This window comes from Larus michahellis, chromosome 2, assembly GCF_964199755.1.
Source record: "Larus michahellis chromosome 2, bLarMic1.1, whole genome shotgun sequence".
In the NCBI taxonomy this organism is placed as follows: Eukaryota; Metazoa; Chordata; class Aves; order Charadriiformes; family Laridae; genus Larus; species Larus michahellis.
Window position 1 is genome coordinate 106,510,709 of NC_133897.1, and position 71,774 is coordinate 106,582,482.

Below are 71,774 nucleotides of genomic sequence, written 5' to 3' on the forward strand. Positions count from 1 at the left end.
GCCATGTTTCTGCAGCAGAAGCTGGCTGCAGGCAAATCCGAAATCCCTGCTTCAAAAAGGAGGTTGCTGGAGCTGCCAGAAGGGGGTCTTGCTATTTTACTTCGGGCAGAGGAGAAATGGAGACACATATTTTGTTCAGCCTTTGCCCCAGAAATGGGCAAACTATCTTGGCTGAAGCTTTTGGCGACGGAGTGTAGGGGAAAATCAACGGATAACAGATGTTCATTGTGTAAAATTTAATTCCAAGTTGTTAAACAACTGTAAGCAGGACTTTTCTAGCTTTTATACTTGGCGCTATCACTTTGTATTCATCAAACAATAATTGTTAATACTGTGTGCCTTCTGTTCTCTCTGTACGCCCTTCGTTCTGTTCAAATTTCTAACAACACAGCAATGCTGTCAAATTTGAAGTGCAGCAGCTGGAAGACAAAGAGAGTATCCTTAATGGGACAATTTTCATGCAAATACCATGCTTAGGGAGCTAATTGCAAAATTCACCTACCTGAAAGACAGAAAACCGCTTGGCAAACAAATGTCTTCACCAGGCCAGTACATTCGAGGTAGAAATATCTTACTGCCCACAATACTTTACTTACTTATCAGTTGTTCATGAGGGAAGATGGATTACACTGAAGAAAAGCATTAAATCAAATTGACTCAGTCATAGAATCATAGAATCATGTAGGTTGGAAAAGACCTTTAAGACCATCAAGTCCAACCCTTAACCTAACCCTGCCAAGTCCACCACTAAACCATGTCCCTCAGCACTGTATCTACACATCTTTAAATACCTCCAGGGATGGTGACTCCACCACTTCCCTGGGCAGCCTCTTCCAATGCTTGATAAGCCTTTTCAGTGAAGGCATTTTTCCTAATATCTATCCTAAATCTTCCCTGGTGCAACTTGAGGCCATTTCCTCTTGTCCTATTCGCCTGTTACTTGGGAGAAGAGGCCAACACCCACCTCGCTACACCCTCCTTTCAGGTAGCTGTGGAGAGCAATAAGGTCTCCCCTCAGCCTCCTTTTCTCCAGGCTGAACAACCCCAGCTCCCTCAGCCGCTCTTCTTAAGACTTGTGCTTTAGACCCTTCACCAGCTTCATTGCCCTTCTCTGGACCCGCTCCAGCACCTCAATGTCTTTCTTGTAGTGAGGGGCCCAAAACTGGACACAGTACTCGAGGTGCAGCTTTCACCAGTGCCCAGTACAGGGGGACGATCACTTCCCTAATCCTGCTGGCCACACTATTGCTGATACGGGCCAGGATGCTCTTGGCCTCCTTGGCCACCTGGGCCTGCAAGTCCGTAACTCCTCCTTGCAGGCATCCCACAGACCCTTCTCCAGACCCATCTTTCACAAGGACCAAAAGTCCCTGGGTGCTGCTTTCCCCTTTGTGTGGACAGCCAGGCAGTGGCCTCTGCCACCACCAGCAATGCCAAGGGTGATGGAGAGGAAGATGGAGAATTACCACCAGCCCAGGGCAGCCACCTGCTCTGCAGGCTGTGCTTTCCAGGACCATGGCTTTTGATGGACTGGAGCTGTAAAGCGCTTGCTATCCAGTGTTTACACCTCTGAGATACCTGCTGGCTCAGCTACAGTGCTAGTGTTTTACAAAGGGAATTCAGAGCCTGCCAAAATTAATTTAACGAACCAGGGTTATAAACATTATGACCTTGAGTCCTCCTCATGGGCTTCCCCTACTGAGCTACCTGTCCCTTACTGTGGCTGGTCTGGATCTGATACTGAGGAATTTGAGAGGGGTTTTAGAGATAACGATTGGTGTCTGAGAAGTTCTGGAGATCCAAAGGAAGTACAGACATCTAAAAATAGTTTTCCTGCTAAGCAGGAGTTGAGTTGATCTTTTTAAACTGGGCATGTCTGTATGAAAAAGAGCATTTCTGCAAGTGTAAATATCATATACAGTCGAAAGTACTCTCTGGTATAATACATTTTCTATGCAAACTCCAGGTGCAATTAAAGTAAATTCAAATTTTAACAGAAGCATCAAAAGTACGTGCCATGTGAGCATGCAGATCTGTTTATGCAGTTGTCTCTATTGAGGAGCAACGTCTATGAAAATATTTATACACTCCATTAATTGGGACAAGAAAATCATACATATCTGTTGGGCATTGCACGCTATCGTGACATTCTTTGAACAGGTATTTGCCTTCTCATGGGCAGGCTGGAAATGCAGTCCAAACGAACTAAAGATGTGAACTGAAAGGGCAAGAACTAAACTGCATTACACAGTATTATGTGAACACTGTTAGCCAGAATTACAGTGTCCTTAACTCAATCTCCTTTGGTTCTCCTTGGAAATTAAGTAAATGAAATTAAGGCCACTTTAGGTTTTTTAATTCTGAATGAGAATATCCACACAAAAGTGTAAAGGAATTAAACTAACCCACCTTAAAAAACTTGTTCACATGAATTTTCTTGACAGTGCCTCCAGAAACCATACCTGATTCACACGTGGAGTTTGGGAAAGAACTTAAAGGCTGACACCTACAGCTGCTCCCTTCTCATTTATCATCTTCTCTCTGTGTTTTTGCCCAGAGTCAGCAGACACCGATGTGTGTCCACTCCTTACCTCACTGCCATAGCTAAAACCACTCTTGGTTGCCACTGGGGTTCTGATTTTGGTAAATTAAGTAAGTGACAGAAGGGTGGAGATCTAGCAGAGAAAGTGTGATGGTTGCTTAATACGGAATATCACTGTTTTTTTCTTCCCCCAAAGAGACATAAATGAGGGGTTGCTTTGTATTCACAATCAGACTATGCTTGAGTAACCGCACAGGTAAAGAAACTAAGACAGAAAATGCCTAAGAGGCTTCCCTCATATTAAAAGTGTATTCTAGGTGGAGAATAATTTTACAACCAGAGAGGGAAGCAAAGGCTTCAGAGGGGATGCAGCTTCAGCACCCAACAGGGCAGCGAGCGGCTCAGCCTCCGGGCTGCCCCGAGAAACACAGGCAGGACCGCCATAACGTGCCACCCAGAATTTTGTGACCACACGTTGGGGAGCGCCTCCTGTGAGTCTCTGGTAGAGCGCTGAAGTGAAGCACCAAGCCAAGCAAAAGTACGCAGACCTTTCTGGGTCTTTGGAGTATCAACACGTGCAACTTTTGTAAAACAGGTCATGTCATGGAGGGGTATATGCAGCTTCTGGGTCACAAGATAAGGAGCTCAGCCTAGAAGAAGGTTTTGCAGAGGGTGACTGTAAGGTAATTTTGTGATTAAGCTTATTCTTGGTTAGCTGATCCTGGACATGCCCCATGCAAGTGAGAGCATGCTGGGGAACATGTAGAAGGGGAAAACTGAACAGCGCATTAAAAAAAACATCTAGATGTTTCACTTGAATTTTCTTTGAGGTATGGGCTTGTCTTTTACGCTAACGTAGGTCAGTTATCCCTACCTCTGTCACCTTTATTTTTCTTATCGTCTCCTTGCATTATGGAAGAAAATATTTATACTATGGGCTATGAGGCTGCCAACTACCACTGGCAATTCTGTTTCTTTTTCAAGGAATCTTTGAAACTCTTTCCATAACAGCTGTTTATGGTGAAGTGTAGAAAACAGGTTGAAACTTATTGCCTAGAATGTTGAGCAAATGTACCGTGTTCAGATCAAGCACTCCTAATCTCCTTTTTAATACTAAAATACGCTATACTTAGCATAAACTATTCAGCATAAACTACAGTTTGCATTAGAAACCTCAGTTTTCATGACTTGGAAACGTAAGCCATGGGCCTTGAAACTAGCTATCGATAGACCTACCGTAACTGAAGCACTACAGAGAGCATTAGTGTGCGGGATAGTTTCTACAAACTGCTGAGGCCTAAAAATTGCTGAGGGCACGGAACTCCATCTCATTACTAAAAACGTCTAGTCATTAAAACAGATCAGAAAATAACCACCCTTCATTGTACTTTCCTTTTTTTCTTGTTGTTTTTTGTTTTTGCTTTTGTATAAAGGCTTCAAGGCAAAAGATCTGGCAGTGCAAAGCTGTCATTCTTCGGTATTGGGGAAGGTGGTGCTAAACTACAAATTATGGCAAAAGCCGAGGGAGTGTGCATTCTTTGCAGATAAATAAGGATTTACTGATGGTAGACACTGTTTCTTGAAATCTGGAAAGAGGTTGTAGAGGGAATGTTGTAGGTAGTCGAAAAGAACGGTGAATGGGCTTAGGGTAATATTATTTATTGGCTCCTAATAAAGTTGCGAGTTCAGTGGTAGGAGCTCAGTCCTTTCTGCAGCATCTGTTACTTTTCTCGTGTGAGAAGAATCAAGATCTGCTCTCAACTTTGGCTTTTTTCCATATCAGTGAGAATCTATTATGAAAACTCCTAGAAAGCTTAATTAATGTGGATGGGCATGAAATCATGTAAAATTTGGAAGTGTTGACTAAAATGATATTTGAAGTCGTAAGCGTTCCCACTTACTTCCACCACCTTTTAAGCAAATGTTCACTGAGAGCCACGTATGATGTGGCTGGACCTCCTATTTACAGTGCAGAGATATTAATCAATTATTGCTGTCCTGCTAGTGAACTGCAGATGGGCACATTATTGTTTTATTTTTCCCATAAATTTGTTCACTTTTACAAATAATTTGCTCATTGCCAAGACATCTGAGTATGTGGACTGTTTCCCAGCTGTTTGTTGCAATGTGCTGGTTAGTTTGGAGGCACGGGCTGTCAGCAGAGGCAGCAGTTCCTCAACAGGGATCATCTGCATCAGCATCATCCTGGCTCCAAAACAGATGTAGAATAAGGTCTCTGAGAAGCACATCCGAGACACAAACCTGCAAATTTCTCTTTGCAAATGTTTCACAATATCCACTAAATGTCAGCTGAGGGAGAAAATTCTTGACCAGTCTACTTGTTAGACCACTTGCGGTGTAAGATGACAGGCTCTGCACCCTGTCCCTGTGCCTGGAGACAAGGAGCTGTGAAAACAACCTTTCTGAGGGGTTACACTACAAAGGGGCAAAAAGAAAACCCCGCAGTACCACGCAATGCTTAGACTGAAAATGATCTTCCAGATCACATTTGGTAAATTGCAGCATTGTCATTTACAGTAGGTGGCAGTTCAATGACTTCTAATTGCTATTATTCACCCAGCCCGCTATATCGTGGAGCGACGTGTGTGCTCCCACCCACGGCACACAGTGCTGTGGCTCCCGTTCGCATCAGAACAAACCTGCATCCAGCTCAGAAAAAATGTATCTTATTCTTTATATGCATGAAGAAGTTCATGCTGCCCTTGAGTGATGGGTTTAGTTCTGTTATGCATTTTTTGTTTGCTCTGTTTTTTCTAACCTGAGCTTGAAAGTGAGCTTCTGCTTCTTGTCACATTCTTTTTCAAGTCCAAAGAGCTATTCACTAAAACCAGCGAAGAATCGCAGCACAGGGATGTGGGATATCCAGGAATACCAGGGTTGGGCTACTGGACACTTTGGCCTTTCATTATCAGCACTAATATTATCAGCTTCCTATGAAACTTCCTTCCTAATCATGGATTTCTTGAGGTACAGCCCGAGAGAAAGGTTGATGTCGTGTTTTTTTTTTCCTATGTCATGATGTATTACGTAATAATTTCTTTACTCAACACTTTCATAGGCAGAAGTGATGAGACCTTCTTCCTGCAAAAATACTTTTGAGTACCTGACCTGAAATGTGTTTAAGAAATGTGCTCAAGAGTTTCTGTAAACACGTCCCTCTGGGTTTCTCAGGAAACTCATGGTTTTGTTCCGAGGGCTCCTGCCAACCCGCCCAGGCTTTCTGCAGCTTCAGTTCGTTACCTGATTCTCGCAATGCTCATTTGGGACAGGTGATTATTACAGCAGAGAGAAAGACTAAAATACTCACTCCAGGCCCACAGAAGAGAGGAATGACAGAATTTAGTTTAGAACCATTATTTCCTGCAGAAAATACCTGTATCATTACTGACAAGTCCTTGTTTCTACCAAGTAAATTATTTCTGTGTGAAACTGTGCTTCTCATGTAATCCTGTACGTTGCGGCAGTGATGTATAGGCAGTTCCAAAAATATCCACAGTATTTCTTGTCTTTAAAATCCCAGTGAGATCTGCACGGAGTCACTGCAGAAAGCATGACCTGAAGAATGTGCATGGTACGCAGAGGTCTGAAAGACGGGCCTGCAGCTGGCCTCCAGCAAACCACCTCTTATTCCCAAGGAAGAGATGAATGACCCTTGAATTAGAGAAAGGAAACTTCCCTGGGGCTCCAAGACTGAACAGAATATAGTTTTTAGAAAGCCATCAAATGTCAGCCATTTGAAAGACGGAGACTCCCATGAGTATGACAACAGTGGGCACAGCAGCAAAACCCTTTATAAGCCACCAGACTGACCTCATCATGGGTATGCGTATGGTGCTGGTTGCTCCTGAACTCTATCGCAAGGTACAACAATGAAACTGCATCAGATTGAGCATACAGCAAAAGTATATCTCATACAGCAAGATTGCACACTGATTATAGCATTCCCTGACAATGTTTCAAGAAGTGTGTTAAATCTAAAAACACAGCCTTCACTCCGTGGCATACACACGCATTTTCTTGACATGATCATGGTTTCATTTTTTAGAATGTTACTTTTTCTTTGATCTGTGCATGTGTGTGTTGACATTTACGTTGTGTTTGATAACTATTTTGGAGACGTCAGGTGAGAACACTTTGCTTAGGAAGCACAGGGCCAGTCCTCCATGAAAGGGAAGTCACTGTGTCACATCCCTCGTGTGGGTGGTGCAGCACGATGGCTAGCCCGTGTGTAAATGGGGCTGACTGTGACATCGGCAGCTGGTTTAGAATTAATACTTACAACATGAAAAATGGATGTCTTTACAAATCCACAAAAACCAAATCCATATACTTTCATTTTGGTATTCCGTCCCAAAGGCTGACAACCACCAGCAAATGCAGCACTATTTGTCCAGCCTTTACCATTACAAAGCAGGATGGAGTAAGGGATTATCAAGGAGAAACTGCCACCATGATTCAGTCAGTGCAGGAGAGATTAGAGTTGACCGGCTCTAATGGTGGCACAATTCACATCCTTGTGCTTATCTGATTTCTTCTTTTTAAGTCCTCTTGAAGTATTTACCGCTGAGAGATGTCTGGAGCTTTTGTAGATGTGAGTCGTTGACGGTCTGCTGGACATCAGTTAAAAAATGAAGGGGTCGATCTGACCCACCATCCAGAATTCACCACTTGAGTTGTGCGTGGCTTACGCGATCACAGGGATCTCAGGGACATCACTGGAGACCTGCTCTTCGATATGACTTGGTCAGTAATGGTAGGTGTCTGGTTTTGAGTGGCCTCAGAAACTGGTTTACTTTGATGTTACATGAAAAGCTTACCAAGGTGAGGTGAAGAACATATATACATACATATATGTGGGTAGGTAGGAAGTAGGTATTTCTATTACATATACATAATATACATTATATAACATATACACTCTACATTATATATTTATATATGTTTATATGTATATGCATATATATGTATTTAAGTACAGACATGGTCCCGCATTAAAATGCAAATAGTTGCAGAACGTAGCAGAGGGCTGGTTTGGATGACATTGTGCTTTGGGGTTAATTGTTCAGTTCTTGATGGGCCAGGGATGAATTCCTTCACTTTTCCTTTGGATATAAATCACCGTGTATCATACGGTATATCGATCTAATCATACCTCTAGATTTTCATAGGCAATACATTGAATGTTATACTGCCGCTGTTTCATGTAGAGATCAGGCACTCAATAAAATTAAAAGAATTTCCCTGAAATAATTTCACTCTATTTACCTTAACATATGGCAAAATGTTTGGTAGCTATAGGATTACTTATCATCCAGATGATGCTGAATTATAGGCTGTAGACATTGACTTCCTACCACCTTTTAAGTGAGTCAGCATGATGGAAAAGTTGGAGAAAGCCACGGGAGAAAAGCTGCCAGCTCTAGAAACCTTGGAAACTGAAGGTGTAATATTTCTTCCTCAGCTTTCATTCTGCTAAATTAAATATAGGTAAAGAAGAGAAATGCAGATATGGAAGTTAGGCATAATATTTTGAAAGAAAAAAGAAATATACGTAGAGGCTGGCAGGACTCCCAAAAAAAGCGTTAAAAGAGAAATTCAGGGAAAAGAAGTGGGGAGAATACAAAAAATTAGTAAAGTAGGGCATCTTTCACGGATGTTTTCAGGGAAAAATAGTTGTGGCTTATTATGAGGCTTTTATGCTCAAGACAGTTGATAGAAAGCTTCTTTCTGTTTTAAATCTGGAGATGTCTCAGCTATTTTTCTCCACCACTTTTATCCTTACCAGTGTCACGCACCTGAACACGGTGACTTTGCAGCCACACAGAGGAGGAGAGGGTGCCTGGACCTCACCAGGTATCACGCCAAAAAGTAACTGGTGGCGTTCTGCAAATCTGCGCTCTGTCATTGGGACTGGGCTTCGTGTTATTAAACACAGGGTAACTCATGGCCCCAGAGGGCATACAAAATAGCAATTCACTTCCAGCTCCTCTACAGGTGTTATAGCGCTAATGAAGCAAATCAGATCTTGGGAAACATAGCCATGTATTTAGTATGCGTATAAACCAGCTGTAATAAGACATAGTTATGGCTGAGACTGTTATGTTTTTAGTGGGAAAAAAAGAATTAGGATTGAAATTGCAAAACAACCCTGTTCCTATAAAAAGTGCAAATGCGCTTGGATAAACGAAGGTTAATAGAGTTAATCACGGGGAATAATACAAGAAGGCAACTCATGCTAGTGAACATAACTGTGATTCAGATAAAGGGGAAGTGTAATTAAATGGAGGTTGGATAAACGAGATTATCATGGAAAGGTTTCCCAGCACAGTACCGGGAGGTTTTAAGATGTGGAGGCAGACGCGTGTACATGATCTGGAAGTCGAGACGGCACCGCCGCTAGATCCCCTGGGTGCTCCACCATTATGGAAGGTTGTCCACGCTGCCATGCCATGTGGCAACACAGGCAACAACAACAGGCAATAAATTGAGTTAATTTTGAAGTCTATTTTGCTGGCAACTGTAATTGGCAAGTGATCTCCCTGTCTGCATCCCAAACCCCAAGATTTCTCATTCCTGCTGTTCCCTATTTTCCCTGCTGTGGCGGGGAGCAGCTGGGTGGGAGCTTGGGTGCTGGCCAAGGCTAACCTGCTGCAGTACAGCTCTGGGATGGAGAAAGTGAGGGCATCCCGCCCCCAGCCAGAGGGACAAGGGTACGTGTCCTCTCCCCACACCGCCACCTCGGGCAAAAGCTTGTACCAAAGCATATACAGCAAACTTTTACATAGATAGGTAAATATTTGTACTTGCCATATATGACAACTAAACCTGACATTTTCTATTAATTTAAAATCCCTGATACTTTCTTTTAGATGTCCTGTGTCATCTCCTTTATGTAGATAATTATAAGCTTACTTACTAGTTTTTTTCCATAACTGGTATTATTTTTTATGTGGATATTTAAAATGAAATGCAGTAGTTTGATTCTGAACATTGAGAGGAAAACAGAGGCTTCCCAAACTGAACTGCTTTGCTGAAACCGGTGCCTGTGCTTATTTCTTTTATTTGTTGAGTTAAAAATGTCCCTTGATGACCCATGTGAGATGAAAGGAATCAAATGTATTCCTCCTAGGACAACCAAAAGGCCTAGAAACAAGCTTTTCAAATTTCTTTTTCTTTCCTTTACTTGCAAAATATTTTTGCTAGATTTTTAACTTTTAACTATATATCATTATTAAGAACATCTAAATATACTGAATTTGAATACAGGATGGTATTAATTCACATTCTTCTATAATTTGCATAGATTATTTTACATAGAACAAAAACCTGAGAATTTACTAAGAAAAACTATCAAATACTTCTGCTGTTCAATTATTTACAGTAGAGTTTGGAATCATTGTTTCATAATCTTTGGTATAGTATATCATAATGATATATATTCCCAGCTGCCTAAGGAATGTAGTGCATTCCTTAGTGAATGCTACATTCACTACAGTGAATGTACAGTGCACTGTAGTTTTATTATTCTCTATTCTGAGCAAGTGAACATCTCTCTGGGGACTAAGCCTTTTTTTCCCACCCCAAAAAATAGACAGGAACTTTTTGCTTTCAAATTTCTCTGTTTTTCCACTGCCAACTGTATTCTAGATCTTCAAGCAGACTTCATAACCCCATATATAGAGGCCAATTTTGAGTCTTTACTGTCATCTTTAAACTTGCTCCTTGAAATATTTTATCCTTTAAATTTTCTATATTTTTTTTTTAAAAAACTTTGTGCTTTCCTTATGTATTTCCATCAGTTTGCAGGCTATAATGAATCCTAAAAGTGGGCTTTGACTCCAAATGTGCCCCAAATGTTTTTTGGACCTAATCTTAGGTTAGGTTGCTGGTAATTTACATATTGGAATAATCCGACGAGTATCAGGATGGATGTCATCCCTTGTGACAGTAAGATGAGGCTGAGTACAAAACGAATTGAAATTAGTTATGGAAACCCCCAGCACATCTCCTTTGTCTTTTCATTTCTGCAGTTGGCATGTGGTACAATAATTGCCTTGTTGACATTCCTGTCTTCTCTGCTTGCTAAGTGAGTTTGTTGAAGTTTCTTGTACCAGACATGCATTTATTTGCAACTATTCCCAAGATCATGACTCCATTGCCTAAGTTGGTGGTTGCTGCAACTTGATTTCCATACTGGAATTATTTATGGATCAAGGTCATTTTTAAACTCAATCGGTCATGCACGACAACATTTTTCTTTTCCAGTCTAAAATCCTATTTTCTTTGCGTGACCTTCTGTTTACTGAAGCTTAGTAAAAGAGTCATCATTTTTTGATATTTTAAAGTTTTCACAAAATTAATTTCCTGAAGGTATATTTCTTTTTGTCACGATGCAGCAAGCATACACAGGACCTAGACTCAAATAGAGGTCTTACAGATGAAATAGAGGTCTTGTAGATGACAGAGCAACATTATTATTCCCACAAACCAGCTCAAAGGATGCTGGCTGCCTATAGTATAAACACAAGTTTTGGCATCCACAAAAATTAAGGCAGAGATGGGAAAGTTAAGACCAAGTTGCACACCTACCTCAAGTACATTTTGAGTAGCCTGCCATACAATGTTTCTGGAAAAAATAGCATTTCACTGGTGACTGACATATTTTCATTTCCTAAAGGAGATGGGGTTTTATATATATATGTGTATATATATATATTTATTAATTCTGCAATGATCAAGACTTAACTCTGGAAAATGTGTTTAATTTCCAGGAAAATGTCATTGTTTTAGCTCTGACTCCCTGGCGGTTATTTTTTTCCACAGGTTTAGTAAAAATAACATGACAGTTTTACATCGGAAAGTAGAGCATACGCTATAATTTTGTGCTTTCCCAGAGAAAAAAAGAGAAAGCAGCTTGAAAAAGGAAACACTAAAATATTTATTGCTTGTATTTACCAAAAAGTGAATCCCAGCGACTTTGTTTTCTCCCCAGACGAGCACCCTCCGGCGAGAGGACGGAGCACTCTGCGCTGCTTGCCATGCAGAAGGAGCTCTGCACGGCTTACTGAAAGCACAATCATCTGGTGAAGCAGGGACAACTTTTTAAGGAACAATCTAGGCTAACAGCCTTCACAATTACAACTGGGCATTCTAAAACACTACGGTTAAACTCCGTGAACGCAGCTGTTCTCCTACAGTGCAAAACTACCACCGGGTAAAGCAGTACTGCAGAAGAGATCGATGTTCTCTAAAAGACATGTCTTGCTGGACTAACCTTCTTCATCTAATTTTGATGGCGTCCCCATATATTTGCTTGCTTTAAACAGGATTTGAGAAAATAATTTTTTAAACATGGATTCCAGCTTGGTCCATAGGGACAAACGGAACCTCAGCCTCATGAGGAATATGGAAAGAAGTAACTAGTTCCCACAAGACTTTTATGTTAGCAAGAGCCATTTAACTTCTTTTTCTGCAGCCAAACTACTTACACATAAAACTAATAGCCTTGAAATCTCATGGGGCTTAAATAATCTGGCTGGTGATAAGCATCTGGCTAGGAGGAGGATGATAAATCAAGCTATGAAGTTCCTATTTTTTTTTCACTGAAGAGATTTGATTAGAAAAAGGATTCCCAAAAGCTTTCCTCCACTGAGATTGGAAAGCACTTGAGCTTTGTATTTGTCATTTCTCCAAATTAAGAAGACTACTATATCTAAGTCCAGGTAAAGGTGGCTTTCTTCTGCTGCTTCTTTTATTTTGTCTTCATTTTATCAAGCATAGTGCCAGCTTTTTCCACAAAGCAGCAAAAGTTATCTCCTTTAGAGTTGTGTCCCCCTGTGCGAAACAGATAAAGAAGCATACTCTTGTGTATCTATCTATTTAGCTAGTGAGGTGATGCAGGCAGTAAAAAAAAAATCATGAGGAGCACTTTATGAACTGGGGACGACACATCCTGATAAATACTACTTCTAGACATGGACAAGATAGGAAGGAGAGAAGTTTAAATGGAATATTGTGTTTTTCAGAACACTGTGAAGGTAATCATATTTAAGGCTAGTTTTCTTAAAGACACACCAGTAAAGATCTCACTGCCATTTGCCTTCCTCAACATTTTGTAGGTGTATGCTCATGCCTCTTACTGCTGCGTTTAGCTAGCATTTTGGTAACTTGAAAGCAAGTATATACTGATGGAGTACACTACTTATTGGGCTTTCCATAGAAAATATGGTTATTCCATAGAAAAGGCGGCTTGAATGAAAATAGCAAATGTTCTCCTGAAATTACAGGAGAACATTTCTAGAGCTAAAAATCCCTCCATTAACGTGGCCAACAGGAGAGTAATTAGGACTGGGTGGTAAAAAGACCACCTGTGTTACACAATTCATGCAGGGGCACAACCCGTGCCACCGATTATAAATATGTGAATGACAGAACGTAATTACAGATACCGAGATCTTTCTCCTTTTTCTCTGTGGGGGTGATGATGTTGAGGGAGGCAGCCAAGAGGAAAGGAGATTGTCAGACATGGGGCTGCGAGTGCTATAGCTCCCCTAGCCTGTGAATAACCTTTAGACCTAACCATGACAGGGTGTGTAATGCACCTTCATCAGAGAGGACGACTGAAGGCACCCTGAAAGGGCTCTGTACCCCATCCCAACAGGGGCACGCTGACTGAATTGCTATGTTCCTTGCACTCCAACAAAATAAAACCGGGTTAAGCCTTAGTTAGAAAAGAGCTATTCGCAGTTCCTGGAGATAATTACAACTTTACATTTATAATGGCAATTTTATTTTCCCCCTTTTTAGAAGCAAAATATTGTCCTGCCTCTCTAGTATTCCGCTATTTACGTAGCCGGATGATATACAAAGATGATTCATACATGGTGTATACTTCCACTGCAGCTTCTTCCCAGCCTGTGAGAAGTTTTGTTTCTTATGAGGGGTACGGAGGGTGCCACTACGGCCGTGTATGCTGCCGCTTTGAGCCAGTGTGCTCACCCACCTGCTGCCTCGCAACTCCACAGGAGAAAGATGAATTGTGAAAACGACAACGGCGCATTCCATGTAAGTATAGGATTAGAAAAATTTTATTTATGACCCTGTCATATTGGGCCTACCCTAACCAAAAATAAACTTGAAAGTAATCCCCTGACTTGTTTCTCTGGATTCTCCAGTTTCTTGAAATGCAGTGAATAAACCAGAGGTTCATACTTTGCATTCAGACACTCAGAGCTGCATGGAAAAATCGCGAAGGTCCCTTGCACTGTGGACAACCCCACATCCACCTGTGCCTTTTAAATTATACTCCTGTCTCTTCCTTATTACTAGTTCTGGTCTGTCTCCATTTTTCTCATACAGGTCTGGACTGGTTGCCAAAGGGCCAGACAGAATCATTATGTTGACTTTGCCAAGACTTCTTCTAACACCAGTAACTGTAGCATTTATTCCCAGCTAGGGAAATGGGAAATGACAAGGGCCCTTAGTGCAAGAACTACAGTACTGACAGCTTTACAGACAACTTTAAGAACTTCTGTTCTGATGCCTCAAAGGGACCAAAGAACCAGAGATCCGATTTCCAAACAGACAGTTCTTTCACACAATCCTTGAAGTACATTATATTTCTATGGATGCCAGGAAGTCCTTGCTACCTACAAATAAATCTCATCTCAAATAATCGAATTCTTATTCTGTTTTCTCAAGCTGAAGCCAAACACGCACATTAACCACAATGGCCAATTCTTGCTGTTTTACCACAAGCCTGATGTAGAATTTCACCTACCTGCACTGTTGGAAAAACATCATTATATGAGGCCAGCATCTTTTCCTTCCCAGAAAGTCTCTGGTCCTGACAGTTTCTTCAGTGCAAACAAGGCTCTAAAACAAGACAAAAGAAAACCTATCGGCTGGCCTATGTTTGCTATAACTGTACCATTTACTATAAATAATGCTTTTTACATCTTGCTTTAGGAAGCAGTCCTTTCTCCAGCAGTGAAGCCCACTGAAAACAAGCCACAGCTGGATTAATAAAAAAGCAAAGCTGGGACGCAGACTTACAGGGAAAAACATAGCCTGTCAGTTCTGTCGTTGATGTGGAGGTTTACAATGGCTTTCAGGCAGCTTGATATGGTAGAAACTCATAAAGGAAGGGCAAAAATAGTATTACATTTTCTAGTTTAAACTGTGTATTTTTATATAGTCTTGCTTTGTAAAAGATGAAGAATGATAACATTTTTATCAAGGTATAGTATGGCCTTAAGGCTAGGAATCTTAGTAACAGATTATAAACTTATATAGCTTGCACTATTTCTGACGTGCTCTGACAAACCTGCCCCATCTCGCATTCACGACAAAACTCTTGCAGAGGTGGTTTTCGGTAACCACCGTGGTACGACACATAGCTACTGGACATAACCCACAGCAGGTAAATGTCACATGTAAATGCTCTCAGTCTGTACGGCAGCGGGTTGCAATGAAACAATGAGAGCCTCAGATATTTTCCTTTTAATGGATTATAAATCAATTAATTAGGTTGGTTTGAAAATTTCTTCTGGAACAGAAGTTTTGGCAAGCGTAATGCTAAGAATTAGGAAGTCCTAAGTCAAAAGGTGCTACTGAAGCTGTGGATGCCCCATCCCTGGAGGTTTTCAAGGACAGGCTGGATGAGGCTTTAAACAACCCGGTCTAGTGGGAGGTGTCCCTGCCCAGAGCAGGGGATCTTCAAGGTCCCTTCCAACCCAAATCATTCTATGATTCTATGACTCTACTGCTTTCAAGAAAATAACATGAAAAACAATGGGAGTCAATTGCTTTCATTATTTTATGGCCTTTCCAGATGGCCATTAATGATGTCAATAACTACAGGTAAAAATTAAAGTTTACTTGATGGCGACATATCAAGCACCACAATTTCTCACACTTACAATAGGCAGCCACCAACACAGACTTCCATAGCTTTTGACTATGTGTAAAATCGTGGGATGTCAGTCTTGATAAGCATCCACTGAGGGATGAAAGGAAGCACACAAATTTATAACTCTGCTGAAACTAATGGATACGGTATCACTTTTGTCAGTCTCAACTGATGTTCGAAATTTTATAAGAATCCCTTTGGCCTGCACAGTGTAAGTCGGTTATACTGTATACAGTGTAGAAACTCCAAAATGCCTTGCAGTTTAACACGGATGGACATTGGTGGCTGCCCTGCTCACAAACTGGGATGAATGCATGATTCCTCTTCATTGAATACTTTCAAACAATACGAGGATCTGACTGAAGTCAAGGTTGTAGGGCTTAATATAAAGCAAAGTTGTCCAGGTTCAATGAAGTATTATGTTTAGTTGTTACGATTATGCAAATGAGATTACTGGGAGACAGATGGACAGGATGGCTAAAATCCAGTAAAGTATTACCAAAGGTCTATTATGATATTTGTGGCACTTTACACTCTATGAGGGAACATTGTATGAACTTTAGAACAGTCCAAATGTACCATTAAAGGAACCTGTAATAAGGACTGATAACTGAACATCAGTGTATGCTTAATGGCAGGATAATTCAATAGTGAACTAAAAAGCTCGTAACATATGATAGGTAGCTACAGAAAAATGCATTAGTTGGTGTTTAAGAAAGTGGTTAAATGTGAGAAGCTAGAGCTTGAAATTTTTTGGTTGGTGCTGCTTGACAAATAGGCACAACTGAGTCTGATTATTAATACACAGGGTCATGCCTGCTATCATCTGCCACATCACACTAAGGAAGAAACCCAGGTGAGGTATTTGCTCATAAGTTAAGCTTTTTGGTTTGAGTAAACCTATATGAATCTGAATCTCAGGAGATTTAGATTAGTTAAGTTAATGGAAAAACTGTGGGCAGTGCTGAGCAGTTACAATACTGTCATTAGTTAGCAGAGCAGCATGGGAAACATTGGAAGGAGCAGACAGTACTGCTGTTCTGTGTGCTGTTAATCTATTTAGAAGATACCAATATTGAAGTCTTTATCTTCAGTCATTTGCCAAGAATCTGTGTCTCCGCAGTCCATATTCTTACAGTCTTTGGGACAGATCCCCTTTGCATCACTAACATTCTTATTTTACCTTCTTATCTACACAAAGATATTCAGAATGAAAACAGTGAGTTTGTCTACACTTACAATATCACTTTCTTTATTGCAGTGCTAGTAGGAAATCCAAGCAAAGGAAGACAAAAAGCTCCCCATCCAAACCTAAAATCTAGGAAGACTCAGTTTTTGGGTGTGAAGAAGTATTATCCAGCATTAAACTGTTTATTATGAGCCATTATTTTCCTATGTCAAAAGTATTTGCCGTAAGTGATGGCTTGGCTCTACTATTTTTCATTGGCTTCACTTCAAATCCTGTATCGGTTCTTACAAAAGACCTTAATGGAGGCCCTGAGAGGCTATGTCCTGTAACACAGCCCCAAAGCTGCAAGATACAATTGAGAACATCGAACAATTCACGTGTAGACTGGCTACACCAGTATCATCCAGTACTCAATGAGATGAGGCAGCAACTTTGATTGTTGGCTATCTGTTGTCTTCTACGACAATGGTTCTTCTAGGATAGGTGTCAACATCCACAAATATGTAGCGGACCTCAAATCTTCCTTTCTCAGGATTCTGCAAGGAAAACAATTTAAGGCTTGGTTGTTTTTTTTCCTCTTTGGTAGTTTAAATTCAGGATTAAGCTTATCAGCTATATCAAGCAATTATACATACCTCTTTGACTTCCACATGGACTGTTCCCCGCTTCCCTGATTCAAAGCCCTCAATATAGAACTTCAAACGCATATATTTCAGTCCATCCTTTACGTATTCAATGTGACTAAAAACAGCAAAACAAAACAAAAACCCAACCCACACAGCAAGGATACATATTATATACTAGTTAAACTTCAAATTTAAACTTCTTATTTAGAGAAGCTGCGTAACTATTTTTTGAGAAAGTGTGTTCCGATGCAGTCCTTATGCTACCATGGGTTCCTTCTCTACTGCTCTTCCCAAGCTTTACAGTGAACATGTAAGGACTAGTGCAGTTAGAGGAACTAGTCAGAAGCTGAGGATTAACAGATGAAGTTCTTAAACATCCTCACCCTAGTCCTCCCCTCAAAAATCAACAGCAATCCAATGCCTGAAGATTCTGTAATTTCCTTGTATTTATTCTGAAGAACCCCCAGATTCAGAGCCTAGAAAGGAACACCCATATCACCACGACTGCAAGGCGTTTTCTTAGGCACTTAAAACTAAGTTACCAAGCCAAACCAGACAGAATGCTTTATCAACTTAATTATCAGGTTGGTTAAATCACATCAAAACAGTTTACTATATGCTTTACTTATTTTGGCAATAATTTTGTTCTACTGAAGTTGCATAACTTTGGCACTGGTATATCTCCAACCTAAATGCTGATATTTAGTCTGGAGTTAGGTTGTGCTCAAATATTAGATAAACAGAAAGGTCACATCATTTTTGAGGCGACCACTTTCAGAAACTAACGGTCAAACTAGAGTTCTGGTGCCAATTCCTGTTTCCTACTGAAATTACTAACTGCTGCATACTACCAAGCTCTTATTTCCATCAATCATGCCCAGATACACACTGTGTGAATTAAACTTCTAATATAGTTTAAAATGACATGATGGGTTACACAGAACAAAGATGAATGAAGAGCCTTACTGCAGTACATTCACATTCAGTGTTCATACACATAACATCTGTACATTTTTGAGACATTTAAGGTCATCCTTACACCGCAGACACAAACGCTATAATCTTACAAAATCCTCAGCTCAACAATTTATTTGAAATACTAGACTTTCAAAATAACAGAAATGAAACAGTACGAAAGCTGACAGTACATTCACTTATTTACCTAGTTTATTTTACAGACAGATATTTAGAACATTTGTGCATATCCTTTTTGTTTAGCAGCTCCACTCTAAACACTTTTTCACAGAGTCTAGTCAAAAGATAAACTTCCACCAGTAAAATTCACCTTCCTCGAGAAAAAAAAATAAATTTCAATTTCATGGTTCAAGTTCTGTACCTGGGCTTATGTGTCATCCTACACGAAACCTCCTTGAATAAACTCAAGTCAAAGAACCCAATAAAGACAAAGCCCCTATTGGGTTATAGTGCAGGGAGGATTTACATTTTGTAATAATCAGTTCTGTTGCTTTCCTCAAAAGAAGAATAACAGACATGCTCATGAATGGTTCAGGTGAGAGATGTTCTGTTAAATACATGGTAGAGATGTGGCCTCAAGTACCAAAAAGCAATATAATAAATAGGCCGCAAATACTGCAGATCAGCTCGGCATAATATAATCACTGCAGTGACTACAACCTGTACAGTCAGACCTGCTCTTTCTGGCCTGATAAGGATTACTGCTTTGAAAGGAGAAAAACTCTCAAAAAACCAATTTTTCACAGAAAAATTTCACTCTATTTGAGGGTTTCAGACTGTACACTTCAGTCAGATCCCTGCTCCACAGATACACGCCTACGCCTCTGTACTACTCTCTTCAGACTCATCCTATTTTTTTGGAGAGATCAGCTCTATGCTTTCTGTGCTGACCTTTGCTTGTTTTGAGGCACTCAGAATTGCTGTTTTATATTGCATATGCACTGTATTTAGTGGTATGTGCCACGCAAGAGGTTCTACAAAAACCTGCTTTCATTTGCACTCAAAAGTGACAGTACATCACATACAGTTCATTAATATAGACCTAACTTGCTTTGATGTGACCCAAAATGTTTTTGCTGTGCAAAAACTACTGTCTGTACGGGGCAAACACCAAAGGGTACCTGACAAGCTGTCGTCTTCCTCTTCTTGTTGCTTCCCCATAACCTTTAATAGATTCACCAAAAACACCAATTATCTACAAGAGAGAAGAGGTTTGAGTTGTCAGAAGGTATCACATTCAAACAGATATTCCAGTATCAGCTCACACCCCTGCTGTGAATGTGTTTTCTTTCAACAAAATGCCCCTTGTAAGTCTGATGTGTCAAGAATAGAAGAGTTTATGAAAGAAGATAGTGTAAGGAAAATTCCTCTGTTTTCCAGTGCTTTTTTTACTGTCACATATTAAATGTCTGAAATAAATCCTACTAGTATCTTCCATTTGTACCGTCCTCTGAGATTATGACATTTTAATCTCCCTTCTTACTGTCTATTTTATACTTTACTGACATTTTGTGTAAAAAGGGAAAAAAGCATTAAATACTTGCTCATATCTCCTCCAAGAGAATATGTTCCAAAGTTTAAAATGCAAATGCGTTCCCCTTCATGTTATCTAAAAACCACTACCACTTAAGAAACTCAATTATTTTTCTGTTTGGGTTTTTTTTTTTTCAGATCTGTAATGCCAGACCAAATTAACCTAGTTTTAAACTGTGTAAATACTGGACAGTTGTTTTAATTCCACAAATTTGCTCCAAAGCAATCTTCGTGACGACTTGTCACTTCATTTCTAGGTTATCCTCAGTGGCATCTGTGGCAATCTTGTTTGAAAGCTATTCCATGCACTTCTTGTTTTGCCTGAAGTAGTAGTTTTTAGAATTTAGTTTTAGATGGATTGTTGTTTACATCTAGCTATCTCATGCGACTGTGTGATCACATGACTGTTCTCTTTCTCTTTTCCAGTCAGCCACAGAAATGTTAATCGTGTTTCAAAGGAAGAGTTTAAATTCCTGAATACTTATGCAGTGCTTCGCAGAATGACAGAACCTTGACAGAACAACTGAGTAAAGGCAGCCAGGCTAGACCTACAAAACTTAAGTGAGACCAGTTGTCTCCCTGGACTGCAGAACTCTAAGTACTACATTTAGTAGCCACTCAGGTATGTATATAAGACTTTCTTTATGCTCTGAAGGGGCAGACACTCTATTTGCATCAGTTGTGCTGTGGTACACTCCTTTAACTTGGTTTTTAGCAGGCTAATTTACTCAGGCTCAGTGCTTGCATTAACTTGTCCTAATTTAGGCTCCAAATTGGAGCTGACCCACCTCTGACCAGCTAAAAGCATCAGCAGATCTGCTGGTGTTTGCCTGCTGAGCACCATGTGCTTCCTTCTGTAGCTTTGCTTGTGAGATTCCTTGTGCAAACTTTTGACTCAAAGAGAGACAGGAACCACTGGGAAACAAACTCATGACTAAGGTTCAAAAACCAACCTCAGGGTGAGATCTGCATTTCTCCAAGGCATCTCCATAGATCTTACTTGGACTAGAAGAAGAGAATAGCTCTTTAAAAATCACATAGAACAAACCACCTGTAACAGAAACAACAGCAAATGGAATGACAACTAATCAAACCAGATGGAATTAATGAAAAGCGCCTTCTGATAAAGAATACAATTTTCAAAAATAACCTGTAACACCAATTCCAACAAGCACCACAATAAAGTAGGTAAAGTCTCTTCCAGCTTCTTTCACTGAAATAGACAGAAAACAATGCAGAAGTTACAACCTTGGATAGTTAAGACTTGCATAGCTTATATTAATGCTCTTATATTAGTCTACAGCTCAAGTAGCATTTTGGCAGAAGAAAAAATTCCAAAAACAGCTTCCATAATGCCTCATCACTAAAAGAAAGAGACCACAGAATGTCTTTTATGTTGTGCGGGGCATATTTATATCTCTAGTAAGCCTTATTACTTTCTATTTTCCTACTAGGTATTTTCAAGACCCAGAAGAGCACTAATTATTACTTTTCATGTAGCATGAGAGCTAGTTTCTTTAAGAAATAATGAGGTATTTAGCACTGCAGTATTCGAGCTACCATATAAACGCTATCATTGCAATTCTCATGCAAAGAAAGAAAAAGTAAAAATAAAAAAGCGTAAGCTTATAAATTGCACACAGGGAAAATGACTGATTTTATTTATTCTCAATCAAACGAACAATAAAAAGGAGGGACATTAGACCAAAGTATGTACTTGATTTATTGAGACCACCAACTGCAGTTTATCTGATTAGGTTTTATCTATTAGTTTTGACCTAATGTACTAGTAAAAGCGTCAGCACATACTGCAAAAAAAAAGTCATATGAGATTCTCTGTTGCAAAATATTTTTGAGAACTTGCAAAGAGACTACTGACTTGTTTCACTGATAAAGCGTGCCTTTCAGTGAAGTACAAGTTACCAAGGAAACGTCAATAACCACTTTTCCTGCCGCCTTCTAATCGGCAAGGATGTTTTTCATAAACCTTTTCAAAGCACTTAGAATTTCTGAGGCTAATTACTTTTCAGTGAAATGAATGAGAGCAACCGAAGCGACAGCCATCCTATGGCGAAACTAGTACCAGGTGCAGAGCTTTGACAATTTTGCGGGAAGTAAACTTGTTTTAACAGCATCGAGGCAGGCTGCGTGTGATGGGTTTTCCTTTTGGAAACGGAAATGAGAAACTACTACATCTTCCTACATCTTACCCCTGATGTGACCTAAACGCTAGGTCAACGAGCTGTCTGCAAGAAGCCACATAACTTTGTTCTGCTTGTGCAATACATACACTGAAACGCATCGATTGCTGCAAACACCATGGGAAAAGAAAAGGGGTTGTGGTTTTTCTGAGAATTGTGGGTTGGGGTTCTTTTCTTTTTTTTTTTTTTAAATGTAGAGTACTGGAGATCTAAAAATCTCATAGCAGTAATTTTCCCCGTGCCAGCCCCTTTGAGCAGCGCCCGGTGTTCCCCCTCAGGAGGGACCACAGCCCGCCTTACCTTTCTGAGCCGCCGACAGCACGGTTTCTTCTTTCCGACCCCTTTGCACCGACACGTATTTGCTATTATCGCCAGGTTTTTCACCCCTCAGCCCCCCGCCTTGTGTCCCGATACTCTGCCGGGCGGAGCGGAGCGGCGGGGCGGGCTGGGGCCGCCACCTCAGGCAGGGCCCCGGCCCCAACAGGGCCCAGCCGGGGGTGGCGAGTAGCCACCTCCCCAAGGAGGCCCGCAGCCGCCCGCCGCCCTGCATGCCGGGGCACGGCTCCCCAGCACCCTCACCGAGCTACGGAGGAGCTCAGCCGAGATACACGCAAAGTTCGGACCCCTCGGGGAAGAGTCAGGGCAGCCGAGCGCGACTCCGCGGCCGGCGCTCCAGGTCAGGGTCCCCCATTACCCTTTGGCCGCCGACGGCCGCCCCTCGCCGTCGCCCCGGCGGAACTCCCGGCGGCGGAGGGGAGGGGAAGAGGCGGTGGCGGCAGCGACGGGCCCTGGGAGCGGTAGTTTGAGCAGGCTCCCTCTTGCGCCCGCCGCTGGGAACGGCTCCCGGCAAGATCACTACAGCGACCGCCATGCCGAGCGCTGCCACCCGCCCTCACAGGGCGGGAGCCTGCAGGCCGTTAAACGGCAGCGGGGAAACGGGGGGCTGCCCGTGGCATCGTGCGACTGCCATCCCGGTCACTCTTTTTTTTTTTTTTTTTAAGCTGTTTTTTATTTTTTTCCATTTTTTCTTTTTTTTTAACTGAGAAGACCGCGCTCCATTGCGGAGCGGGAGGCTGGCGGGACGCCTTGTCGCAGCTCCCGACAGCGGCTCACGGCGGGAGTCGCCGCCGTCCCCCGGTGTATTAACGCTCTGCGTGCCCCCCGCACCGGAGCTCTCGGGAAGCCGGCGCCGCGCCGCGGCGGGCAGGGCGAAGTGCGGCGCTCATCCTTCCCCCGCGGGCAACCGGTCACGGCCGTCCCAACCCGGGTTCGCTCCGCCGGTGCGTTCGGCGCTTGCTCCGGCGGCTGTTGCAGCCGCTGAGGGGAGGCGGGGTCCCTTCTCTCCAGTTAAAAATAAACTTCCTCTTAGGAGCGAACGCCAATTCTTGCGGGGAGGCGGGCACCCGCAGGCTCCCCCTGGGCAGCGCTCCCAGACGCCAGCCCCTCCCGGGCTGGGCGCTGCCGCGCCAGGTGGGAGGTGGCGCTGCCTCCTTCCTCCCTCTCCGCTCCGGGCGCGAAGTCGGTGTCCCGCCGCGGAGCTGGCCATGGCGACGGGCCGCGGCCGGGCCCTGCGGTTGTACGGCAACCGCCAGGCCCCGGCAGCCGAGGTGGCGGCTCCCTCCGCTGCCGCCGAGGTCGGGCCTTTTACCCCCGCTGCTGCAGCCGTCGCCGCCCCTCGGGCCGGCGGGCCAAGGTAACGGGTCTCCCTGCGCGGCCTGAGGAGAGGCTGCCGGGGGGGACGTCGAGTGGGGAGCGGGGCTGTGCCGCCCCGGAGCGGCCTGCTCGTCTTTCCCACCTTGTCCGTGTGGGGTGCTTTGTTCTTTTTCCTTCACTCCCATTGCTCCTCTAGGAAACCCCTTCCACCCGCCTCACGGGTCTGGTTTCTAGCTGGGCCCTTCTCCGTCATGGCCATGGCGCTCCTCTCCCTCCCCTGGCCTTGTGGAGGAGAATGGCTTTGTAGAGGTGATGTGCCTTGCGATAGGAAACACAGGTGCTTCCAGGTGTACGGAAGGCCTAGGTTTAATGCGCTGGTTACAGTCTGAGTAGTGGGACTTGAACTTGGGTATGTGCTTGAGCTTAGAGGAGGTCATAAGGTCTATTAAGCAGTAGGCTGTCTACAAAGTACTAGTTAGCTAGTGGCTAATGTGTATATATATATGTATACATGATCAGGGTAGCTAGGCCTTTGTAATAAATGGGACGATTTCATTGTGGAGGGTGTGATTAGCTTAATTCTTACAGTACAGGTTCAGCTTCCAAAAATGTAAAGCACCAATCTTAGAAGCAAAGTTGAGAAAGCAGGGTTTTTTTCTGCTACCCCATTTGTACAACCCTGGGTTTCATAGCTTTTTCATTTTCCCCCTTTTTTTTAGCCTCTAAATGGAATGGATAATACCTTTTTAAAAGACTTTGGAATTGTTAGCTAAGGAAAAAAAAAAAAACAGATGTGAAAACAATACTGTCATTTCTGTTTATCCCCAGATGCACTTTAACATTTGGAGAAGCAGACAGGTTTTGTCATTACTTACAACTTTCTATACGTTCTTTGAAATAGATTTGTTCCCTGACCAGCAAAAAACCAATAGTCGCGTTGCAAGTACTACAGGGTATGAAAGTGAAAATACCGGTAAAAAAATGATTCTCACAAATTGAAAGCTAATGAAATAGCAATTGAGGTTGTTGTGCCTCTAAGCCAGTGCATCTCAGACTAGGAGTCTCTAAAGAGGAAGAGTAACAGCTGTCATCAATTTTTAACTTGGGCAGGCAAGCTTTGTCAATGTGGTGTAAAAGCACTTTGTTAATACTAATTTCAAATCTTAGCACACACAATACTTGAAAAATAGTTTTTGCAATAGATTTAGTGTTGTTTCTTCATACCTTGAGAATGTTTTTGTTTTGGAAGATGCAAAAATCCAGTACTGTTTTTGAAGTGAAGCTTACAAAAGTGGTACATACTATGTCAAAGTTTTCAAGGCATGTGTAGGCAACATTTTTCTTCAGAAATTCCTTCCTGGAGTGAAGAAGAGGGGGGTGCAAGAAGTGGTTAAAAAGAGAGCAAGAAGGACTGAACACAGGCAATGCAGGTTATGCTTGTACCAGGTAAAGTGTGTTGCAAAATCCAGGATCCAGCTCCTGATCTGAATTACTCCTGTACCTGGAGCCCGTGTAGGTATGCCCAAACTAGGTATCTTTGTGTGCTTTTGGCATAGATAGAGGGCATAATAGCCTGGTACATGCTTCCCACAAAGGTACAGAAGTGGTAGTTCTGCTGCTGTTGAATGGGACTTGTATCTCTAAGTCCCTTTAATGGCTTTTGAAAAATGCAGTTTATTACAGGCGCATCTCCTCATCTAAGTGTACTACTTGATAATAATACACGAGTAAAACGTTTGCTTGACCTTCGGGGCGTATTCGATACACAGTTACTTTTTTGTAGTTGTTAATTTTGTTAGTCTATCCTGCGTGTCTTTTTGTGTTATGGTTTTAACAATTCCCAGTTACTTACAGGATTTTTTTTTTTTTCCACGTAACACAGTTGACAATGTAGGGCAGAGTTGTTCTTTTCTTCTGACTTTTAGTTTTCTTTGAGCGTAAACCAATCTTAATCAAGAACAGCGTGCATTAAGTGTATGGCCTACCCGTGTACTTTGAAATCAGATGTTATTTTTTTTTCCCCAACATCGATTGGTTGCTTAGAAACCCAGAGTTGGATTGAAAAGGTGTTAGGAAGTCATCTGGCAATACAAACCATCACTAACAGAGTGTATGGGGAGCTCTGCCTGCTCTGTGGCATCAGTGGGTATGAAGTGTAAGGTTTTGATTAAGACTGAAATTCCATCTGAATATTTCTATGTGGTTTAATGATAGTATTTGTAATTACAACTTACAAAGCTCTTACTATGAGGAAACTTCGAAAAAAATGCGTGGACAGTTGGATTGGAAGAATTTGAGTTAGAAATATGCAAAATTGCTTTTTTTAGGAAGAGAAAGTAATTTGTGTCCAAATTGTTACATGTTAATGAGCAATAAAAACATTCATACCCATCTTGCCTGTTGAACTAACACTGATCTGCAGAGTTGCTAGTATTTTATCAGGGGAAAATCTGAAATGAGACTCCAAGTTTGTTTCAAATATGATTTTGTTGCATAGTCAAGGGAATTCTTTTTGAGCCTTCTCAGTTTTTGACCTTAAAACTGCAAGGTATTGTTTTATTTGCTATTTTTTAATAGCTTAGCAAAGTTGGATGGCTCAAAAATGCCTCTGGAGTAATGTTGCAAAACAGAAGATTAATCAGTGAGTTGGACTTACTACAGGGGCCTATCTGGTGCTTGATTATGGTGGCCAAAGTGATGCAGCTGTCTAATATTAATAAATCTCTACTGGATTGAAACTGATTTGGTGGTGTGGCACTATATTCCTTCTGACTATTGTGAGAAATTAATCATAGGAGAGACAGCTGTGAGTTTAAATCTGATATTCTTCCTGGTGTCAGGTATTTTAACTTGACAATAATTGTTCAGATTTGTGAACTGATAATAATGAGTTACCATGTGATATATTCCCTGAAACCTGTCTCAGTTGAGACGTGGTGTCTAGTTGTGCACAATATGCATATTTCTTCATTTTGTGATGATGTGACTCCTAACAACTTTTCCTTTTTAGGAATAGGTCAAGGAGCTTTGCTGCCAGGCCTGGGGAATGTTCTGAAGCTGTAAATGCTGGAATTAAAAGTCTGTGTTTGACGCCTTCCATGAAACCAAAGCCTAGATTGTGTATTGAGAGGTGAGTATGTCTTCAGTTTAGGAGTAAGAGTGCACACTGTAAGCCATCTTTTTACTGTTTACAGTTATTATGTTCATACCTTGGAGATTTCCATGTCAGGTGTTCTGAGTTGAAAATTTTCCTTTCCTGGCCTACTTTGTGGTCCTATGTTGACCTTCTAATGTTTTCAAGCATGGTTTTCCCTCACCTCCTTTTTGAAGTTCATGTGAAGTGTGTAGGTTTTCCAAATAATATAAAGTGTTCAGCAACTCCTTTGCAAATCATGGTCTGTGATGTTCCTTGAGAATAAAAATTGCTACTCTGTTACTTCAAAAAAAGCCAGTTTGGAATTAAATTTATGATGTTTCTCTTGATGCTTATTGCTTTGTACAGAGAGGTTTAGGATGGTGGGAGTGGGATGATGGGGAAGGAATAAAGTCGCTGCTGCGTATTTGTTGCAAGGTAAATGTTTCCGTCCATGTTTGACAATGAAAGGGCCCTTTCAATATAACTGTGAGTTGTTTTCTTTTTGCAAAATCTGTTTTGTTTCTACAAAACACATCTAAGAACATGTTACATGAAGGATTAATTAGGGGTTTTTTTTTATACATTTTGTAACTTCCTGTGTAGTCATTTCTTTGTTTTTCATTGTATGGCCAGTTCAGTCCCATATGCTGTTAGTTTGGTGTGAAAGACAAGAGAAAAAAGAAAAAAAAAAAAACAATTAATTTCTATCAGCTTCTTTCAAAGAAAAAATAATATGACTGTAAAAACTACTGTTGAGAATTCTAGATCAAGCATATTATTTTAGCTGATTTGCAGCTTCTTAAAGGACCTTTTCTAAATTCTCTCTGGAATAAATACACTAACTGCTTTTGGCTTAAACTGTGAGTTAGTTCCCATAATAACTGCAAGTTTTGTCATGATTGCCTCTGTTAGTGCAACTAAGATTCTGAGTTTTAATGCAAAACTTGGAGAATTGGCATTATTATCATTCTGTGCTTGAAAGCTCTATGCCTCTGGAATCAAGTATTATAAATCAGCAAGTGTTGTAAATGACACTGTAGTATATCGACAAGAGACACAGCTGAGGTGTTGACTTTCAGAGCAGCTTGTATTTTCAGTGGTGATTTTGATGTTACCATACTATCATGCTCCAAAAAATTAGAGTATAAAATACATCTTTAAAAAAAACCCTCTGTGCAGTTCCAGATACTACTTGAAGGGTATGAGGTTTCTGTCTTTTAATACAAAAATCATGGTGGCTCATCTCCACGTTATATTGTGCTTGTTGTACTTAGGCTGACACCTGCATTTCAGACAGCCTTACAGATGCACACGAACATTAATGTTCTCAAGATGCCACTCAGCCTTATTTTGAAGTTCACATCTTTCTGTTGACATAAATTAAAACTGTATGAGACCCCTGAGCACACATGGTTTGAAGATTTGCAGAGGTAGAGCATGATCTCACTGTTTCACTCAGACATTTCTGTCATGGTACATCCTGAGACCTGACAGCACGTACAGTCAGGAGTAGAGCAAGTATTCACAGTTCTGGCAGTTGCTGGTGGTTATGGACTAAGTGTTAAAATCATGGTATAAGCAGCAAAAAACTGAAGTCGAATGAGGTACTTCTATGTCAAACAGGGTTAAAGATAACTACTGAAAATATAAACCTGTAACTTTTCACGTAATTGTGTAGTGCCACTTGAATAGGTTGTGGTGAATTGTTTTAAGCAAATGTTTTCAATCAGAGAGACAAACGAGAACTCAAACTGCACATTAACTCTTCAGGTGAGTTTTGATTTGTGTATTTACAAGCTTGTAGTTTCCATCTTTTGTTTTGCTCTGGCTTGGGATTAAAATTCTTTGCATTGTCATTTCTGGAGTTTGCAGGCAAGTCTAATGGTATTTCTCTTTCTCTTGTTTTCCAGCATGCCATCAGAAATGCTGATGAAGATATTTTCCTATTTGGATGCTGTGTCCCTACTGTGTGTTGGTTGTGTGAATAAGCACTTCTATCATCTGGCCAATGACAAGTAAGGAAGAGGGAAGCATAAGTGCGAGTCTTAATTGTGCAGCAGTTGAGTTTATCTGAGTTATGAGTCTTTCTGATTTAGTTTCACTGATGCCAGAGCACTGATGCATGTACCTACTGGCAATTACTCTGCTGAAAATGTACTGCATAGCTCACAGTACAACGTGTTGTATGGAATTCTAGCTGTGCAAGCCCTGTTAAGTTTAGTGGAAGTTATGAGGTGAAAGTGAAATACATTGTTTTGAAATGTTGCTATTAGCATTTATTTTGTTGTAAAATTTGCATGTATTTGTTTATATTCACATGCACCTGCACAGGCTTTTTGGTTCAGGGAATTCTTAGTGATGTGTAGCCAGTAGCTTTGTAGAATTGTCATAGCTTTCATAGTTTTGAAGTTCTACTTATTTAGCTCTTTCATGAGGTTTTTGCAGAGGGCTTGATTTAGTCAAGTGATTCACTAGTGGGTTTTATCTGTTACTCTTTCTGTCAAATTTTGGTGCCTTCTGAATAAAACCAAAAGGGGCAAAGATAAATATTGACACATTTTTTGTAAGTGGTTGCTTATACAGAGTTCACGAATTGCTCCTACCAGTATCACGATAATTTTGTGCAAGGATCAAGGGGAGAAGCTGTAGTTGGTACATGATAAATAGGATGTCTGGGTATCATTTTTTTTCTAGGATTCTGCTGCATTAGTGTTGTTTAAATGAGAAAGTTTCTTCCTATATTGGAAGTTGCTGCATCTGGTATTCATAGATTTCTCACTTATTTGCCAAAACTTGTGCAGTGAATTAGTTAACATTGGCATTGACACCTTTAGAACTAATGAATTTAAAGGGAAGGCCATAATCCAGATTTATTTTTTGAGGCTGTCAGCAGGTGTGTGTAGATAAAAATTGCGTAGTTGGCACAAGTTATATATCTTAATATGCATTTTCCACTTCAGGATAGTAAGGTAGGATAGAATCATTGTGACTCTTCAAGGGAAGCTGATTCATCTGTCTTCATCTCAACAATGTGTCTTTCCATTTTCTAATCTTGACAGAGATTACTATGGGCATACAAATGGGATTCGAGGAGGAGTTACTTTCCCCTTATCTAGGAGACTGACTGGTTCAATGGGACTAGGTCACTTCTTCCCACTGGATTTTAATGCACCTTCTTGGGTCCCTGAATCTTTTGGTGAATTAACATAGGTTTTAATTGAAGTCCCTGCATATCTCTGTGACAAATCTGATCTTGGTTTTTAGGCAGAGTGTTTTTTTGAGGATATTTCTGCTGTCCCAGTTGTACAGGATGCTGTCCTTGGTGCAACAGAACCATCAGTCTTTCATTATGATATATCTGTGCTGCCTAATGCTGTGCTTTGTCTTTGGGCTCTTCAGATAATGTCTGTGCTTTAACAGTTCCTTGACACTGATGTCTTCAATGTAACTGCTGAAGGCAGGAAAATGTTTCTGACCCTCCTTTCTGTACCTCCTCCACCCCAGCATGTGGCATTATTCCAGCCTTCCTGTCATGTAGTGTGAGAAGCTTGTATAGATGGTCTGGCTGAAAGCCTGAGGGTTTTGATCACCAGCAGAAAGTGCTTTTATGAGAGGAAGTGAGAAGCAAAAGCACAGGGGAAGATCTTTTTGCTATTGTGGTGAAGTGATGACTGACAATGGCGCGTGTCTGATTCTGGCATTTGAGTTAGCAGTAAGAGGTTGGGTTGGCTTGTAACGACATCCAATAAGAGGCCTTAAGATGAATATTATACTTAATACTTTGAGGCAAAAGTGGCACGTATTCTGCTGTGAAAGAGACGAATTCATACTTCTCTGTTGGATGCCTTTTTGATTTGTCTACCCTGAATTCTTAAGTTGAAGATGAAGGGACAGTGATACTTGCGTAAAAGCTTGTGATTCCAAGTCCCCCTTTTTCTCTCCTCCTCCTCCCTGCACTGACTGAATTTTTGACCTTTTTGAACTGATTTCTTATCTGCTTGCACAATGCTGCTTTGGGAAAGGAAGAAGCAATAGTAACTGAGGAGAAAGGGCGGTAGGTGTTGGTGGCAAGACTGTCTTCATTCAACTTACATTGCCTGAGACTGTACCTTCGGAATGCAGGAAATGCCTACTACTACCCCTGTCTTTTCAGCATTGTGCAACCAGATGCTGACTATCTCTCCCCATAAAAGAAAAGATGTCTGTCTTGGGAAGGGGTTTCTAACTATCAGGAGAGGGTTATAGGAAGATATCTTACTGGACTTTTTCGGTTGATTAAGATCAGTTGGATGATACATGGCTCAATTTCCCCCAATGATGGTGTGTCAAGGATATCTCTCCTCTGTTTTCATCATCCCACAACTCTGAGCTGCTTTGGAGTTAAATAAGAATTTCCTCCCACCATCAGAAGTGTTTTATACTATCTGATAACTGGATTGTCTTGTCTTTTCTGGTCTCAAAATTAAATCTTAAATCTTTGTTTTACTTATGGGATTGTTCTTCCTGTTGTGCCTCCCCCTAACCCCATCCCGTTTTGGTGAAAGGAAAGTTGGAAGCTCATGTTGACTGTGAACCCCCCTTTAACCAGTCATAGAAGCTTATGGGTCTGTGTGTTTTTAACAGCTTTGAGTCAAAAAATGGCTGTGGGAAATTGTACATATATCTGCAGAGCAGCAGGCTGGATGGTTTGTGCAAAATTCCTGAGTATGTTTGCATCAGTAACAAAGAGCCTGGCTCCGGGCGTGTGGGGACTTATTCTCAGCAGGTGATGAAGTGAGAGTGGTTTTCATGGGTAGAAGGCAGCGTGGGATGGATTCAGTCCTTGAATACTTTAGTGCTTTAAGGAGGTAAAAAATGCATTACAAAGCACGTTAGTGTAAGTTTGCCTGGGGATAAGTGAGGAGTGGTAACGGTAATCTTGCTGATAAATGGTAGAGACTTTCTCTTGAGAATTTGTTTCTGTTGCTATTAATTTTCTTTAGTGCAGTTGTGTAGACTGTCTGGCTAGCACTTTAAAATTAGAAAACTTATTGGAAACCTTTATTCACAATTTGTTGCTTGTATTCTTGTAACTTCTTGTACTCAATATTCCCTGAACTGTCCTAGAGATACTGCGGTGTTGGGGGTGGAAATGTGACCTCATATTTTTCCTAACAGGAAAGAGATGAACCCATCACTCCTGTTTCATGTTTCTTTGATCTCTTCAAAAAGACATGTCTTCTCTGAGCTTTTCAAAAGATAGTGCAGAAGGGATTGATATGACAGTGGTACTACCACCAAACGTAGGTGATTCTAATTGTCCTCTTCCACCCCACTTTCAGCTGGATCTGTGTGAGAAACTTGAGAGGTCCAGATTGTCTTTGCTGAGTAAGAGGTATTAAAACACTTTTTCCACTAGCTGATTTTGTGTGAGGAGGATTCGTCATTGTTTTTGGGGTGGAATCTTCAAAAGTAACTGCTTAACCTTAATCAGTTTTCATTTAAGTCGGTGAGTATGGCTATGCTGTCTCTGAGCTTCATCCTGGATCCTATATTTTCAGGCAGACAGACAAGACTTACCTTTTCTTTGTTTCCTCCTGGTAGCTTTCTCTGAGATATGTACTGTTTTGTTTTGTTGTTGGGTTTTGTTTTGTATTTTTTTTTTTTAAATCTGCTTCAGATTTTAAAATCAGTGAAAGAAGTAGCAGCATAAAGGGAAGGGAGGCCTTTAAAAAACACGTACTCTAGTGTGCTCTTGAGAGGCGTAAAACAGCATGAGGTTCCCAATATCTGATGATCCTACTTTCTAGAGCACTAGTCAACCATTTTGTGTATATGTAGTTGAGATGTTTATCAACCTTACTGTCATATTGTAAGAATTAACTGAATAACTCCCCCCTCGCCTTTTTTTTCCCCCCTGTCGTAGAGCAGAAAGTTGTAAGTAGATCTCATTTGGTATGTGTAATCCAGAACAAGAAATGTGTTCAGAGATTCCATATTCCTTGAGATAACCTAGTAAGCCCATGACAAATGCTGACATCTAGCATCTTTTGGTTCCTGAGCCTTCGTGTTTGCACCAGGGCAACTGACCTCACATGAGTTGTTGGAAGATCAAAATGGGGGAAAGGTGTAAAACTGTGCCTTTGAATTTTCTTGACTAGTATGTAGGAGGCTACAGTTTCTGGTCTTCTGTAAAATTAGATTTAGATTAAACCCAGTTTGATGATAATCTAGGACTTTATGTTTTTCTGCTAACATTATGCTCAGTGGTAGCTGAGACATGCGTATAAGAATAATTAAGTAATTATTCTTGAAATTCATGTGGTTTTCCTGTTTATTCTGTTTTTGTTTTCAGTGGAATCTGGCTGAGAATCTATTCCAGTTGTTTTCGACCAAAAAGGACAATTTGGAAAATGACGTCTGAACAAACAGAGACTGTTTCCTTGGACTGTGCTGCTCTACATGATAGAAAGCCTGGGTACTGGAAGAAAGAATACATCTTCAAACAAATAGCTGCTGTCAAAACTAGAGTAATGCGACTTGTTAAACCTGTAGATCCTTATACAGGTCTTCCATGTAAAAACAAAGAAGCTATCAAGTAAGCAATGCCTTGTCACAAAAAAATGTTTACTTGAGAACAATGTACGGAATATTAATGGCTTTGGAAATGCTGGGGGGATATGGAAATGGAGCTACAAAATATATATTATAATGGAAAGATACAATGATGGCCTCTAAATGACCTAGCCTGAGAAACATAAGTAGCGGTTAGTAGAAATTTAAGAATTCTGTTGGAAGCATAGTTTAGGTTTTGTCACTTTGGGAATCTATTTTTTTTAACACCCCTCTTCCCTCTCAATTCCTAAATAACAGAGCCTCTGGCTTGAGTTGGATAATTGTTCTAAAGGACAAAAATGGAAAGGAGCATATAATGGAGAAGGCAAACCTGTCATTTAAGGACACATCTGTTACTATACTATGGTATAGTACAAATTGGCCATGCTTAGACATCCTGTCAGCCTTAAAACTATTTGGAGTTACGCCATTGCTTCCTGACCAAAGCAGAGATCCCAGCAAGAATGGGTGAGTTTTAACATAGGATTTTTGAGGGGTTTCTGGTGTAGCTGGTTGATAATGTGTCTGTAGGAGTAATCTGACCTTGGTTTGACTTAACTTGTTAATTCTTTCTTAGAAAGCCTCTCTGTAGTATCTTTTTCAAAGCCTATGTCCTTCTTTTCACTGGTAGAGCTTTTTAGCAAGGAACGGATATAATCCAGCAAGCTATGGCATTAATTCATAGGTTAATGTAGCTACTGGCATGCAAGATACAGACTGGTAGGTCCTGCCTTGGAAAGCTGAACTAAGGCATAGATAGAAATGACCATGCAACAAGCATGCAAATCTAGCAAAATTTAATGAGAGACATTTGGATTGGAACAGTTGATAAATGTTTACGTAGCTACAATCAGGTAATCTGTGTTATTAACATTTTACTTTTTTTTTCTGTTTGTTAGATGTGTATGTGAATTTAGGGAACTTGGGGTTTGGCAGCAAGTACAGTATAAGTACATTCATATAAAAAAGTAGTCTACAGCACAATGTGGGATAGCTGTTATTTTGTAACTTAAGCGTGTACAATATTTTTCTGGCATTATATTCTCAGAAAAGATGTTTAAATTAAATGTGTGTATTTGAGGTATGTATGTATTTGGTTGCTGTCAAGGAGTTTTCCACATGTCTCTCTTATGTATTGTTTTACTATATGCAGTATAATCTGTATCCCTCTTACACAAAACCCCTAGCAGTAGAGCTCTGAAAAAGAGAGAATTGTTCACCTACAAAAAACATGGTTCCTCAAGCAGAAGCAAAGTACTCACCTAAAAAAAAAAATAATAAAGAGAAGCCCTTTGTGTGAAGTCAGCTAAACAATCTTGCAGTCAAATTGTGTGGGAAATGTAGTTGTTTCACCAAGATGATGACTCATATGTAGAAAATAGTAAAAATTTGCAGGCAGTTAGTGTATTTATTTCACAGAATCATAAGTTGTTAGAGCTTGTGAATATACGTGAAGGTAATGATTTCACAAATATCAGTATGTTACTCAGAATGTTAAGAATATAAGGACCTAGTGCCAGGGACTTTAGGAAAGTCTCTGTATTTATACCAGCCTGACTGACTTAGAGGGAGAGGGTTGATGTCCCATCCCTGCCCCAAATCTTACAGTTGAAGGTAATGTGACGAAGTTCTTGTCAGTTGCTGCCTCCCTAGCAGTGTGCGGTGGTAGGTGATACTACTGTGATGCTATTGGCAAATCTAGGAACAATTTTGAATATAATAAGAGCCTAAGTCTATGAAGGGTTTTAGAAAGAGTTATTTCTCCATTCTGAATAGGCAACACAGACTCCGCTTTCTGCTCTTTTTTATGCATCGTTAGCCAATAAGAACGCTTACGAAGTATGAACTTTAGTTAAAGGGTATCATGGAGCTAAATTGCTTCAATTACAGGCAAAATCTAGAAATTATTTTCTAAAAAGGGAAAGCTTCCTTTAACAGAAGCTTTTAACTTATTATATGTACAGTTTGATCTTTTTCTTGGAATTTTGTTTCCGTGGAAGAAGAATTTAGCTTTTTAGTAGCTTGCTTCATACTGAAAAATGTTCAGTGATTCCATCTAGTACCAACATAGTATTAAAAACAAATTATAAAGTAATTCTGTAGCTGTTTTGAAATATTGGGTAAACATACATGTTCTTCTTTTTTAAGTAGTATCCTATAGCCATCCTATGGTGGCTTTTGTTTCTTTTTTTGTTGGGTTTTGAGATCCTGCTAGTATGCTGTAGTTGTTCAGAAGTTTATGGCTATGCATGCTGAATGCCTTTAAAACCGTTTTCATCCTGTGCTGTTGGTCAGACTTCAGAGTTAAAAGTGAAATTAGGCTGAACTTTTACACAAATAAGGAGACACAGTCTTGTTGCTACATTGTGTATGTTCTTTTCAAAGACCTCGTCGACGTTCCTTAATTGCTGAATACCATCTTGCTAACCTGACTGAAAGCAGTGTAGCACTTGGTGCCGATAAACTTGTCCAGCTCTTCGGTCTCAATCCAGGACTTTTAGTAGGACTTTGGAAGGTAAGATAACATTTTGTTTCAATGTTGTATTATGACTTGAAGAAACAGATTATTTTGCCTTGTAGTTTGGGATTTTGGGAGTTTTTGGGGTTTCTCTTTTTTTTTTTTTGTCTTCCTTTTTTTTTCTTTGGATTTTGAAAGATCTTGTCTAAACAAACAACAAGAAAATAAAAGTAGGGACAGCTAGTCCCTATTTATTGTATTCTAAAGAGCTGTTGCAGAAGTATCTAATTTTCAAAAAAAATCCACTTCTAATTAAGAGAACAGTTATGTATCGTAGTGTATTAGATACTGTACTGATCTTATTTCTGTGTTTTATTGTATTTATTTTGCAGTCTTCACACGCCAAAGTTTGATATCCTAAAGACATTTTAAATAGAACGTTTTGAGGAGAGATGTGCTTCTTCCCCTGACTTATGCCTTGCCCTGTCCCCATCACTCAAAGTGATGAATTCCCACAAGGCAACTTTGCTACTTGTTTCCTTTAATCTACATCACCAGGTAGTTGTATCGTGCTCTAGCAGGAGGAACACTGTAAATCGTGCCCTTTTGGGAATATTCAGTTTTTGGTTTTAAGGGTCTAAGTTAAAGGGTTAGTCTCTGTAGGCTGTGTGTGGAGATGGATGTCTTTAGAAGGCAGTACAAAACATCTGAAGTGGACTTCTCTAAAGGAATCTGCATCTTTGCACTGAATGCGCTGGCACCCAGGTGTCTGCCTGAAGCTGTGTATGGTTGGGTGGTATGGAAGTCTGTCTCAGGTGTTCTGCTCTTGGACTGAATTCAGAGGTGGCAGCCCTCCCCGAGCCATGTTAATGAGTTAGACTTAGAGTATTTGGCACTGGCAAAGAACTTGCCTCAGGGAGCCTGTGAACAGTTGCTCTAAGTTGTGGCTCATTTCCAGCTGAAAACTCTTGCTGCCTCAAATGCGCACAATCACCAGAGGAATTGTTTAAAACTGCAGAAGGAATATTTGTTTCACTCTTCCTTAGAGGCGTCCATTTCTTAGAAAACCTGAGGCTGGCTGACACGCATGAGCCTATTACAGGTTGTCTCTATGAAAAACTCCGATAAGCGAACAGACGTTTCTTTTGTATCTTCAGAAGTTTAGCAGTTTGGTGTCCCTGTGGTCTTGCTAGCATGTTACCCCTTCCCGTGCTTGGAAAGAGAACCCTTTCAGCACCTGGAAATGGTTCAACCATAACTAAGTTCCACAAAGTTGTTAAGCATGGAGTGCCTCACTCTAGTATATTTTTCCTGCTTACTTTTCTGAACAGCTGTTATTATTCCCTATGTGGGCAGAGTAGCATTAGGCAGTTAACTGTAGATGGGTGTAATAATTTTAAATGCCACATGTCTTAGCTTAGCTGTGTAACAGAAATTGATGATGCTAGTAGTTTCGACAACTAAGGACAGGTTATGTGGGCTTTCTGGTATTTGGACAGAGAAAGACTGAGAGATTCTATGTGCGTGATAAATCTCTGTCATATCTTTTTTTAGCTGTAATTTTGCATTGTATCTATTGCAGGAGTATCTAAAAAAAAAAAAAAGTTTAAGTAGGGCATGTCATTTTCTGTTTGGTAACCCAGAGATGAAAACAATAGTTGCCCACTTTTCAGGACAGTAATAGGCTGCTGGCTGTGAATAATTTTGCTATTGACTTGTGTGTTTGCGAATGTAGGACTTAGAAATGCATTTTTCTTTAAAAAAAAAAAAAAAGAGTTGAAATCCTAGTATTCTGTGTTCTTGAAGTAGATAGATACCTTTGGCTCTGTTTAGTTGTCACATTGAGCTCTGAAGTTTTCTTTGAGCTATAGAGGGCCTGTACAAGGTATGTCTTTTCTCAAGGGTATGTCATCTGGTGAAGACATCTGGGGTTTTATTTGAAAGTCACTATTTCTATTGAATAGCTCTGTATTCCTCAGTGATGATTCCCTCTTTGCAAATAGTTCCTTACATATGAAAATAAGCTTGATGCTTAGGTATTTAGTAGCTGGGTGTAAGGCCAGTTGGACTCTTTTTAGGTGTCCATTTTTAAAGTGGTAAGTAGAAGCTAGAGAAGTACAATTCATGGAATGCTGTTGATAACTTTTGCCCTTCCCCCATAATACAGAAATGCTGCGATCTTTTACATATATTCTGTATTATTGTGAAAATACAGTAGTAGTTAGAGGAGTCCACGTGTTAAAGCAAGTCATTATCAACATTATTACAGTAACTGGCAGAGTAATAAGCAGCAGCATTTATCTATGAATTTTAATGCTCAGGAAGACCTTGTGAAAAAAAGTATTTCCATATGAAAATAAATTTACTTTAATTAACTTTTCAGGAGAAAAATGAAATTGCTTTTGTTATGGCGAGTCTTCATTATCATCAACTTCTTCAGAGAAGCACTTTGGGTTCTGCTACTGTGTAAGTTTTGGTTTCTCCTTTGTGGGTAATAAAGATAACCTTTTGAATAAAGCTTTGAGTCTTACAGTTAAAATTGGCTGCTGGTAAGAGGTTTATATGTAGGCAGTAATTAAGTATTCTTGCTTAATATAAACAACAGTTATGGTAACTATATACAAAGCTGTGGAAGTATTTTCATATTAAAATGTTGCCATTGTTATGCTATTAAGGAGATAATTTAGTCATACAAGTGTACTGGTGCTTGCTGTATTGACAAAGTTAGAAATACGCTGCCCATATTTTCGCCCTTTTCATAAGCAGTCTTTTTATTCCCTCTTCCTATCTGAAAGACCTAGAAAAGAGGGAGACGTTTTAGGAAGTAGGAAAATAATCTTTATCTGTGTAAGAGGGAAGAAAAAATTCTAGTAAACTGGTAAGGTGCCTGCATTTATCATACAGTCCTGTTGGAAAAAATAGCTGGATTTCCTATGAAGTATTTGTGTATATGTGTATATTGCAGTGTATAATATAGTATCTGTTTATACACTGTAAACCGTTTAAAAAGATGGAGGTTTTTAGCTTTAGAGGATGATTTTTGGGTATTTGTTTTCTCCTCAATGTACCCCCTCAGCTCTCTGCTCCGATACTGTTTTATCTACTGGTAATCTCATGTGTCCGCTGTAACGTAGCGTGGCTCTTCTCACACAGAATGTAAAATTTAACACTGTCTCCCTTACTACCAAATAGGATCCTATCTAGGAGCTGCTCAGTTGCCTCTGGGATTTGGGCTCTTCTTGTCATTTATGTACAGTAGTTTCTCTTTTAGGTTAGTACACACAAAATTATTCAATAACTGCTCTTCCAGAGAAACCTGTAGCTAGTTGGCTTTTTTTTTTTTTCTTTTTAGCGTGCGTAAACAAGTCTGTATTTTGGAGTTTAATGAATGTACCTTTTAAAGTACCTTTGGCTAGGCTGGACAGCTAATTAGAAGTATTAGACAGCTTAAAAGAAGTATGATGAACTAGAGATGCTTGGTTATCAAAAGCATTAATAAAGAAGAAAAGTTGTATCTTCTAATAATTTTTTTTCCCCTCTTATAACCTCTCCTAAGATGATAGGAGAGTGTAGGGCTATTTACTAGATCTCTTTCTATTAAGTCATTCCCCCTTTGCTTAATTCTATTATTATTTTTAAAGTCAATATGCACTTCCACCTAATAAACCCGTGTTGGATGATGTTGACCCAGAATATGGACTGCATGATTACAGTCTACATCTTGATATGCACGGTGGAAGCTGCACCTACCTGTGTGGTACATTCAAGAGCCTCTTCTGCAGAAAAGGTAGAGTTGACAGCACAGTAATGCCTGATTTTAAAATGATCTCTGCTGTTATGTTTTCCCTCTTATATCCAGTATCTCTGTTTTAAGGGGAGAAATTGAAATGGATATTTAAGAGTAAGCTATCTTTTTGTTTATTGTGTGATTTCTTTATATTTGCATGTTGCATTGTGTGGTGGTGTAAGCTTGCTCTATATGAAGTCTGCCTGCTGTCACATTGACATAGTGACAGGCCCGAGATACAGGTTCTGCAGATTGTCAGGATATTTTCATTTGGTTCGGTGATGAGTTAATAATGCAGTGGCACAGCTTTTGGTGCAGGTTGATGTTCCTTCCACTTGTATACTATAAGGGAGAGTGAGTTTATCCCCATACATTTTGTAGACCTGTTTCCATAGAATTCTTCTCAAGTATACTTAAAGTGCATTGACAGATTGAATATTTAAATATATTTGTAGAAGATAGTGTGAACTTTACAATTTATAGCTTTTGTTTAGGTCAGCTTAAGGTTGCCTATTCTGACATCCTTTCATTGTGTAATAAACAATTTCAGTGATTGTTTTTGACTGTGCTTTTTTTCAATTATTAGAATTTCTTTTAATGATACATGATTGGCTATTCTTGTTGTTCCAGTACAGCCCAACTTAATAATTCCAGTAGGGTTTTGCAAAATATATTGGGTGGACTTCAACACAACCCTGCCTGCAGCTACACACCTAACTTTTCATCAGTAGAGACAGATTAAAATATTAAACTTAAAATTAAAAAATTAAACACTGTAAATTAATTCTTGCTCCCCAGTATTTATCTGATAACAGTACTAATGAGCCTTCTGTCGATTTGAGAAAATACTGTTTTTAATGAAGACAGTAGAGGGCACTGTTATCAGGCTTGAGTGCTTTTACGGTGTTAGAACAAACTTCCTCATGACGTCTTTTTTTTTTTTTTTTTTTTTTTTTTTAAAAATGTGTATTTGATGACTCCAAGGACTGTCATTTAGACTGTAGCCTTGTGCACAGTGTGGAGTGTTGTAATCCTTTGAATTTGAAACATACATGTTTTCAGATTCCCAAAAAGCTGTAAGCTTGAAATAAAGGAATACTTAAAAGGGTAAAACTTCAGTGAAATTCTATCCATGTAGCAATAGAAATCTCTCCTGAGGTGCTGTTCAATACAGGAGTCTTCTTTATACCCTCAAAAACCCCACAAAATTTTCTTCTGTAAATTGACCAGAGGGTTGGCTTTTTGGTTTAGGGTTTGTTTTTCTTTTTCTAGGTGAATGTCATGTTTTGTTTTCTAAAATGAAAATTTTATGCTCCTAGCAATACAGTTGTACAAGAGAAAGCAGTATGTAGCATGCTTTCTTTGTTGGTATCACTTTTTTGACGCTTAGAAGCTACTTCTGTTAATCTGATGTTTATGCAAATTTTAGCAAATGTCCAGGAGCTACAGTTGTGATGCCATCTCACTTTGCTAGTTAGAGAATCTGTTTTATGATCACGATTGTTTTTTGAACTGCTTCAGCTTTGTGTCCTTTAGCTGTGTGACAGCCGCCTGATTCTTCCCTCACAGGACACCAGCCAGCTGAAGCTGTGGTTCTGCAGGCAATAAGCTCATTTCTCATTACTCCCTTCCACGTACTTGCACAGTAATTCCTTTTGGAAAATGCTTGCTTTCCTCCATAATGTGTGTTCAAAAATGATATAGTGAGGCAGCTTATGGCTGTCTGCTGTTACATATCTTCACGGTAATTTGTTGTTCACTTTGGTCTTTCTGGTAAACATGGTGTTCCTGAATGTGGCCAGGAGTATAGGTTTGTCCAAGCTGGTTGTATTTGATGGTTTGCAGTTTTTTGTTTAGACTCCATTCTAATGGCACTCTTTGTCCCATTTTCTGGGAGCGCGCTGAAGCATGGAGTTCTCCAACATCATGAGAAGGCTTTCTATTTCTTAAGATTTTCTACTCAATCCAGAATTATTTTAAATCATTGATGTGACATGCCAATGGCAGTTTCCACAACCTGAGACACAGATCAGTTGTCAGCTATTATACTGGGGTTTTACTTATTTATTTGTTTCCATTAGGAAGCGGTAGACACTCCTGGGTTACCAGGGAATGTCCATTTCTTATTCTGCAGAATAACTGATTTGTTAACATTTAGTTTTGTATTTGTCTGCTTTTTGTTAGTGTTCATTAATGTTGTTCTTCATTTTATTGCTCTATTTTCAATTCTTTCTGCAAAATTCTTAACATTAAATTAAAAAAGTTATATCACACTTCATTGAACCAAGTGGATGGAGAATATATGGCTTCAGATCTTTTTTTTTTTTTCTGTTGTTAATACTTGCAGTGCAGTAACTAGCTGTTTTGCCACTGTGTTTTGTCTGTCTTTTAGTATTTTATTTTATGCTCCTTCCATTTAAAAAGAATTGGTAATATGGTCTTGTTGACAGATACTCTAGGGTGAATATGCTAAATACTTTCAAATTGAATTGAAGGTACTAGAAAACTTTTCTTGTTTTCAAGAAGCTGTGACAGGCTTTTCATATGACTCATAGAAGCCATGAATACTCCATCTAGCTTTTTAATAAACTTTCTTGAAATGTATTTACCTAGGTTTTCCACTTTTTAAGCATAGCTTTGTAGCTATATGGTAGTCTAAGCTTGGCTTTTCAGAGTTAGTCCGTGTTGATGTAAGTAAATGTGTTCTGCCTGCAAAACGTAATGGGGTGATTTTTGTGTGTTTAGAGACCTCTTAAGATTTGTTTGTAAAATATCACATCATGTATTTGAAATGTTTTTGCTTGACCTTGAAGGTTGATTTGTAGTTTAAATGACCGTTTCAGCATGATGAGGCTGGTTATTGCCACCAGAACTAGCGTTAAACGCAGCCTTCCTGTGAAAATAATGATCAAATTACAACTTGCAACAAAGGCTTGGTTAGCAAAACAAACTCGCTTGCCTTTTAGCTAAAATAAGTGCCTTTGAATTGCAGGGCTATTTGTTTCTTTCCTCTGAGGTTTGTCTACATGATGTATGTTCTCTATATTGGTATTCCCTTTATTTGGAAATATTTGTTCGCTATAACCTACAGTGATTAAAGGGCTTCTTTGCTGTTATACATGTCTTGCATAAACTCTGGACTATAGATATTATAAGGGGGCAAAGAAACAAATTCTAGATTAGGCTGAAGAAAGCTCTGTCCAATTTGTTTCCTCTGTGTTTCCCTTGGTATGTTTAACATAGCTTGCTCTGCTTTTAATTTCCTTTTATCATCTGGCTGGGATGAGGAAGGGGGGATTTCAGTACTTAGCACTTCAGGTTCTTGCTGATTTCTAGGCATACTTTTTCTTTCTTCTGGATATAAGGACTGCAATGGATCTTCTATATTTTAAAAAAATAATTATAAAGACTGGATTAACTAATGCATGAATAATTAGCCTTCAGGTTCCTGACCTGTGTCTCTTATTTCCATTCTGGCTTAAAGTTAAGATGTAACTGCAACAGGGGATTTATAACTTGCACCTGAGCCAGGTGACCTATCTAGAATGCAGCAGTTTGTGTTATTAATGCCATGCAATAGTAGTGATAGCTTAGGCTTCATTAATTTGTTAGTAGTATGGGTTTTTTAATCTGGTTTTATTCCAATAAAACTTCCATTTGTTTTGAATGAGTGAGAGCAATAGCTGCTTCCATTCAAACCTGAATTGCAGGTAACTGAATAGTCCTTTGGAAAAAGTGGTTGTTGACTGGTGTTGTTTAAAGTGTCTTGTATAAAAGCTCAACTTTAAATGAGGGCTTTCAATGTTAACTCAGTAAAGCTTGACTATTTATCTGAAATATTTTTATCTTGAATGAAATCTTGTCATTGAATTTGATTTCCTGAGGTTTGGAACTGAACCATTTGGGTAGGTATCAACCTAATAGCCTTTTTTGCACTTTGAGCTGGATCCTGAAAGTGAATTCTGCTTACGTTTTCTTCACTGAGTTCTCTGGGACTTCACTGCAAGGACAGTGGGTATCACTGTCTGGAGTGACACATTTTCCTTCAACCATACAAAAAAATTCCTGAGCAAAGCCGTGTTGGTTTCACTGTATTCACACTCCTGTTCCAGACAGTGTCTGTCCTGAAACCTGCCGCTTCTGTCCTCTGTCATGCATTGGGCTGCTTCCTCCACACAGTAAGTATTCTTTGAACTCCCTGCTTATGAGTGATGTCTTCCCAGCGTTGGTTTGTGGCCAAGCATCTCTTGGGAGTTGCTTGGCCCCACAGTACCAATTCAGAGAAGTTTTCTGGCTTCTATGGTAAACTGCGGGCTCTCTTTCTCTGTCACTGCGCCTCCAGCTGTCTGCCTTCAGCAGCCACCAGGCAAAGGCTTTTGCTGCTCCTGCACACAGGATTCAGCTTTTTAACTCAAAGCTAGCCTTTCTGATATTGCTGCTTCTGTCTTCAGCCTCATGCTGATACTTGGGCTTGATTGAAGGAGAAGCACAAGCAAAACACTTCTCTCTTTTTTCACTTTTGCCACTTGCGTCTAAAACCTCTACAAGCCCCTTCAGTTATCCTCTTACCATCCAGGGCCTGCTGCTGGATCCTGGCAAGCAGTATTTTCCTGGGTATTCCTTCTCTCTCTTCCTCTCTGTCTCTTGCAAGTGCTAGATACTTAGCTCCATTCCTTTCTTTTTTTTTTAATTTTTTTTTTCTTTGAGGTCTCTAGGGCTTTCACTTGCTCTTTTAAGAGACTATCTCTTGTTCAAGGAAATTTGTTTAAGGAATATCCTACTAAGAAGTCTGCTTGTGTCACAATGTGATGCCTTTTTTTTTTTTTTTTCTAGTCAGAGATCTTGCTTGTTATGATGTACCCCAAATTATAATTAGACTGTTGGACTCCTTGGTTAACTTTCCTCCTACAATAGCAAGGGAAAAAAGAACAATTTAAAAAAGTTGATCTCTTCTGGGGGGAGAGGAAGACATACCAAAGAAATATGGTTATGTGTAGTAATAAAATAATAAAAAAAAAAAGCCACAAAAAAATCTTAATAATTCTGTCAAAAAATGAAAGTGGGCCTTTGGAAAGCTATTTAAAAAATGAACAAATCCATAATTTAAAACCTTGATATAGGCATACTGCTTGTCAGTTTAAATGATGCAATATCCTTTCCAGGGAGGACTGATAGTTATCCTTATACCCTGTTGTATAGAGTTATTTGAGTTACCAGACAGAGCAGAGAGACTTAAAAAAAAGAAAGGGGGGTAGGTATCTCGTATTTTATTTCATATGTTATGTGTTGAGCTTGTCTCTTGGGGAGTGGGCACTGACGAAGGCACTGGTGGCATGAAATTTAAAATACAGAACATGGAATTTGCTGCTTGCATCTTGCATAAATCATTTAGGTGGCATTCGGATTTTTATACTCAAATATACCAAATATTTTTAGCTGCTGCTTCTACTATGTATCACAGAACTAAAGCCCTGAACTGCAACTTAAATTCCCTATAATGTGCTTGATATCTAGATATTGTTGTATGTCAGGGTTCCTTATTGGTGAGTGGGAGGAAATTAAATACATGGAGAAAAGCAGAAGGAACATTTACAGTGTACTTGGGCTTAGTTTGATTTGTAGTAGTATAATGTTATATATTGTTAATATTTTCAGGTGACATTGCAAATGGATATTTGAGGCTCACAGTTGTAAGCTTAAAGGATAATACGAAGCACTTGCCTCTTATTGGGACACTTGGCTTATCCTGGGAAACAGAGGCGTTTAAAGGCAATGTAAAGGTCAGTCAGAAATATTTTTTGTTTTTGTAAATGCTTATCTCAAAACAGAATTATGTTTATACATCCTAAATATGCCAGCTTAAAAAAAAAAAAGCTTTTATTTGTGGGAGGTGTCTGTAACTAGTGAAAAGTCTCAATTCAAATATTGCAAAAATGATGTGAATTTTGAGGGGGGGGGGAAAAGTTTTATCCTTTCTGTTTTATAGTCTAGATTGCATGATAGACTCAGTATGCATGTGTGATGACTCCGGTGCTTTCCGCTCAGCAAAGATGCTGTGACTGACCAACACTGCTTGGAACTGATGGATAAAAAAAGTGTACTGCAGATGTGCCTTTTGTGGGGGTTTTTGTTTGGTTTGTTGTTTTCCCTTCCCCCCCCTCCTCCCCACCCCGACATTAAGTCTTGAACTCCCGGGGAAATGCTCTGCAGTTCTGTTATAGCATGTATGTGCAATGAAAGTTATAAACTGTTGAAGAGTCGATTCTGATGGATACAGGCAGAAACGACAGTCCACATTCATGCAGTCAGCACCTAGCTCTTGAGTCACGTACATGGGTCAGCTGGATTAACTGTTTGTATTTTAGAGGAATTTTCACTTATTTTCCTGTATAAAATTCTTAGAATAGTTGTTTTAAATAAAGTTTGAGATGAGTTCTCAAGTAGTGATTACTTGAGATTACTTGAGATTCTCAATTAGTGGTGAAGGCACATATTTTTAACGTATCTCAGCTTCGTGAATATTTCAGAAGTAACAAAAATTCTGATAAATGTAACATAAGCACTACTGAAAAATGATATGGTTCAATACTTGATTTCAATTTTGGCATGTACTTTGAAAAAAGTAAAAATCAATAAAACTGTCATTTCTGTTAATCCTGCATAACTGTGTTTGATAACCTAATATGTTGCTCATAGACAGTCACATACTTGTTTATAGTTTATACTGTCAGCCAGCTTTCCTACGGAATAAGGACTATAAAATTTATCTTCAAAATTAGTAATCTGCTAGTATCTGTTGGGAACAGCAACTACAGTTGACCTTAGATTACAGTTTCCATTCAGTTCACCCTCTCTAATTGCTCATAGCAATTTTTTTTCCCCTCACATTCCTTGTTTGCATAGTAACAAGTGTGTTCACTTGCATTTTGTTCTCAGTTTGTACTAAACTTTTTTGAGTTGGGTGTTTGTTTTCAAAAGAACAATAAATCCTTCCCCATGTGTGTTAATAAAAATATTGTATGTTGGTAATTACAAGAAATTCAAGCTAACAAGAAAACACTTCTATGGCAATTGTTTGCTGTCTTTCTTTAATTGCAATAAATGTTCATTAAGAACCATAGTGCAGGCTCGAATTAGTTTATTTTATTTTTTTATTTTAATTTATTTTTTTTATTTTTACCAAGGCCTGTAGTGACAAGTCAAGGGACAATGGTTTCTAACGGAAAGAGGGTAAATTTGAATTGGACATTAGGAAGAATTTTTTTTTTATGATGAGGGTGGTGAGGCACTGGACTATGTTGCCCAAGGAAGTTGTGGATGTCCCATCCCTGGAAATGTTCAAGGTCAGGTGGGAGGGGGCTTTGAGCAACGTGGTCTAGAAGAAGATGTCCCTGTCCATGGCAGGGGGGTTGGACTAGATGATCTTTAAAGGTCCCTTCCAACCCAAATCATTCTATGATTCTATATGATTTACGGCTGCTTGGCAGAATTTTTTCTTCCATGAAAATAATCATGAGTAGCACATAAAAATCTGGGAAATTAACTGTCAGAGGAAACAGAGAGCTATGGCTGTAGTCTTCACTTTAGCTCTGTCCTTTGTGCTTACAGCATAAGTCATACTGAATATTTGTTTCTAGGAAAAAAAAAAAAAACAAACTTTTTTTTTTTAAACCCCTCTTTTTGTGGTGAGAGATTGTGCATGTCAATATATAGCTGTAGGTAGAATTCAATTTTGCTTTTAACGTAAATCTCAAACTCTTAAAACATGTGAAGGCCAAATCAAATCAGCCATGGCAGCAGAACATGCCACTGCCTTTATTTTATTGGAATTTTTTTTTCTTTTAATTTGAATTTTTTACAATAATCTAAGAAAAAAAAAAAGCTTTTTTAGGCACTTCTGGGTATTTTTTGTAAAAAAAAAAAAAAAAAAAAAAAAAAATTGCTGAAGTACAGATAGTTGGAAATACATGGGAAGAAAAAAACCCCAACACTCAAGGCCACCCTGCTTTAGTCTTCATAACTGGTATTTGATATGCAAGATGTCAGACCAGGAAATACTAATTCTTTCTTGTTTCAAGTAAATTTGTACTTCATATAAGTTATTAAATGATCATCAGATTTGGTTTGAATTTTGTAGTTTCAGCATAGTCTACAGTAACAAACTTAAAAAAACTGTTTCACATTAACTCTTATGTATGTGCCATCTGCTCTGTATTGTTTGATTGAAGTACAGTAATAGTGAAAAAAAAAAACGTTAAAGCAATGGAAGCACAACTATGTAGTACAGTGAAATAAAGCATTCCAAATTAATTTTTTGGCATGGAGTATGTGATGTTGGTTTGTTTATGTTCTTGGAGCATATGATACTCTTGGAATTAATGCAGATATACAGCATAATTAAGATAATCTGATTCATTTAGTGATTCAGAACTCATGAGAATAGGTAACAGCTGATATTAACAATGACACACAACCCATATGCTTTTAAGGCACGCGTGAAACCATCAGTTTGCAAGTGCTGAAGAATTGTCATCCTGACTTTAGCATTATAAAATGGTATAGTTGTGTAGTGTTGTGAAGAAATATTTTCAAGAAGTTTTAAAAGGAAGAATTATTTGGAAGGTGGAAAGATATATTAATCTTAACTTTTTGGGATCTGAAGCTTGCAGCCATTCAAAAAATGATGTCTACCTTTCATTTATAGCTGGCATGTAAAGGTAATTGTCATATGTGTACACTGACTTGGGAGCGGTCTCCTTGAGTACCTTTTGCAAACATTGCCGCATTCATGCAAGTTTAGCACCTGAGTTTAAACTTAGGTTTATTTCTCATATTGAAAGGACTTATCATTATTTGAATGAAACACAGATGTTAAAGGCTTACAAAATGTTCAAGAAATAATGTCTGATTTAGGTTGGCAGTGCTACCTTCTGTAGCGCAGTTTTTGATGTCTGTAGATTGCAATCTTGATTTCTGCAGGAAACCTCTAAATAAGTATTTGTTGCTTTGCAACAGTCAGTGGAGCACTGTCAATTATATTTTAAATTTTTAGCCTTCGTACCAAAAATTGCTCTTTGAACCCTTGATATTTCTCCTAAAATCATGGACAGATCTACTTACTGTGCCACAGCATAGGGAAATAATGTCTTCTGCTTGTGTTTGTAGGACTGCTGTGTGATGGATGTTACTCTCCTGGATGAAGCTGGAAAACCATTCTGGTGTTTCAGTGCCCCAGTCTACATGGAACTATCTTCCAAGGCATCCAGCTTTTATGACTACATGGGTCATATCTATACCACAGACTATGCAGATTCAGAGGGTAAAGTCTGTGTTGAGTTGGTATGGTTGGAAGAAACCAAGGAGTATTTTATAGTCAACTTGGTGCTTTATATAAGCACCAGAAAGGTAAATAACTGGTATGGAACAAATTACTGACTTAATTCGGTCACTAATTTCCTTGCTTTAAAAAAAACCCACAAAACCAACAACAAAAAAAACCCAACAGAAAACACATTAAACTTTTGATGCTTAAAATTCATACCAATGAGCACATCTGTTCCTGTAAATTTTTCAGTAACAAGTGCAATTGCATAATTTGTTTAATTGGTATTGGAGGGATTGAAGAGACACGTTGATATAAATGAATGTTTTTCTTCTCTGTTGATAGTCTGTTTCTGATACTTGGTATATTGAAATTATTTTTAGGAATATTTTTCTTTATAGATAATTGTTACTATGGTTAAGACATTGGTTCTTGTGAGAGACATACTGTGAAGATGCCTTACCTTATGTAAGCTACACTGTTTTTGAGAATATTGACTTTTATGCCCAGTAGTAAAACAGCATGTGTGCTGTTCCCTTCAGATTCATTAGTGTTGTTGGTAAATAACAGGTTTTGTTAGGTTTTGTTAAATGCATAAATACTTTTTTTCAGAAAATACTTCACTTAAATGTATTCTAGTAGGTAACAGTAGGAAGTCACAGATATGAACAGTATGCCAGTTAAGGCATTTGTTAAGAAAATCACATACAATATCTATTATGAAATTTTTTAAATTCCTCTTTGTTCTGTTTTCCCATGTTCTAGCCTTCTGATTTGAGCCTAGATACTCATGTCATATCTTGCCTGATGAATAAGTGTCCCAATTATCAGCACAGCTGAGCCGATGTCTGCTCTTACTGAATGCACGTAACATTCAGTTGTTTTGGAAACGATGCATATCTGGTACCGTTTATCTAGCAATAAGTATTCATATAAAAATTAAATGTATGTGCCTGATCTTTCAGGTTCCTTGAAGTAACTTTAGGACCAAATCTACTCCTTGCATAAAAAAAATAAAACGACACGGTACTGGGACTCTAGTGCCATTACATAGCGTGTTACAAACCACAGCAAATTTGTGCAGTTTCACAGTACTCCATTAAGAAAGAAACACAATGTCTGTTTACTTCTGTGACTTTATTATAGTAGCGATTTCCTTAAACAAATAAAGAAAAGAGAGAAATTATTTTTAAGTACATTAACTGGTTCATGCAAGCAATGTTTATGTATAAGCATTTGTGCTCTATATTACAGAGACAGTAGGAGATCTACACTACAGCAATAGGGTTGTTTCTTAATGTAACTTTTAAAGATAATAAAGTTAAGGCTGATTGAGTTCTAGTTTGACTTGTATAACCTTGCCTAAGGAAGAAACATTTCTGTGTTTGGTTGTTTGCCAGTGTAACAAGCATGATCAGTTCTGTCTCTTTTCTTATTGACTGCTGATGGTGACTGTGGTCCCTTGAAGTAATATAAATATTTTAACAAGTGGACTGGGTGTGATGAATGCCAGAACAACATACTAAAATTCATGCTTCACAGACAAGTGTCCAGTCAAGATTTTCTTTTGCCTGAAGTTAGACTTTGAGACACTATCTTTAGTAAGGAAATGATAGCTCAGTCCCAAAGTCATCCTGGTTATTGGCTTCACTGCTAAGCCTGTAAACGAAGATGTAGAATTATTCTGGCTACGTTGATCCTTTGAGATGTGCAGGTCTGTTCTCTGACCTGCTGTGAAGCTACCAAAGTCAGTGGGCACTCAGCAGCCATAAAATGGCAAGAATTCTGTCACTGCTCATTCTAGTTGAATTTTTGTTGCATTTTCAATATTTGTGTTTGTGTTTTGTTTTTTTTTTTTTTTAAAAGTACTTAATTTTCTTTAAAGAGCAATCAATTTCTAAAGCATTTGACTGTTTTGTACAATCGACTGTTTTAAGTATGGTGTCACTATTGGAAATGAATCAAGAGAGTATGCTGTCCCTTCCCCCAATACTCTAATCTAGTAGCCTGAAAGTTTACTAAGTGAATTAACTGTCAACCTAAAAAGTCGTACAAGGCATAGCAGAGTTTCCTCAGCCTACTTATTGCTAACTTATTTCTGCTGTTCATAAACAAGAATGTGTACATGCAGCAGACCCAAGCAAATGGTGGTTCTGAGATCTTCAAAAATGGACATAACTGTTGCAGAGCTGTTCTTGTGCATCTTCACTGAAGTTACAGGACAATAATCTTGTCCTTTCTGAAGATATGAAGACTAAGAATCCATTTTTACCTCTTCAGATAGGCCTGACATGGAACTAAACCTGCTGTAGTAGTATGCCATGTGCACACTACTTTAATTTCAGCTAACAGTTGCTTTTAACTTGCAGAGCAGAAGCAAATTCCGTAGTTACCACCTGTATGATCAAACCTGGAAAGTTACATGTGGCTTCACTCAAACTTCCATTTCTTCGGCTCCCATCTTCCTTTCTTTGTATAGGTGAGGACACACACTGAACCTCCACAAAGAAATAGGATGACATTAGGTAACTGCACTGGCTCTTTTCATGAAGGAAAATATAATCTGTTCCAAAAACCTGCATGTTTTTATAAAATCTTTGGCTAATCTTCTGCTAAGTCCTTTTTTATATACCTGGTGCAAAAGGTGGGAGGATGAGTCGCAGATATAAGTCGCGATAAAAGATTCTTGCTGTATAAAAGACAATTGTTAGAACAAACATGAAAAATGGAGGCACCAGTTGAAATCTGATCCTCAAAGCACACAGCTGGTCATGACACTAAACCTTGTATCTCTTTTTTTCCCTTAATGCCTCAGGATTCTTGCAGCAGCTTTTAATGATTTTGTTAGTGTTCCATGCTGAAGACAGGACAATGTCTTTGTTGTAATTGCATCATTTATCCAAGTAGTAGCACAATTTCTGTGAGAGAAAGTATAAGCACTTACAAGTAGAAAAACATCAAAAAGCTAAAGATTTTACTTGTATTTGTGTGCTGTTCAGGGACCAACTCATCCAACTAAAAAGAGAGTAACTACCACCAGCTTCTAAATGTGTATGTTTAAGTACTCTGCAACAGATAGAACTGTAATATTTTTAAAAGCGTGATTTACCTGGTAGGCAAGCATAAAAACAGTACTTATGTTTATTTTATTGCAAATATAATAGTGCTCATTTAACATAATGAGTTTAAATTGCATTGAAAAGGAATCAGTTAGTATAAAAGAGTGATTTAATGAAAGGGCTTTTATGAGATTATTCCAACAGTGGAGGAGTTGTCTTTTTAATAGAGCTACATCTAAATGTTAATCCTGCCATTTGTCATTGTTTTGCCAGATGTCTGCTGTGTACCTAAATGCTTCCATGTTCTGTGTTCTTGATTTTTTTTTTTTATTTTTTTTTTGAGAGAGGGGTACTTGTAAATGGAAGATGTCTTCCATGAACCATTCGTTAATATTCTTGGGCACTTAATGTGATCTTCCATTGATACAAGCTAGAACTGCGTTGGTTTATATCATCTGAAGAATTGTCCTTAACTTTAATGCTGCCACTCTGCAATCATTGCTCTTTACTACAGTTGGCTTCCTTTAGTGGGGAACTAATAGCAGCTATGTATTTCTGAAGTCTTTTTAGCGTAAGGTAGTAATCAAACTGTCCTTTCAGTTGTTTTGGGTTTTCTTCCTATCTTTTTGCAATTGCTATTAGAGAACCGTCTCTGCTTTCATAATGCATTTCTATTCCAATGTGCTTTTGATACGTGTGATTGAATACAGAAAGCAGTTGTATGGTGGATAGCCTCATCACAGATATTTTTTTTTTTCTCTGCCTGGTCTCCATCTCCCTATTTAGTAGGCATGTTTTGATTTGCATTCATCCATTACATATTTAGGTATGGTCTTGATATTGTTGAAACTGTTCTCACTGTCATATGCTTGGCTTTTGAGACAAGCACCGTCCTTTCCACCCTTTCCTCCCCCCCATCATGTACTCAGCTATATGGCTATCTGATGTTAGTGATTGAGTACTTAGCAAAAATATATTTACAGTATAATAAGGTGTCCTGGTTTGAGATAGAACAGAACCAATTTTCTTTTCAGTAATTTTACTTTTCAGTTAAGTCTCTTCTAACTAACTGTACTTTTTGAAATTAATGGCGTATTTTTCAGACAGTGTCTGCTTCTGGCAGTGATAAGGCCTGATGTTTATAGTTAATGCCAAGTACTGGTATGCAGAGAGGCTCTTGCTTGTGCTTTTTGCTGTAACAACCGAGGTCAGCTAAGTTTGTTGTGTGCCCCACTGGAGGGCTGGAGGCAGAAGAGTGTGAAGTGGTCACACCTGCGGGGAGGAGCAGACAGGACAGGTGACCCAAAACTGACCAACAGGCTGTTCCATCCCATCTTCATTGTGCTCAGCATAAAAGCTGAGGCATTAAAGGGGTTAGCTGTCTTCTTCAGTGGCTGGCATCCGAGGAGGACTCTGTCTGTTCTTCTGCCTTTTGACTTCGATCTGTGTGTTCCTGGATCCAGTTCCTGTTCATTGCTGAGTCCATCTAGGACTTTACCAGTGCCTGATGGTGACATGATTCTCATCCTGGGAGCTTGATACTGGTTTTATATGTATATCTCTTATATATTTCATTATTTTATTATTGATGTGATTATCTTTTCTTTTATTATTAATCTTTCATTAAAGTAGTTTTAGTTTTCTTTTCAACCCACGAGTCTCTCTTCCTTCTCTTCTGGGAAGGGAGAGAGAGGTTAAAGAGAGCATCTGTCGATTGTTTAGTGGCCAGTCCAGCCTAAACCGCGACATAAGGATACCATGAGCTGAAATACGTTAATACTGTTTCAGAATCTAGACAAGTGATCAAGTTGTATATCTTTAGTATATCTTAATGAGTTACTGTCTAGCAACAGTCATGTAGTAGTCTACCATGTATTTACCAGGTGTTCCAACACATTGAAATGATTAGGAGGAGATTTAGGTAAAAGCATTTGCTCTGCCTGTCTGGCATATTACTACAGCTCATCAGATACGCAGCGACTCACTAAGTTGTGATAACCAAATCTGAGTTCAAATATAACCTTATTAGAAACTGCACAGATAAAACAGTGTTTCGAGAAATCAAAATAAGAACAAGTGATGGGTTTTAATTTCTGCTTGTGTGTAGTGGGTTAGAAGGACACTAATATAAAAAGTTAAATTCTGTCATTGTTTCCTGTCTCCTGCTTCTACCTTAAATCGGGATGGGAAATGGTGGCAACGAGGATAACTAGTGAGTTGTGTGCGGTGAGGAAAAATGAATTGTACTGAATATCAAAGCATTGCTTATTCTATTCTTACTTCAAATTTTAAACCATCTAGGAGTCTTTCTCATGCTGTGTCTCTTTTGAAATGTCCATGGGAAAGGACTAATATTGCTATGTATTAATGCTATTTCAGTTGTAGAAGTGTTTATTATAAAGTTGAAAACTGTAAGGCTTTTAAACACACCAAAGAAAACTGAAATGTGAGTTATTCTTTCTGGGTTTAAGTTGTTTATCTCATTTTGAAGAGAGATGAACCTTTTGGAGCAAAATGCGTTTGAGTCATACTGATCGTATATTAGTAGGTAGGATTACTTTTGTTCTGCACATGGACCACTTGGAATGCATGTTAATATTTTTTTCTCTCCTGAATCCGTCATGCAAAAAGTTAAATTCAGCTGTCTTGATGAAATCTTATCCAAAAAAATGCAAGGTAGGGAAGACTCTGTAGGGAAGACCACCACCACCAAACCCCTCAAACTAAGGCAAATGCTTAGCTTATCAGAGTTCAGTATCGTCAATATTTCCTCCTTACCAAAGATTAAAAACAATTTTTTTACAAATATGCTGAAAAAAACCCCTCTTGATGTCCAGAAAAATCTGGAAATAATGAGTAAAGATAAAAAAATATATGTTTAGAAATACACTGAAAACTTTCAGTATTTGGAAAAATCTGGGAATAACAAATAAAGTCAGTATTCTTATTAATGATTATCACTGGTTCTTTGTTGATTATCTCATTGGTTTTATAATGCTTTGATTTACAACTTTCCCTTATTTTTTTCCATTAGAAACATGCAAAGAGGTGTCCGTGTGTATCTAGTGAAAACGTTTAACAAAATCCTTAAAAGAGAGGTAAGATACTCTGAAACTAAATCATTCTATTCCAAGTTTGCTACCTGTATGATATGGTAAGTAAAAGAATGTTTTTGAGAAAAGACACCCCCGTCATAGTAATTATACCACGTGTTTTGTTCTAATTTTTACACACGTCTATAAGGATCTTAAAATTTCAGTTTTAATTCTGTTGTAGAGTAGATTTGCAAGAGTGGAATATTTGTGCATGTGGAAAGCATGAACTTGGTAACACTAGTGTTATGCTATCCTGAAAAGACATTTAATGAATAAATAATGGAATAATACAATTACTTGGGAATGTTTTTATTTCAAGTTTTGCATCTGCTTTCACATGTTGTAGGACACATGGTGAAGACTAAGTTGGAAATACACTGTCTTTAGCAAGTAGTAGAAGTAATTGACGTCCTGCTCCTTTTTTTTTTTTTTTTTTTTAATCTTAGCATTTCAGCTAAGCATTTTACAGCTTTTATACATTCTTTAGAAAAAATGATGGTACAAATGTGCTTGCATGGAAAAGCCATTAAGTTACGGTACGTGATCTGTGTTTTGCTCTGGGACCAGCAGATTTATGTCTGAATCCTACCTTCTGTTGTGTGTTAAACAGGTGATATTCTAGTGTTAACAGTCCATTTTCTGCTTCACTTCTTCCTCCATGGTATCCTGAAGAAGTCAGTTATATGCATATTTTCAAAGTCCCAAACCCAATCAAAGATTTGCAACGTTACTGAATAAAAATTCATCTGATGTGAAATGATTGGTTCAGCTAATTGGAAATGACGCATGTGACCATTCTGAAACTGCTAGAAGTGAAGCTCGAAGCCAGGATACTATAACAAATCTAGAAAGGTGTGGAACTGGGGATGAGTGACATAGTAGTAGTTAGTTTCCCACAGATAAATTTATGTAAACAGACTTTGATATGTGCAAAGTGTGAGCAGAAGGCAGTTATTTTGGCCTTCAGTTTTCACTAATTTCTTTATCTGTCTAGGAGTTTGTGGAGCACAAGAACTCTTGCCCAATTTACTCAGTATTCCTGAGGGATCAAAACTCAAGTATTGGACTCCAGTTTTATGCAGCTGGAGACCTCTACATGTGCGTTGGTTTAGGATTCGCGTTGGAATTGAAGTGGTAGTTAACCTGTCTGTTGTTGAACTGCATATCAGAAAGTTTGCATTGTTTTATGCAGTTCTATTCCATTAAAAGCCAGGCTGCAACAGTGGCTTCTCTCTCAAAAACATGAATTCAAAAATTTATCTGTTACTGATGAGTACATTCATACAGTGCCTTATTCTCATTAACCAGCAAACAAGACTGGAAAAAACCCAGTGCCACAAAGTTTATCACTTCTGAGAGACATGAGGCTTTTTTCATGGCATCTCCCTGCAATGAGTGTTTGCAAGTACAGTGTAATCTCTAATGTACTAGGGGCCTTCCAGTTAAGTTACTAGATATGCTTATATGTGGAATTTTAATTTACTGTCGCAGAGCATGCTCTTAGACTCTTCTGCTGTGCCTTGGTCTCTCATTTGACACCTGCAGTAACTCTGTGCAAATTGTGTACAGTAATACTTCGGTGCAAAGAGGAAGATGTCTGCAAATTTTAAAGTCCGAAGAGAGGCCCATCTGCACATCCATATTTGTGTTACATGGGACATTTATTCCAGGATTTATTAAAATTGGAATTTCAGTTGGTGCTTTAGCTCAGCTCTCTGTTTATTCCTACTAATTCAGCAGTAAGGATTTCCAGTGTAGATGTCCTTTATAATCTCATATCTCTATGAGAGCTGAAATAAATTATCTAGCAGTGAAACTGAGCAGAATTACATTCAGTAAGAGGAAGATGATTTACATTTTCTGATTTGTGTTGATAGTTTCACCTTGACTATTAAAAATCTGATTTAAGCAAATTACCTGTTTCCAACTAATACTTGGGTATTAGCATAAACCCAGTCTTGATTCTCGCTTTTTTTGTCAGAAGTTTTAAAGAAGCTCCAAATTTACGACTGCTTGATCCGACTGAAAATAATGCACGCCATTTGACTGTTCTAGCAGCTCCTTGTTCCTCTAAGATTCTTCTCTGAAAAAGTAATTTCATCTCTTTTAGATATAAGAATAATGGAAGTTGATTTACCCCCTTTTGTCCGGCATTAGTAATTTTTGCTGAGGAGTTTTCATTACATTTAGGTTCTTACGGTGTAGACATACTTACCTAGGTAGAGAGTATGTGTGTATCTGTGTGTGAAAACTTATTTATAACTCCAGGTAACCATAATACATTTTCTAGCTGTGAATAATTTGCTGCCTCCTTTAAATTTGCAATTTGAATCTTTTTCCAAGGACTGAGTTTTTGGAAAGTTGTTTTTCAAGACCCAAAGACGATCTTAAGACACTGGATCTTTTGCCACCTTGCGCCTCTCCCCCTTCCCTCCCCCCCCCCTTTTTTTTTTCTCTCTAGAGGCCTATGCCACATCATCGCAGCAAATTTCAGACAGGGCACTTTCTCATTTTACTCCTTTTACTGCTTCCCGCCCCCAGCCCTCTGGAAGCACCCACCGCCTTTGACTAACCTTGTTGTGCATTTGGCATTCCAGGCAGCTTCTATGTAGGGCAATCTCATTCCTTTCATTTCCTTTTCTTGTTTCAATGTGATATATAAAATAACACACACTAACTTGCGCACAAAGTCTTGTTGATAGAGAATGGCCTATGACAGTTCACGCTGTTTTTCACATGGGTAGCAGCTGGCATCTGTGCAAGGTCACCTGCAGTTAAGCGTTCATCTTTTATACTGTTAGGGTGCTTCTTCTCAAGGCACCAAAATAGCTTGTAATCTGGCTGTCCTTGTAATCTATTTTCATTGAATGATCCTGTCTTGTATATGCTTACCCACTCTCTCCTTCCCTCTCCTGCTGTATGTATTTCTTGTAGAGGTGTTTATATGAGGAAGCAAAGAACCTCTTTACTGCTAAGAGGGTATAGGATAGGCAACAACCGATAACTTTCAGGCACTGGTCACTACCAGCATTTCCTATGTAGCAGGCAAAGACTTGAGCTGGAGAGCAGCACCAAGTTCTGCTGTCTTAGAGGAAAATGAATACTTCCTCCCTCGGCTTCCCCCATGTACCCCTTTCTTTCCCGTGAAGGTAGTGAAAGACTGTAGTAACAGGGTTCCTACCCTAGGTAACTCACTAAGGTGCATAGAGACAGCTAAATCTAAGGCCTTTGAGTCCACAAACTTTCTTGCACCAAGGAAGAGATAAGAGCTTGTCATGAGATGAGTCCCAAAAGAGAGATGGAGGTTGGGTGGAAGCAGAAAGATGCGTATGGCCCATGGAACCCATTGGTTTGTTGTAATCCTTACAGAGACATGAATTTCTTTTATTTCCAGGACATGTCTCAAAATGCAAAGTTTGCCCGTGAGCTGGGAGATTTACTGAGCAGTAGTTTACTTGAGTTTTGGACTAGGCCTTCTGTGATTTAATTGTGTTACTGACAATACCAGTCTCCTGTGCTATGGGCCCCTCTTGAGGGTTCAGGAAATGCGATGTAAGACTGGTACAACAAATGTAGCCAACAAATGGTAATATTTACAGCTCCTCCTTAGAAACTACAACAGGAGACTGCAAAAAAAAACGTCACTGTATGTAACAACACATACAAGGGTTGCAGCTGAAGGTGGAAGAAAGTTCTGTACTCTGACTTCAACCTGTACCTCTTTTTCTTATTTTTTTCCTATTGCTTTTCCTTCTTTACCTGTTTCTTCCCACCCACGCTTTTTTACATTAGATACTGCTTCTGTCTTATCTTAATCCAAGTGGTACCCATAGAGGGGATCAGGGAGATGTCCCTTGTTCATTTATCTGCTGAATATTTGGTGGGTTTACTGCTGGGAGCTGCCAGGACCTTTTTTAGATTCATCAGTATCAGAAAAATGGTCTGGCCACATCGTGACTACAAGAAATTTTGTTTGATGTCTTCCCGCGAGTATGGAACTGAATATCTTATAAAGCTGCAAGGCGATTCCTGATGTCCTTGATGAAAACAACAGTAGCTGCCCAGTGGATTAAAGCAACTGAGAGACAGAAGATTCCAGTACAATGTAAACTTGTAAAACAGCAAAGTTCATACAGAACATGTCACACTGGTAGCATCTGCTTACTACTGGCAGAGTTGGACAGTTTATAGAATGGGTTTCAGCCGTTAGTAAGGAAAATGTGAACTGAAGCATGAATTAAATATGTATGGTAGCTGCAATCTGGCAACAGGGACTTAGTGAACTTTCTAGCCTTCTATTCTGTAGGGACATAAATCATAAACAGCACTTTTCCCTGCCACCTTCACTAATGCTTATTTTCACATTGCACTCCTACAACTTTGTGACAGACAGCAAGAGAAGTCACACAGGCATGTGAGATTTGGCTCAGCTGGTAGAATTTTCAGGCTGTAAAATAGGGAGTGGGGGAAAGAAAGGGTCTTTTGTGAAAACGTTTAGCTTAACTTCTGTTGCAACTTACAGATTCTGTAGAAGAAATTGCATTCTAATCATTTAGCCTTAAGAACGTTAACACGTAAGGAAGTTTAATGAGTTAGGTTAAACTGAAAGGAATTCTGTAATTTGCACTGATGTTGGTTAATCTTATTCACTGGGTTTAAAAAAACTCCTGTTGACATTACAGGTGATGCTTTTCCTAGTTTGCATTTTAAGTGAATTTAAGGCTATGTAAAGTGCTTCCTTCAGGCAGAGATGTTCTAAGTAGTTCAAGAATGGTGCAGCATGGGTGGCATTAAAGTTCATCAGAACTTCACCCTGGGAGTGTCACCTCCGGACATACACAAGTAGCTCAGCAGTCACGTCCTTTCAGCTTCACTACTTCTGGAGATACTAAACGTGATGCAGCAAGTTAGCATCATCATCATAGAGAAATTCTACCCTGCAGTAGCATAAACCTGCAGTTTGGTTACAATCTTTAGATAACTGTGGGAAGAAACAGGTTTTAACATACAAGCAGTTTATATCTCTGTTACCTGCTTATCATTTATGTGGCTGATCTTATCCTGCTGCCTTGAAGTAACTGTAAGGAAGCATATCTTATCGGATAATGAAAGAAGGCTATGTTGAATTTTTTGACTGGATTTTAATCAGTGACTTGAAAGGTACTATCTACTACAAAATCTCTCTTTGAGTATCTGTGCGTACATCTAGTTTGGCTTTTTGGGAATAAAATCACCACCTGTTTCTCCCATAGTCCCAGATGTTTTTCAGTGAGAATATCGACAGAAGCATATCTGTGGGAAAGGATTTGATCCCAGCAGGATTTATGCGATAAGTGTACTTAAATATGTGAGTGTACATTTGAAAAGTGTAAAGTTCTGTCAATACATAATTTGCTTTTTGTATTCACATTCCCCTCATTGCCTTTGAGAAGGTTTATTTCTGTTCTTATTGGAAAATCTCTTTTCTCTGTCTTTCCAGCATTACATAGGAGACACTGTTCTTGTGTTGCAGCACCTGCAGTCATGGTAAATACAGAATGGTAAAATGCATCTCCTGTAATGTTTCTAATAAGGTTACTGAGAGAAAGATAATTTTGTAAGGTCACTGTGAAAAACGCCTATTTTTTTCTGAGAAGTGAACGTTGACAATTGGAAATGGATGCTTGAAAAGAATTCTAAAAGTAGTTGGGGCCAGTTTTGCTGGGCTGAGAAAAATGAGGTTCATGTCCTTTCCTTTCTCCCGCTTCCAGCCAGCGTATTGTGAAACCGTGGCAGTTAATCTAGGGATAGTCATGCAAATATCCTTTCTTAGTAACTTCTCTCCCCACGTGGTTACACTGATGAGCAATCTTTACTTTGTAGGTTAGGCTTCATTTGATTGTATGTGCCTGTTTATCACTGCCCTAGAGTCACTCATTGAACAGCTAGTTACTGAGCGTGCAGTCCTAGGTTGTGCTCATTGTGACCTTTGGGCTTCTGCACATTTTGTCTTGAATGGCGTCTTCTCAGTAGCATTCTAGCTACCATCCAGCAGTTCCTGTCTCCTCAGTGAATTCTGTTCCAGGCTCCCTGTTTTCATTATGCCTGGGTCAATCCCAGTGTTTCTGCTACATTCATTTCTATAATATATAACAAGTTGCTTTCTTTGGGCTGAAGAGTCAGGATGGTTCCACTGTAAAATGTGCAAGGGGGTCAAAGTTGGACTTTGCTGCTAAGGTTTGCATAAAAAATGGGTTATATTTCACTTCCTCTTAGTTAATTAGTATGGTTGAAACATAATTGTTCGTCTAAACTGAAGCAAGAGATTGCTTTGAAGTGTTTTTTATACCAGCAGATCTTTGATCAATGAACCAAGAATCAACAGCTTGTATAGATTTTAAAACTTCTCACTGCCCAAGCTCTGCAAATGTCTTCTATATTTGCTTTTGATATAACAATGTCTTTTGTCTAGTGTTTCCTTAGAACTGCTCAGTTTTCTGCACAGCATGAAGTTGGATAGATTAAGAAAATACTCTGTTTTACCTAAAAACTTCAAAACCCAAAATTTTTAGGGAGTAATCCTAAGCATTATTTTTATTATAGGGTTTGGAAGATCTGCTACTTTGTGTTATGCCTTTGGCAGTGCAACCTTTGACAATGCGATTCCTTACTCTTCCCCCCCACCCAGGTGTCTGACTACATGGTGGTGAAAGCAGGCATGAGAGTATGAATCTTGAAGACTTGCAAATCACAGGAAAATTAAGAAGTGTCTGAAATCTGTTATTGAAGACCTGTTATATTGAGCTAGTGAGATACATTATTGAGACCTGTTATATTGAGCTAGTGGTTTATGCTGAATTGCCTGTTCGTGGGTGGTAAAAATTTATTTGGAACTTAAGTAGGAAATGGGTCACCAACTACCACCCACCAGACAAGTAACACTATCCCCCATATCCTAAGCTCTCACATGGAAAGGAGAAGTGACAGTATATATTTGAGGAGACTTTGGACTGCTTATCTTTTGTTAAGTGTGACGAACATAACTAACTCATAAATGTCACTACTGTCAGTGCTGTTAAAACAGATGTATGACCCCATTTGAAAGTGGCTGTTGCATTTTTGTTCTGTTTTACGTTTTTCCCAGGTAATTTCCAAACTCTATTGTACCTTACTGAAATACTATACCATCACTGTTGGAGAGTCATTTTGTATGGAAGCAATGACATTTTTTCTTTTGTACCTAAATGTTGACCTGGAATTTCTGTTACCTATTGAGAGTCAGAAGGCTGCTAGTACAAATGGCAGCATCTTAGAAAAATTTACCACCATTTCTTACTACTTATGATGAAGTAATGAGTAGAAGCTTCTGAAGTGCCAGGCTTTAGAAACTGAAAAAACAATTCAATGTGTTCTCACTTGACTGCATTTATTTAACCGGCAGTTAGTAAAAGAAATCAAAATACCCCAGAAAGGTCTTTGTAAGATGGAACAGTATCCGAAGGAATGCCAGAGTCCAAGGTAAGTACTTCTGTTTATGCAGTTGTTCTGTTTCCTGCTTGTGCAAAAATGTAAAAATCTTAGGAAACTATATTTAGATGTTTAATATGAATAACTGTTCTGTGTCTTTCACCATAGGTGTACTCTTTATTGACTGTTTTTGTGTTGTAACAGTGTGGTGGAGAAAGACATCTGACTTAAGATGTGTTAGCACTGTGCAATGCACTACTGCTGCCAGGATGCAAAAGATGGCTCTGAGATAGATAATGAAACTCCTCTGCTCAAGGACATTTGTAGGTCCTTGTGCGGGTTTAAAGAATAGTATAGCTATGGCAACACAACTGCGTTGATACAGTTCTGGAACTGGAAGCATAGTGTTAGCTTGGGTATCTTTCTGAATTCTTCTGCACCACATGCGAGAAAACGTTGAATGATTTGATTTAAAAAAAAAAAATAAAAAAAAAAAATAAAAGCAGCCCCAAGGCTGAAAAACTGCAAGCGTTTTCAGTTAAGACAGTCATCCTCCTGATTAAAAAAAAAAAAAAAAAAATCTACAGGCTACACTGCTTCTGAAATTGATGTGCAGCATCTGAAGGTAGCCAAGAACCAGTCTATTATGTATGTGATGAGGTTAAATGGGACACAACTGTAATGTTACACAACTGTACAATATTTCTAATACCTGATGGACAAGGATAGTTCGGCTTGTGTTGAAGCCCAATAATATGGCAAGTGGATGTTGTTTGCAGTAAGTAAATTGACCTTAAGTAGTATGCAATGCCAGAGTGACGGCTGAAAGATGATTCTAGCAGATAAGCAAGAAATACATACTTTTCTGGGACAAGAAACAAGATGTGCATTGTAATAGCAAACTTCTAATAAGATGGAAATGGGATAATTCGTTATGGTGCTGCAGAAAATGCTGTGGTTGCTGAACAGCTTATAAACTTCTATTATTGTTATTAGGAAATTTTGGTAATGCTTTGGCCACAATCCTTCCCACCAAAATGACACATTTGATATTGTAGTGTTAGGGACTTGTTGCATGCTGTACACTACACTCAATGGAGATGGTTTAATTGGTCATTTGCATGATGTGAGTTGTTTCAAATGTTCTGTCGTGCATGTGAGAGTAATTTATTTTAGCAGCTGGAAAATGCACTTTAGCCTGTGGTGTACACTAACATGTAATTTTCCATTTTCTTACATGCTGATGGCATTTAAAGACTTTGAATTGTTCACAGCAGTAGATGCTCCTTCTAGGGGAGGCAGAACAACATTCTCATTGTAGACTCAGTTGGATCTCTTTAGTGCGCTCTACAGGTTTTAGTATGTATTTGAATAAATAGATAGGTACGGACAATGCAGACTCATGCAAACTCACAATTATCTGCACTATGTGGAACGTTTTTAACGTTATTATCTCAGAATCCCATTGTCAGGCATTGTAGCACATGAGAATAAAGATAAAATTGTAGCACAAAGCAGACTGTCTTTGGCCAACAGGGAAAAGGTGCATTTGCAGTTCGGGGAGAACAAAAAGTTGCATCAGAGGTAGGGGGATGACTCAATGAAAATATAATCATATGTCAATCAAAATGACTGCTATAAAGGGGATAATCTAATAACGTAAGTCCCTTATGCAGTCTTTGTGTTTCTTTATCCTCAGTGTCCTTTGTAGTCTTCTCCCCACCTGGCAAAAACTGGAGAGGGGAAAAGGAACTACCTTCTTATTTCAGACTGATAATATCCCATATCCACTTTTTGGAAGACTTTATTTCTGTAAATAGCTGTGTTTAGTAATGTTTACCTCCAAGAGAGTAGTACATGTGCTGTCACCTCATACATTGAGTACAGGTAATCTCCTGTTTTGCCCCTTGGCTGTGATCCACCTCTGTTCTGGGACCCATGGGAGGAAAAGATCCCTTTGAGAGGAATGATGAAACTGGAGATGACTGGAAATCATTTCATAAAAGCTGATCTGAAGTAAACTCCTAAGAAGGTAGTAATGCATGGTTATGGAAATAAGCTGGTTCAAGGCTCTGATAATGGCAGTGCTTAGAGCCGATCACTGTATCAAGTGGCCAGGCTCTGTTGTAGGCTAACTTTTCCTGTGCTACAGTGCTTTTGATGCTGACGCCTTCAAGATGTTCTGATGACCTCACATAAAACACTGAGTTACCATAAATCTTTCAAATGGGTAGCTTTGTAAAGTGGTTTGGTGGTTGCAACTCTTAAATTTACCTTTTTCTGAAATGTCAAGACAAGTTTATATTAGAGTTTCATTTAACATTTTTCAACCCTACTTTTTTTTGTGTGCAATGTGCTTTACAATAAAATGACTAAAATAATTGCTTCTTCACCCATCCAAAAAAAGAAAACCATTGGCAAGCAGGTACTTTTTGACATTTTGAAAATCTGTAGCATATAGAGCCATAAAGTGTGGGTGGCCAGAATAGAAAAATACTATGAAATAAGTAGATCAACTTAATTAAGGCTTTCAAAAAGTTCAGCTGTTAAAAACTGCCCCAGTAAGATGAACTGATTCTAAGACGTCTGACTTGGAGGGGAAAAAAAAAATAATCTAGTACAATGTCCATGACACCAATGCATGTAATCTTTTCTTACTGCTTGTATTTGTTACCCTCTATTTGCATTGCCAATATTTCTTTCCAATTAAAATGACTATTTTAGCAGAGGCGGGGAGTGAAGTCTTTGTATTGAGGTAGATTCTCTTAGTGATGAATACCTTGTGGGGTTAGAAACTAATTGCAGGAGTGGTACATTGACAGAGGCAGGCAGCAGATGCATTCTCCTATTTGGCATTCTCATGTCGTAATAGTTGAGGAGAAAGAGTGAACTTGTGGAAATGCTCATTGATAAGAGTTATATGTTTTAGTCCAGTTTTTCATGTGAAGCCTTTTCAAATGCAAATATATTAGAAGCAACTGGAATGATTAAAGATTGTTGTGAAAACCCTCTTCCTCTTTATGGCAATTACTCATCTTTTCAGAATTACTTCCATTACTTTCACCTCAGCATTAATGCTTTAGCTGAGGGATGTTTTGTACTACATTTCCCAGAACACTTACGTAGCTGACATCTGAATATTCTCAAAATAAATCACAATCTGTCATTTTGATGCCAGATTGATGGCTTATGACTTTCTCTTGTGGGAGGATTGATTATGACACTACAAAGTACCTTGTTGTACAAAACTGCATAATAAGGTATGAATCTGTGTATTATTTATTATTTCTATCTTAAGGCCTTATTATTTCATTAACTCTCTGACCTTTTCTGTCAGAAATTATTGTTTCAGCAGAATCTTCCTGCAGAATTAGAGTTTTGTTCTCAATATTGAAATGCATCCCAGCGTTATGCTATTATATGCAAATGGAGTTTCCTTCAGTATTTTTAGTAGGGACTGGGTTGTGGGGTTTTTTTGCAGTTCTTTCAATTTCTGATAATAATACCCTGCCCACGTATACCACCAAGAGAGAAGCTTTGATGTTCAACAAACAAAACTTCTTGCTAAATATCAGCAAGAAGTGAAGGTCCACTTGAAGGTACCTGCTTAACAAGGCAAACAAATTAAAATAGAATTGTTATAGTTTAGGACTCAAATTCTTCCACTGCAAAGCAGAATTTTAGTCTCAAAAATGGCTGTTCTATTTCTAGAAGTTACGATTTCTGAGCAGGTTCATTATTTATGCAACATGACTTTTCCTATCAATAATTCTTAGATTATGCTAATTAACAGTATAACAATTTGCATATAAAAGATATAAGGTGGCGCTGATATATCATTACTTAGGGCAATGTAGATTATACTGATGAAGAGTGCAAAAAAGTTTTATGTCTCAGTGCATCGGAAAAATGAAGTGCTAGATCACTGTATTATTGAGTTCATATACTGCACAAAGGTACTGATGTTGCGTCTGCTAAATTATCCTTCAGATTTAAATAACGGCTATGATCTGCACCGTTCATAGAATGAGCACTTCAAACACCTGCTTGTCTGTGTTGTATTCTCCTCTTTGCAGTCACTTCTGGAAGTATTTGAAGGCTTAAGCTGGACTGGAAGTTCACTGGAGACCCAGCCTGTGAAAAATGAGAAAAATTTTGCTGCTCTTCTCCCTGCTTGATTTCCCTCTCTTTCCTCAGCCTTCTGTGCATCTCTCTCCTGATAGTAGTTTCCCACAGCCTTGTATCTCTGAGTTATAACAGCTTGTCCTATCTTTCTTGGTTGCTTTCTTGAATGCAAATAGGGATTTGCATCAGGACCGCTGCAATTTCATTTAAGAAATGTGAAAGCTAAAGGAAAGATTTATTGTATTTTTGTTCCTTTATTTTGAAATAGATGTTGACCTATTAAAACAAGCCCAGCAAAGACCATGAAGATGGCTGTAGGCTGGAGCACATGATACTACAAGGAAGGGTGCTAAGACAATGGGACTTTTTCAGCTGGAAAAAGAGAAGGCTCATGGGGGGATACCTTATTTGCTGTCTTCAGCTATCTAACAGGAGGGTGGAGAGAAGACAGCGCCAGAACCATTTCTTGGTGCACAGTGCTTGTGAGGGGAAACAACAGCCACAAATTGAGATATAGGAATTCTAAACTTAATATAAGGTTCCCCCCCCGCCCCCCAATGAGGATTGTCAAACAGTGGAACAGGTTGCCCAGAGTGGTTGTGAAATTGCAGTTCTTCAAGATACTCCAAACTAAACCGAGCAAGTGCCTGACCATCCTGATCTAGTGAGCATGGAGTTGGCTTGGATGATCTCCAGAGATTCTTTCCGACTGAAGTGATTGCATCATTGTGTTAGTTTGTATTAGCTGTTTTACTACTTGTTTGCATAATAACAGGAGTTCTTTTGGAACTGCCTCCTATTGGCACTTCCCTTTTCTCGCTCAATTTAAGCTAATATTGCTTGCAAACTTTGCTGCACCACTTCTTGTACCTTTTCTTTTTTTCTTAGATTCTTGTAAATATATGCAACTGCAATGTGTTTTCTGGGGTATTAGAGTAGGCAGACAAATGGCTACTTTTCTGTCTTTTAACATTTCTTGATTATTTATTATTAGCTTTTTAAACCATGGGAAGTTCTTACTGTGGCTGTTTATTTTCTTTAAAAAGTCTTCTGAAGGGCCTTCGGTAATCTGAGTAGACTGTATCAGCTGGATCTTCTTTGTCAACCTGCTTCCCAATTCTTTCCTCAAATGTAGATATCTGAGGTGTGTAACTCCTCTTGACAAAAGCTATGCCAGTTCTTCTTTGGTGGGTCATGCTGATTCATATGTCCCCTAGTGCTGTTCTGAAGAACAGCATATGTCATGTTTATTTGTCTGTAGTTCCTGAAACTCTCTTGGAAGACTCTTTAAAATTTGGAGCATAATTTCAATCTTCTTTTCTTCTGGTACAGAGGCAGTTTGACAAGGATTGAGAGTTTGAGGACTATACAGTACAATTATTACCTCTCAGGTGTCATTTATGTTGTTGGGTAGCAAAGGGTGGGTGGTACACTGTCAGTGAAACAAGGGACTTAGTGCTTGTATTCCCCTGCTTGCCTAGGGAAAGATAAGAAAACTTTCTGTTCTCGCGAACAAGTAGAAAATTTGGGGTTTTAATCTGATTAATTCATGGTATTGACTCAGTGACTCAGTGAAGCAACACAAAAACACCTCCTGAAATTTCACGTAAACTTTTTGGGTGTTCACCCACTTCTGGACTATGCAAACTTCTGGTGTTTCTCAGCTACAGACTCAATTAAAACTTTGAATGTTAAAATGATTCCTCTTTCCCAATATCCCCTCCTTCCCTCAGCTCCTTCCCTAATTAAAACACTAGAATAGAAAAGAAGATTTTCACCCTTCCTAATTTGGTGTTCATTACTTCTTCTAATCTGTGGTTATAGCACATTTCAAAGTGTCTCCTATGTGGAGAGCTGCTTGTTCACGTGCTTGCTTTTAATCTTGGTTGTTAATATAACGTATTTGATCTTGTGTGAAGGATATTTTGTAGTTTATGGAAAAGCTGATGTGAAATCTCACAAATAATGCTTATGTGGGATTTAAAAAAAAATTGTACTGAAACCAGGCTCTGCCATGCCATGATACTTGCAACTTTCCTGCTGAATTAGGTTCTGTAAACAACACGGTTCAGTCATGGCTGATACCATATAAGCTACAGTTGCTCCCTTTGGCATTACGAGGTAAGGTTAATCAACAAAGTGGGGCTGGGAAACAAACACTGTGATCCCTCAAGAAAATACTAAGCTTTACTCAGAAAAAAATGGAAAGAACTTTGATTTTTTTAAATGTGAAAAATATCAGACCTAGGTTTTCTTACAGATTTTCTGTTTTATATGAAGTTTTGTTCAAAACAATATACTGCAGTTGCCATTTAAATATTTATTACTTTGCCATGCTCTCATTAAAAAGTACGAGAGATAAAAGCAAACTTTGGTTATTTTTTTTTTCTCTGCAGTGATTGGAAGATCCATGGTTTTAAAGATTAAGAAATGGCAAAACTTTCCAGATCCGTTTGAAAAACTTGATCAGTACAGTAATTCTGTGAAATGTCTGTATTCTGTTATTTTCTGTATCGGGTGAAGGCCTGTGTTACAAGAGTTTATTTGAAACTTCTAAAACTTAGAAATATTCTACATGTCCAGCAATATGCTGGCTGCTTAGACATGCATATGTTTTTTTCTTATGTGAACTTGACCAGTTGAGTTTCTGTTGGCTTGTCTTGCTTTTTTCAGAGTAAAGTGAATTAAAAGTAAAGGCATTCTGAGTGACAACTAATTTGATGCTGGAGATGTAGAGGTGATGGAAATGTACTATTCATATCCTTTGTTAATTTCAAAGTCTCAAAATGCAGATTTGTCACAAGCTCTTATGAGAGGTCAGTCATGCAATTTCTTGGGGAGATATTTTCAAAATTGTCAAAGCTGGATTTAAAAACTGAAAGCCGAAATAATAGCCTACAGGATGTGGGGTTTTTTAATGAACACTGTCCGTATTGATCTAGTAAGGTTTTTTGTGTAGGAATGTAGTATTATGCTTTTTATAAGTTAAAAGAACTTGCAAAAATCCTGGCCTGCTGCAGTGTCCCGTTACTGAACTGCAAAGAGAAGGGTGAACTTAGACTTATGAGCAAGACCAAGTTTTTTCATAGCACAAAGTATTTGTTTTGTGAATCTGTTATTAATATTAGAAAGCAGGAAAGCCAGCAGTAAGGTGGAAGGCACCTACAGTGAAGCTGGTAATAGAGAGTTTAAAACATGAATGGAAAGAATATATATGAGAGATATATATATATGAAATTACAATTCCTGTCAAATCCTCACAGTTGGAAGTAATTTTTGAAAGAAGAAACAATTTTCTGCAGGATACATGTGTTTTTTTCTTTTAAAAGATTATTAAAACAAAAGGCAAGGCATTCACTTGAGAAAGTGTTTGCTTGGAAAGTAACTGCCGTGGCTCAGCATGTAGCCAAGGTTGCCTACTGGAGCTAAATATAAAATAATCAGTTAATGGACTTGCGTATCCTGAATCGTTACCTCCTGCAGCCCCCGTGAGGTACTCACTGCGATGGCAGCATTTCTGCTGGGTTTAGAGTCCTTTACCACTGTTCAAGTGCGAGAGAACCATGCGTGTGAAAGGCATGTGGAAGGAGACAGACAGATAGCTCTGAAGTTTGACAGTATGGTAGGACTTCTTCAGAGGTAGAAGAGGATTGCAGAAATGCCAGTTATAAAGCTGTAGGTGAGGCTCTGTCAGCTGCTCTCAGCAATAAAACCTGGCTTTGGAAGTGCAGAACTTGGCTGCAAAACTTTGCGTTGAATTTTAGTCTGAGTCTGACCTGCTCTTAGAGCCCGTAAATACTTATTGTGCAGCCCATAAATACTTATCTTAGAGCCTGTAACACTTAAAACCCATAAATACTTATTTTCTGCTGGTTTCTGTCAGACCTGCATAAATGGAATTACTGCTTCTGGATTTTATTCCTTTCCTGATCAGTTTGGTTTTTTGTTTCTTTTTTTTCTATCAGCTTGCGTAAACTTGAACTAAAGAGTCTAGCGTGAATTTTGTATTTTTTAAATAGTTTACGGAAAAAATCCTTTATGCAGGATCTAGAATTTCTGATGTTATAATTAATGTCTTGTTCATGCATCACAATGCTGTATTATGCAGTACCTGTGTACCCTGTGCTAATGTAACTTGTTTATTCAGATTTTGCTATGATACCTATTAAATTGTGGTAGCAAACTCTTCAAGCTAGCTTACTGGTCTCTCTCTTAGTAAACTTGTGCCATGATATTTAAGGCACAAGTCAAATGTCTTAGAAGGTGGCAGCAAAAGGCAGAATTTCTATTCCTGCACGGTATTTATTCCAGAAAATAACATGATTTTTGGTAATAAGAAAATGAAAATAATTAGATGTGAATTTAAGGACATTAGGGTGGTAGTCAAGGGAGAAATTGTTTGACTACGGTCCAAGTCTTTTTCAGCAGGCTGTCTTTGAGAAGTTTTTTTTCTTTTTTTTTCTTCCTCGACAGTGGCTAAAAGAAAACTTTGGGCAGAGCAGAAGGCTAGAGCAAGCCTGTAACGATTAATTGACAGAATATTCCCCCACCTGCTAACCATCTTCACTCTAGGACTTCTAAAGCTGAATTTGGTTTTTATTAATTTGATTGAGCATCCTATTGTCAGAGAAGTATCTGTGGAGGATCTACTGTCATTGCGCTTTCCGCTGCAGATTTCTCTGAGTCTGTTGCTGCAGTGCAACCTGGGAGTAATTGCTCAAGCAGCAGTTCCCACCACCTCTGCTTTCAGGGTTCTCTGAGGACAAAGACACCGAACTGATTTCCTCTGATACTTAAAGCCTCTCTTGTAACTCCTCTGATAGCAGTGCATACATGAATGGATGAAAAGAAAGAGATAACAATAAACATGCTCAAAAGCATCTTTCCAGTGAATGAACAGCGAAGCAATAAATTGTCGTGCGTGCAGCACAGCAGATTATCCTGCTCCTGCTCTGTCGTCCTTTATTGTAGGAGATAATTCTGTGCATGTGCAAGTAGAGCACGGTTGAAATACTAGGTGTACCTTATGCGTGCATTTTCAGGGAGAATGAACCCTGTGTTGAGATACTGAACTTAATTCTGTTTCTGGAAAAAAAAGAATT

At 38.9% G+C, this 71,774-nt stretch overlaps 2 protein-coding genes across 6 annotated transcripts; one reads left to right on the forward strand and one right to left on the reverse strand.

The window, feature by feature from the left end:
• Positions 1–16,697: 16,697 nt before the first annotated feature.
• TIMM21 (translocase of inner mitochondrial membrane 21) lies at positions 16,698–22,752 on the reverse strand. Its single transcript, XM_074576537.1, has 6 exons — positions 22,298–22,752; positions 20,947–21,009; positions 20,750–20,847; positions 19,385–19,458; positions 17,298–17,403; positions 16,698–17,198 (listed from the first exon to the last, which is right to left on the reverse strand). The coding sequence occupies exons 1-6, from the start codon at positions 22,545–22,547 to the stop codon at positions 17,106–17,108; spliced, it is 684 nt and encodes a 227-aa protein (XP_074432638.1). The 5' UTR covers positions 22,548–22,752; the 3' UTR covers positions 16,698–17,105.
• A 616-nt stretch (positions 22,753–23,368) lies between these two features.
• On the forward strand, positions 23,369–51,387 carry FBXO15 (F-box protein 15). Of its 5 annotated transcripts, XM_074576533.1 has the most exons (12): positions 23,478–23,690; positions 26,661–26,780; positions 28,697–28,801; positions 33,121–33,363; positions 33,639–33,848; positions 35,766–35,895; positions 38,222–38,304; positions 39,480–39,625; positions 43,738–43,803; positions 45,281–45,405; positions 48,791–48,944; positions 51,317–51,387. In XM_074576533.1, exons 1-12 carry the CDS (start codon positions 23,542–23,544, stop codon positions 51,334–51,336), a joined length of 1,551 nt encoding a protein of 516 aa, XP_074432634.1. In that variant the 5' UTR covers positions 23,478–23,541; the 3' UTR covers positions 51,337–51,387. The 5 variants fall into 5 exon arrangements, with proteins under 5 accessions (XP_074432637.1, XP_074432634.1, XP_074432633.1 ...); XM_074576536.1 differs by lacking the exon at positions 51,317–51,387 and having other exon boundaries at positions 23,369–23,690; positions 48,791–50,288; XM_074576532.1 differs by lacking the exons at positions 43,738–43,803; positions 51,317–51,387 and having other exon boundaries at positions 48,791–50,288.
• Positions 51,388–71,774: the final 20,387 nt, after the last annotated feature.

What these genes read in the sequence shown, in the direction of transcription:
- TIMM21 (XM_074576537.1), bottom strand. Translation starts at nt 22,547, where the DNA reads ATGCAGGGCGGCGGGCGGCTGCGGGCCTCCTTGGGGAGGTGGCTACTC. An exon ending in TGTTGGAATTGGTGTTACAG is followed by an intron (nt 20,848 to 20,946) that starts GTTATTTTTGAA and finishes TTTCTGTTACAG; the next exon opens with GTGGTTTGTTCTATGTGATT. An exon ending in AATGCAGATCTCACCCTGAG is followed by an intron (nt 19,459 to 20,749) that starts GTTGGTTTTTGA and finishes TCTCTCTTGTAG; the next exon opens with ATAATTGGTGTTTTTGGTGA.
- FBXO15 (XM_074576536.1), top strand. Translation starts at nt 23,542, where the DNA reads ATGGCGACGGGCCGCGGCCGGGCCCTGCGGTTGTACGGCAACCGCCAG. An exon ending in CCTCGGGCCGGCGGGCCAAG is followed by an intron (nt 23,691 to 26,660) that starts GTAACGGGTCTC and finishes TTTCCTTTTTAG; the next exon opens with GAATAGGTCAAGGAGCTTTG. An exon ending in TATCATCTGGCCAATGACAA is followed by an intron (nt 28,802 to 33,120) that starts GTAAGGAAGAGG and finishes TTTTGTTTTCAG; the next exon opens with TGGAATCTGGCTGAGAATCT.